Source organism: Ranitomeya variabilis, chromosome 2, assembly GCF_051348905.1.
Source record: "Ranitomeya variabilis isolate aRanVar5 chromosome 2, aRanVar5.hap1, whole genome shotgun sequence".
In the NCBI taxonomy this organism is placed as follows: domain Eukaryota; kingdom Metazoa; phylum Chordata; class Amphibia; order Anura; family Dendrobatidae; genus Ranitomeya; species Ranitomeya variabilis.
Window position 1 is genome coordinate 249,158,643 of NC_135233.1, and position 62,082 is coordinate 249,220,724.

General features: G+C 50.5%; 1 protein-coding gene across 4 annotated transcripts; it reads left to right on the forward strand.

Moving 5' to 3' along the window:
* Positions 1–517: 517 nt before the first annotated feature.
* NUP188 (nucleoporin 188) lies at positions 518–58,631 on the forward strand. Of its 4 annotated transcripts, none has more exons than XM_077284513.1 (44): positions 518–972; positions 12,184–12,238; positions 20,398–20,471; positions 20,789–20,873; positions 20,965–21,045; positions 21,149–21,193; positions 21,576–21,668; positions 21,915–22,037; positions 24,783–24,994; positions 25,476–25,587; positions 25,667–25,867; positions 25,947–26,036; positions 26,116–26,181; positions 27,542–27,661; positions 27,751–27,877; positions 29,050–29,205; positions 29,288–29,414; positions 29,494–29,581; positions 29,661–29,728; positions 29,976–30,087; positions 30,173–30,293; positions 32,100–32,166; positions 32,258–32,383; positions 32,482–32,609; positions 32,688–32,794; positions 32,869–33,072; positions 33,156–33,325; positions 33,399–33,468; positions 33,548–33,615; positions 34,203–34,395; positions 43,467–43,544; positions 43,682–43,767; positions 44,887–45,032; positions 45,879–46,060; positions 46,235–46,435; positions 47,699–47,791; positions 48,373–48,537; positions 48,614–48,751; positions 48,839–48,913; positions 49,003–49,206; positions 55,494–55,625; positions 57,157–57,230; positions 57,869–57,998; positions 58,112–58,631. In XM_077284513.1, exons 1-44 carry the CDS (start codon positions 533–535, stop codon positions 58,286–58,288), a joined length of 5,610 nt encoding a protein of 1,869 aa, XP_077140628.1. In that variant the 5' UTR covers positions 518–532; the 3' UTR covers positions 58,289–58,631. The 4 variants fall into 4 exon arrangements, with proteins under 4 accessions (XP_077140628.1, XP_077140629.1, XP_077140630.1 ...); XM_077284514.1 differs by lacking the exon at positions 518–972 and adding an exon at positions 3,869–4,001; XM_077284515.1 differs by lacking the exon at positions 518–972 and adding an exon at positions 4,091–4,111.
* The last annotated feature ends 3,451 nt before the right edge of the window (positions 58,632–62,082 follow it).

Here is a 62,082-nt window from a genome sequence, read left to right on the forward strand (position 1 = left end):
TGCTGGCCTCCCTTTCGATCTGGAAGGGGTATTTATACTCACTCCAGACTAGGATTTGCTGTCAGTCATACTTTCTGTTCTAGTCTGTGTCCCTGACCCCTGGAGTGTGTGCCTGGTTTGCAATTGCTTTTCTTGCTCTCTGTGCGTTACTCTGTTTGTTTTTCTGACCTCTGGCTTCACTTCTGACAATCCCGTCTCACCCCTTTGGTACTTCATGATCTCCTGGTTCTGATCTTAACTTGCTCCACTACTCTCTTGTGTTTATCCTTTTCTCTGTTCTCCGGCGTCTGTCTCCGCCCTCGATCACCTCCCACTCTGTCACATGGTTCAGGTCCTGTTTGTACCTGGTTAGTAACCCGGCGCTTTGCTCAGCTTCCTTGCTGCTGTGTGCAGCGTTTCCCACAGCAGTATTACCCGGAAGCCGTGAGAACATGATCCTGAAGGAGGGGAGAAATTGCCAAGTGCCCCTGAAACGCTCACTCCCACAGTTCCCGAATGTGATGAGAAAGAACCACTTGCATCGTTCTCTGAGATGGATAGTTCACTGCCCGCCAGCCCAAGGGAAGAACGTAGGTCTGAAACTCCAGAGATAACTTCTCCATTGAACTCGGACATACTCCCGTCCTCTACGACCCAATCTGACTTTACCACTCAACCTAAAATTCTGAGTACTCCTAACGAGCAAATTCCAGAGGAGCCTCCAAGTACTCAGTGTGACCACGCTGGTGCTTCGCCCCTGTGGTATGCACAGAACAATTTCCTTCGGCAGAATGTGGTGCAAGAGAGGCAGAAATGGATCCAAAAACTGTGGCCATCTGACCCACCTCCGAAGAACATAAAGGAGAACGAAGAGGTCTCGCCTGTGGAATGGCGAGTTAAAGGAGAGGGGGAGTGTAAGGAGGAAGACCAAGCTGCAAGTACCTGTATTGAGCCGAGTCCAGAACTGTTGAGGCTGCGTCCCTTGTTTCCCAGGTAAGGCAAAAAGAACCAGACCGAGGTTCTGACTTGGAAGCTGGGGGTGCGGTTATAAGTGAGAGCTCCCGGCGTTGGGCAGTTTCCCGCCGGCAGTGACAGAGGCAAGATGCGTGCGCAGCGGGCTTCAAAGCCAGGCTGCAACGACACGCGGCCGATCCAATGCCGGAGCCCCCCACAGTAATAAGGAAAGAGCCCAGAGCCCTGTTTATGTTCAGCTAAGAGCCGCACGCCAGCCTAAGAGCCAGGGCAGAGTTCAGGACTGTTCGCTGCTGCCCTCGTTGTCGGACCATGGCAACGTCACCAGGACTACACCGGACGCGCTACACGCTAACCGTTGTTGGCGCCATCCCCTATCCTGTGGACATTGAATGCTGGACGTCGTCAGGACCGGATAAGTCACACCTTGAGAACTGTTATTATTGTTGTATCTTGCATTTTCCCCAAACTGCATATCCTTTATCTCTAATACCCGTTTCCCCACCTTCCTCCCTGCGTGGAGTATATACCTGTAAGGCCTCTTTCACACTGCTGTCTTTCTTTTTCCGTCACAATGCGTCGTTTTGTGAAAAAAAACGGATCCAGCAAATGTTTCTGCTGGATCTGTTTTTTTCCCATAGACTTGTATTAGCGACGGATTGCCTCACGTTTCATGCATCGTGCACTGGATCCGTAGTAAAATTGCTGTCCGTCGGGTGCAGAAAACGCACATAGAAACGTTTTTTGTGCACGTTGGAAAATCGCGCAGGGACGGATCCTGCGCTGCCCGTCGTTGGCTATAATGGATGCCTATGGATGCAGGATCCGTCGCTGACTGTCAAAAGCAGGAATCCAGCAACAGGTTACGTCTTTTGAAACTAAGCATGCGTGGAAGAATTTCCAGTCAGGGAAACTCATCACATCATCACAGGTCATTGTCTCGCAAGGCATTACTGGGAACGGGAGCATCGGGAACGCTGCAGGGGACGCTGAAAGGTGAGAATATCAAGATTTTTTATTTCTTTAATTATTTTTAATATATCTTTTTACTATTTATGCTGCATAGGCAGCATCAATAGTAAACAGTTGGTCACACTTGTCAAACACTATGCTTGAAAAAAGCGGATCCAGTGCATTCGTTTTTTACAATCTGCACAGGATCCGTCTTTTCAACATTCTGATGGATTGTGACTGATTGTAAATACGGAAGTGTGAAAGAGGCCTTAAGAGTAAATACATTAACCCTTGTTCTGCCTCCTGTCCGTTACTGCATTCCGCAACCTGCTCATAGAAACTCGAGAAGCAATGGAATGAAACTTAAAGGGAGATGATACATATTAGATATTAGAAAAACTTTTTGACAGTGAGGGTGATCGATGATTGAACAGGCTGGTGATGAAGGTGGTGAGTTCTCCTTCAATGGAAGTCTTCAGAGGCTGGACAGACATCTGAGATGTTTTAGTGAATCCTGCGTTGAGCAGGGTGCTGGACACGATGACCCTGGAGGTCCCTTCCAATTTTATAATTCTATGTTCCTGTGAGATGGGGCTGTAGCTAGAGGTACTAAGAGTAGTTATCTTCTGTAAGATGGAGCTGTTAATAGAGGGGCTGAGAGGAGTGATATTCTATGGGATGGGTCTGTAGCTAGAGGGGCTGAGTTATGTTCCTGTGGGATTGGGCTACATATATAGGGGCTGAGGAGTGATGTTCTTTGGGATGGGGCTGTATCCAGAGGGGCTGAGAGGAGTAATGCTCTGTGGGCTGGGGCTGTATATGGAGGGGCTGAAGAGTTATGTTCTGTGGGATGGGGCTGTATATGAAGGTGCTGAGATATGTTCTGTGGGATGGGGTTGTATATAGAGGGGCTAAGAGGAGTTATGTTCCGTTGGATGGGGCTGTATATAGAGGGGCTGAGGAGAGATGTTCTGTGGGATTGGGCTTTATATAGAGGAGCTGAGGAGGGATGTTCTGTGGGATAGGACTGTATATTTAGGGACTGCAAAGTGATTTTCTGTGGGATGGGGCTGTAGATGGGCTGAGAGATGTGCTCTGTGGGTTGGAGCTGTATATAGAGGGGCTGAGGAGTGATGTTCTGTGGGATGGGGGTGTATATGGAGGGGTTGAGAGGAGTGCTGTTCTGTTGGATGGGCCGTATATAGAGAGGCTAAGAGGAGTGCTGTTTTGTGGGATGCGGCTGTATATGAAGGGGCTGAGAAGAGCAAAACTGGAAATGATTGTCAAAACCACTTATTATAACACCATTTATTCCATGGGTATTCCCATAATATTAGTAAATACCTCCACTTAGAAATGCAGTATAGTTCTTCTGATTCGTTGTTGCTTACCCCATATGCAGGGCATTGCAGGACCTTAGGTAGCCATGGTTACGACCACTCATATAGTGAGTTAGCTGTAATGGTCATGGATACCTAATCTAGCAATGCCCTGCACACGGGGTAAGCAACATAGTGAATCAGAAGAACTATACTACATTTCTAATTGGAGGTATGTGGATAGGATTTTGGAGATGGGAATACCCCTTTATTGATTCAGGAGCTATATGTAATTTAGATCTTAGAAAAAGGAATATTTAGCATTTGTTTAGCCAGCAAAAATGCTGAGAAATTGCAACTTCGTAAAAATAAAAGTATCTTAAAAACAAAAAGTTCTACTGTTGCTGTTCGTCGTTAGCAGTGAGGCGGCCGGTGAGGGCTCTCCGAGCAGCTCCAGTCCAGTGATGTCCGGTGTCGCCTGGAGCTGCAGCACCGAGTGACCGAGTAGGAGCTCACAGAGCTCACAGGAACCACCGCATGGCGCATGCGTAAGCGCCTTGACCACGGACAGTGCGGGTCGTAGCCCTATCACCTGACAGGAAGTGACGTCACTGAGCAGTACCCACTTCCGCCCATACTGAGGAGGGTTTTTTCTCCCTTCTTTAGTTATAGTGGGCGGTCACGTGACGTACGGGCCGCGTTGGGGTCTCGTCACATGTGCGACGGGTGGGGGGGCTGGAAAGTGAAGATGGCGGCTGCCGGGGGCCTGGACGAGAGGTAAAGAAAACGGGCAGGAGAGAACCGGCGGCCACCGGAAGCTGGGAGGTGGCTGACAGCAGCAAGTGACGTTTAAATGGGAAAAGGCGGGAGATAGAGCCGTGAGAAATGTCAGCTGCTGCCCCCGGTGCTGCGAGATAGTGGAGCCCTCACCAGGCTGTGTGCGGACTGCAAGTCCCAGCATGCTCAGCATTTGAGCCGTCCATAATGATTTATGTTATATAAGGGAGAGCGCCAGTCAGGGAGCATGCCCCCCTCCACAGAGAGCGCCTGACAGTGTCCCCCCTCTACAGAGAGCACCTGGCAGAGCACGTGTCCCCCCTCCACAGAGAGCGCCTGGCAGAGAGCATGTCCCCCCTCCACAGAGCGCACCTGGCTGAGAGCGTGTCCCCCCTCCAGAGAGAGCACCTGGCTGAGAGCGTGTCCCCCCTACAGAGAGTGCCGGTCAGGGAGCGTGTCCCCCCTCCACAGAGAACACCTGGCAGAGAGCGTGTCCCCCCTCCACAGAGAGCACCTGGCTGAGAGCGTGTCCCCCCTCCACAGAGAGCACCTGGCAGAGAGCGTGTCCCCCCTCCACAGAGAGCACCTGGCAGAGAGCGTGTCCCCCCTCCACAGAGAGCACCTGGCAGAGAGCGTGTCCCCCCTCCACAGAGAGCACCTGGCAGAGAGCGTGTCCCCCCTCCACAGAGAGCACCTGGCAGAGAGCGTGTCCCCCCTCCACAGAGAGCACCTGGCAGAGAGCGTGTCCCCCCTCCACAGAGAGCACCTGGCAGAGAGCGTGTCCCCCCTCCACAGAGAGCACCTGGCAGAGAGGGTGTCCCCCCTCCACAGAGAGCACCTGGCAGAGAGGGTGTCCCCCCTCCACAGAGAGCACCTGGCAGAGAGCGTGTCCCCCCTCCACAGAGAGCACCTGGCAGAGAGCGTGTCCCCCCTCCACAGAGAGCACCTGGCAGAGAGCGTGTCCCCCCTCCACAGAGAGCACCTGGCAGAGAGCGTGTCCCCCCTCCACAGAGAGCACCTGGCAGAGAGCGTGTCCCCCCTCCACAGAGAGCACCTGGCAGAGAGCGTGTCCCCCCTCCACAGAGAGCACCTGGCAGAGAGCGTGTCCCCCCTCCACAGAGAGCACCTGGCAGAGAGCGTGTCCCCCCTCCACAGAGAGCACCTGGCAGAGAGCGTGTCCCCCCTCCACAGAGAGCACCTGGCAGAGAGCGTGTCCCCCCTCCACAGAGAGCACCTGGCAGAGAGCGTGTCCCCCCTCCACAGAGAGCACCTGGCAGAGAGCGTGTCCCCCCTCCACAGAGAGCACCTGGCAGAGAGCGTGTCCCCCCTCCACAGAGAGCACCTGGCAGAGAGCGTGTCCCCCCTCCACAGAGAGCACCTGGCAGAGAGCGTGTCCCCCCTCCACAGAGAGCACCTGGCAGAGAGCGTGTCCCCCCTCCACAGAGAGCACCTGGCAGAGAGCGTGTCCCCCCTCCACAGAGAGCACCTGGCAGAGAGCGTGTCCCCCCTCCACAGAGAGCACCTGGCAGAGAGCGTGTCCCCCCTCCACAGAGAGCACCTGGCAGAGAGCGTGTCCCCCCTCCACAGAGAGCACCTGGCAGAGAGCGTGTCCCCCCTCCACAGAGAGCACCTGGCAGAGAGCGTGTCCCCCCTCCACAGAGAGCACCTGGCAGAGAGCGTGTCCCCCCTCCACAGAGAGCACCTGGCAGAGAGCGTGTCCCCCCTCCACAGAGAGCACCTGGCAGAGAGCGTGTCCCCCCTCCACAGAGAGCACCTGGCAGAGAGCGTGTCCCCCCTCCACAGAGAGCACCTGGCAGAGAGCGTGTCCCCCCTCCACAGAGAGCACCTGGCAGAGAGCGTGTCCCCCCTCCACAGAGAGCACCTGGCAGAGAGCGTGTCCCCCCTCCACAGAGAGCACCTGGCAGAGAGCGTGTCCCCCCTCCACAGAGAGCACCTGGCAGAGAGCGTGTCCCCCCTCCACAGAGAGCACCTGGCAGAGAGCGTGTCCCCCCTCCACAGAGAGCACCTGGCAGAGAGCGTGTCCCCCCTCCACAGAGAGCACCTGGCAGAGAGCGTGTCCCCCCTCCACAGAGAGCACCTGGCAGAGAGCGTGTCCCCCCTCCACAGAGAGCACCTGGCAGAGAGCGTGTCCCCCCTCCACAGAGAGCACCTGGCAGAGAGCGTGTCCCCCCTCCACAGAGAGCACCTGGCAGAGAGCGTGTCCCCCCTCCACAGAGAGCACCTGGCAGAGAGCGTGTCCCCCCTCCACAGAGAGCACCTGGCAGAGAGCGTGTCCCCCCTCCACAGAGAGCACCTGGCAGAGAGCGTGTCCCCCCTCCACAGAGAGCACCTGGCAGAGAGCGTGTCCCCCCTCCACAGAGAGCACCTGGCAGAGAGCGTGTCCCCCCTCCACAGAGAGCACCTGGCAGAGAGCGTGTCCCCCCTCCACAGAGAGCACCTGGCAGAGAGCGTGTCCCCCCTCCACAGAGAGCACCTGGCAGAGAGCGTGTCCCCCCTCCACAGAGAGCACCTGGCAGAGAGCGTGTCCCCCCTCCACAGAGAGCACCTGGCAGAGAGCGTGTCCCCCCTCCACAGAGAGCACCTGGCTGAGAGCGTGTCCCCCCTCCACAGAGAGCACCTGGCTGAGAGCGTGTCCCCCCTCCACAGAGAGCGCCTGGCTGAGAGCATGTCTCCCCTCTACAGAGAGCGCCTGGCAGAGCACGTGTCCCCCCTCCACAGAGAGCGCCTGGCAGAGAGCGTGTCCCCCCTCCACAGAGCGCACCTGGCTGAGAGCGTGTCCCCCCTCCAGAGAGAGCACCTGGCTGAGAGCGTGTCCCCCCTACAGAGAGTGCCGGTCAGGGAGCGTGTCCCCCCTCCACAGAGAACACCTGGCAGAGAGCGTGTCCCCCCTCCACAGAGAGCACCTGGCTGAGAGCGTGTCCCCCCTCCAGAGAGAGCACCTGGCTGAGAGCGTGTCCCCCCTACAGAGAGTGCCGGTCAGGGAGCGTGTCCCCCCTCCACAGAGAACACCTGGCAGAGAGCGTGTCCCCCCTCCACAGAGAACACCTGGCAGAGAGCGTGTCCCCCCTCCACAGAGAGCACCTGGCAGAGAGCGTGTCCCCCCTCCACAGAGAGCACCTGGCAGAGAGCGTGTCCCCCCTCCACAGAGAGCACCTGGCAGAGAGCGTGTCCCCCCTCCACAGAGAGCACCTGGCAGAGAGCGTGTCCCCCCTCCACAGAGAGCACCTGGCAGAGAGCGTGTCCCCCCTCCACAGAGAGCACCTGGCAGAGAGCGTGTCCCCCCTCCACAGAGAGCACCTGGCTGAGAGCGTGTCCCCCCTCCACAGAGAGCACCTGGCTGAGAGCGTGTCCCCCCCTCCACAGAGAGCACCTGGCTGAGAGCGTGTCCCCCCTCCACAGAGAGCACCTGGCTGAGAGCGTGTCCCCCCTCTACAGATAGCGCCTGATGGAGAGCGTGTCTCCCCTCTACAGAGAGCACCTGGCTGAGAGCGTGTCCCCCCCTCCACAGAGAGCACCTGGCTGAGAGCGTGTCCCCCCTCCAGAGAGAGCACCTGGCTGAGAGCGTGTCCCCCCTACAGAGAGTGCCGGTCAGGGAGCGTGTCCCCCCTCCACAGAGAACACCTGGCAGAGAGCGTGTCCCCCCTCCACAGAGAGCACCTGGCTGAGAGCGTGTCCCCCCTCCAGAGAGAGCACCTGGCTGAGAGCGTGTCCCCCCTACAGAGAGTGCCGGTCAGGGAGCGTGTCCCCCCTCCACAGAGAACACCTGGCAGAGAGCGTGTCTCCCCTCCACAGAGAGCACCTGGCAGAGAGCGTGTCCCCCCTCCACAGAGAGCACCTGGCAGAGAGCGTGTCCCCCCTCCACAGAGAGCACCTGGCAGAGAGCGTGTCCCCCCTCCACAGAGAGCACCTGGCAGAGAGCGTGTCCCCCCTCCACAGAGAGCACCTGGCAGAGAGCGTGTCCCCCCTCCACAGAGAGCACCTGGCAGAGAGCGTGTCCCCCCTCCACAGAGAGCACCTGGCAGAGAGCGTGTCCCCCCTCCACAGAGAGCACCTGGCAGAGAGCGTGTCCCCCCTCCACAGAGAGCACCTGGCAGAGAGCGTGTCCCCCCTCCACAGAGAGCACCTGGCAGAGAGCGTGTCCCCCCTCCACAGAGAGCACCTGGCAGAGAGCGTGTCCCCCCTCCACAGAGAGCACCTGGCAGAGAGCGTGTCCCCCCTCCACAGAGAGCACCTGGCAGAGAGCGTGTCCCCCCTCCACAGAGAGCACCTGACAGAGAGCGTGTCCCCCCTCCACAGAGAGCACCTGGCAGAGAGCGTGTCCCCCCTCCACAGAGAGCACCTGGCAGAGAGCGTGTCCCCCCTCCACAGAGAGCACCTGGCAGAGAGCGTGTCCCCCCTCCACAGAGAGCACCTGGCAGAGAGCGTGTCCCCCCTCCACAGAGAGCACCTGGCATAGAGCGTGTCCCCCCTCCACAGAGAGCACCTGGCATAGAGCGTGTCCCCCCTCCACAGAGAGCACCTGGCATAGAGCGTGTCCCCCCTCCACAGAGAGCACCTGGCAGAGAGCGTGTCCCCCCTCCACAGAGAGCACCTGGCAGAGAGCGTGTCCCCCCTCCACAGAGAGCACCTGGCAGAGAGCGTGTCCCCCCTCCACAGAGAGCACCTGGCAGAGAGCGTGTCCCCCCTCCACAGAGAGCACCTGGCAGAGAGCGTGTCCCCCCTCCACAGAGAGCACCTGGCTGAGAGCGTGTCCCCCCTCCACAGAGAGCACCTGGCTGAGAGCGTGTCCCCCCTCCACAGAGAGCACCTGGCTGAGAGCGTGTCCCCCCTCCACAGAGAGCACCTGGCTGAGAGCGTGTCCCCCCTCCACAGAGAGCGCCTGGCTGAGAGCGTGTCCCCCCTCCACAGAGAGCGCCTGGCTGAGAGCGTGTCCCCCCTCCACAGAGAGCGCCTGGCTGAGAGCGTGTCCCCCCTCCACAGAGAGCGCCTGGCTGAGAGCGTGTCCCCCCTCCACAGAGAGCGCCTGGCTGAGAGCGTGTCCCCCCTCCACAGAGAGCGCCTGGCTGAGAGCGTGTCCCCCCTCTACAGAGAGCACCTGGCTGAGAACGTGTCCTCCCTCCACAGAGAGCACCTGGCTGAGAGCGTGTCCCCCCTCCAGAGAGTGCCGGACAGGGAGCGTGTCCCCCCTCCACAGAGAGCACCTGGCAGAGAGCGTGTCCCCCCTCCACAGAGAGCACCTGGCTGAGAGCGTGTCCCCCCTCCACAGAGAGCACCTGGCTGAGAGCGTGTCCCCCCTCCACAGAGAGCACCTGGCTGAGAGCATGTCCCCCCTCCACAGAGAGCGCCTGATGGAGAGCGTGTCTCCCCTCTACAGAGAGCACCTGGCAGAGAACATGTCCCCCCCCTCCACAGAGAGTGTGTCCCCCGCTCCACAGAGTGTGCCTGGCAGAGAGCGTGTCCCCCCTCCACAGAGAGCACCTGGCTGAGAGCGTGTCCCCCCTCCACAGAGAGCACCTGGCTGAGAGCGTGTCCCCCCTCCACAGAGAGCACCTGGCTGAGAGCGTGTCCCCCCTCCACAGAGAGCACCTGGCTGAGAGCGTGTCCCCCCTCCACAGAGAGCACCTGGCTGAGAGCGTGTCCCCCCTCCACAGAGAGCACCTGGCTGAGAGCGTGTCCCCCCTCCACAGAGAGCACCTGGCTGAGAGCGTGTCCCCCCTCCACAGAGAGCACCTGGCTGAGAGCGTGTCCCCCCTCCACAGAGAGCACCTGGCTGAGAGCGTGTCCCCCCTCCACAGAGAGCACCTGGCTGAGAGCGTGTCCCCCCTCCACAGAGAGCACCTGGCTGAGAGCGTGTCCCCCCTCCACAGAGAGCGCCTGGCTGAGAGCGTGTCCCCCCTCCACAGAGAGCGCCTGGCTGAGAGCGTGTCCCCCCTCTACAGAGAGCGCCTGATGGAGAGCGTCTCCCCTCTACAGAGAGCACCTGGCAGAGAACGTGTCCTCCCTCCACAGAGAGCACCTGGCTGAGAGCGTGTCCCCCCTCCAGAGAGTGCCGGACAGGGAGCGTGTCCCCCCTCCACAGAGAGCACCTGGCAGAGAGCGTGTCCCCCCTCCACAGAGAGCACCTGGCTGAGAGCGTGTCCCCCCTCCACAGAGAGCACCTGGCTGAGAGCGTGTCCCCCCTCCACAGAGAGCACCTGGCTGAGAGCATGTCCCCCCTCCACAGAGAGCGCCTGATGGAGAGCGTGTCTCCCCTCTACAGAGAGCACCTGGCAGAGAACATGTCCCCCCCTCCACAGAGAGTGTGTCCCCCGCTCCACAGAGAGTGCCTGGCAGAGAACGTGTCCCCCCTCCACAGAGAGCGCCTGGCAGAGAGCGTGTCCCCCATCCACAGAGAGCGCCTGGCTGAGAGCGTGTCCCCCCTCCACAGAGAGCGCCTGGCAGAGAACGTGTCCCCCCCTCCACAGAGCGTGTCCCCCCCTCCACAGAGCGTGTCCCCCCCCCTCCACAGAGCGTGTCCCCCCCCCTCCACAGAGCGTGTCCCCCCCCTCCACAGAGCGTGTCCCCCCCCTCCACAGAGCGTGTCCCCCCCCTCCACAGAGCGTGTCCCCCCCCTCCACGGAGCGTGTCCCCCCCTCCACGGAGCGTGTCCCCCCCTCCACGGAGCGTGTCCCCCCCTCCACGGAGCGTGTCCCCCCCTCCACGGAGCGTGTCCCCCCCTCCACGGAGCGTGTCCCCCCCTCCACGGAGCGTGTCCCCCCCTCCACGGAGCGTGTCCCCCCCTCCACGGAGCGTGTCCCCCCCTCCACGGAGCGTGTCCCCCCCTCCACGGAGCGTGTCCCCCCCTCCACGGAGCGTGTCCCCCCCTCCACGGAGCGTGTCCCCCCCTCCACGGAGCGTGTCCCCCCCTCCACGGAGCGTGTCCCCCCCTCCACGGAGCGTGTCCCCCCCCTCCACAGAGCGTGTCCCCCCCCCTCCACAGAGCGTGTCCCCCCCCCCTCCACAGAGCGTGTCCCCCCCTCCACGGAGCGCTCCCGGCAGAGCTTGTCCCTCCTCCATAGAGAGCGCTAGTCAGGGAGCGTGCCCCCCCTCCATAGAGAGCGGCGGTCAGGGAACTGCCCCCCCTCCATAGATAGTGCCGGTCAGGAAACGTGTACCCCCTCCAGAGAGAGCTCCCGGCAGAGTACATGTCCCCCCACCAGAGAGAGAGCACGGCAGAGTACGTGTGTCCCCCCCCCCCCCATAGAGAGTGACAGGGATTCTGCACCCCCCCCCCCTCCAGGGAACATGTCCCACCTCCATGGAGAGCACCCGGCAGAGAGCGTGCCCCCCTCATATAGAGCGCCGGTCAGGGAGCTTGTCTCCCCCCTCCATAGAGAGCACCGGTCAGGGAGCGTGTCCCCCCTTCTCTAGAGAGCGCCGGTCAGGGAGCGTGTTCTCCCTCCATAGTGAGCACCCGGCAGAGAGTTTGCCCCCCCCCCCCCATATAGAGCGCCGGTCAGGGAGCGTGTCCCCCTCACATAGAGAGCACCCAGCAGAGAGCGTGCCCCCCCCATAGAGAGGGTGCCCGGCAGAGAGTATGCCCCCCATATAGAGCGCCGGTCAGGGAGTGTGCCCCCCCCCCCCTCTGTAGAGAGCGCCGGTCAGGGAGCTTGCCCCCCTTCTCTAGAGAGCGCCGGTCAGGGAGCGTGTCCCCCCTCCATAGAGGGTGCTGGTGAGGGAGAGTGTCCCCCCTCCTTAGAGAGCGCCGGTCAGGGATAGTTTCCCCCCCTCCATAGAGAGCACCAGTCACGAAGCATGTCCCCCTCCATAGAGAGCGCCGGTCAGGAAGCGTGTCCCCCCTCCACAGAGCGCCCGGCAGGGAGCGTGTCCCCCCTCCCCAGAGAGCGCTGGTCAAGGAGCATGTCCCCTCTCCATAGAGAGCGTGTCTTGTGATGGGCACGTGGAACATCGTGTCTACCTGGACCGTGTGCCTTAAATGCTGCTGTCAGTACTTGCAGGGGTTGACAGCAGCGATCAGGGCATCTGCTGGGTTCGCCTGCATGTGTTTTCGTCTTAAAGGGATGATGCAGTTCGGTAGCGTTTTGCATTAGATTGCTTTACATCCTTGTGCTTCGTGCCATGAGGGACGGAGAATTTACTAGACTTTTCCTTCTTCCTTCAGGAGCAGCCGGGAGCTGTGGACAATTCTTCTTGGTCGTTCTGCTATGAGAGATCCGGTAAGTGTCTCCAGCTCCAGTGACGTCACCCCTGCGGGGAGGACTCCACTGACCAGCTGTAACACTTATTCGCTTCTTACCTTAATTCTGTGCCCCCCTAATAAGCTTCCTGGACTCTCATCTGTACACCACAAATCCATCTCCTTTAACCCCTTCATGACCTTGCCGTTTTTTGCAATTCTGACCAGTGTCCCTTTATGAGGTAATAACTCAGGAACGCTTCAACGGATCCTAGCGATTCTGAGATTGTTTTTTCGTGACATATTGGGCTTCATGTTAGTGGTAAATTTAGGTCGATAATTTCTGAGTTTATTTGTGAAAAAAACGGAAATTTGGCAAAAATTTTGAAAATTTCGCAATTTTCACATTTTGAATTTTTATTCTGTTAAACCAGAGAGTTATGTGACACAAAATAGTTAATAAATAACATTTCCCACATGTCTACTTTACATCAGCACAATTTTGGAAACAAATTTTTTTTTTGCTAGGAAGTTATAAGGGTTAAAATTTGACCAGTGATTTCTCATTTTTACAACAAAATTTACAAAACCATTTTTTTTAGGGACCACCTCACATTTGAAGTCAGTTTGAGGGTTCTATATGGCTGAAAATACCCAAAAGTGACACCATTCTAAAAACTGCACCCCTCAAGGTGCTCAAAACCACATTCAAGAAGTTTATTAACCCTTCAGGTGTTTCACAGCAGCAGAAGCAACATGGAAGTAAAAAATGAACATTTAACTTTTTAGTCACAAAAATGATATTTTAGCGAAAAATTTTTTATTTTCCCAAGGGTAAAAGGAGAAACTGGACCACGGACATTGTTGTCCAATTTGTCCTGAGTACGCTGATACCTCATATGTGGGGGTAAACCACTGTTTGGGCGCACGGCAGGGCTCGGAAGGGAAGGAGCGCCATTTGACTTTTTCAATGAAAAATTGGCTCCAATCTTTAGCGGACACCATGTCGCGTTTGGAGAGCCCCCGTGTGCCTAAACATTGGAGCTCCCCCACAAGTGACCCCATTTTGGAAACTAGACCCCCCAAGGAACTTATCTAGAAGCATAGTGAGCACTTTAAACCCCCAGGTGCTTCACAAATTGATCCGTAAAAATGAAAAAGTACTTTTTTTTTCACAAAAAAATTATTTTAGCCTCAATTTTTTCATTTTCACATGGGCAACAGGATAAAATGGATCCTAAATTTTGTTGGGCAATTTCTCCTGAGTACACCAATACCTCACATGTGGGGGTAAACCACTGTTTGGGCACATGGTAAGGCTCGGAAGGGAAGGAGCGCCATTTGACTTTTTGAATGAAAAATTATCTCCATCGTTAGCGGACACCATGTCGCGTTTGGAAAGCCCCTGTGTGCCTAAACATTGGAGCTCCTCCACAAGTGACCCCATTTTGGAAACTAGACCCCCCAAGGAACTCATCTAGAGGCATAGTGAGCACTTTAAACCCCCAGGTGCTTCACAAATTGATCCGCAAAAATGAAAAAGTACTTTTTTTTCACACAAAATTTCTTTTAGCCTCAATTCTTTCATTTTCACATGGGCAACAGGATAAAATGGATCCTAAAACTTGTTGGGCAATTTCTCCTGAGTATGCCGATACCTCATATGTGGGGGTAAACCACTGTTTGGGTGCACGGCAAGGCTCGGAAGGGGAGGCGTGCCATTTGACTTTTTGAATGGAAAATTAGCTCCAATCGTTAGCGGACACCATGTCGCGTTTGGAGAGCCCCTGTGTGCCTAAACATTGGAGCTCCCCTACAAGTGACCCCATTTTGGAAACTAGACCCCCCAAGGAACTTATCTAGATGCATAGTGAGCACTTATAACCCCCAGGTGCTTCACAGAATTTTATAACGCAGAGCCGTGAAAATAAAAAAATAATTTTTCTTTCCTCAAAAATGATTTTTAGCCCAGAATTTTTTATTTTCCCAAGGGTAATAGGAGAAATTGGACCCCAAATGTTGTTGTCCAGTTTGTCCTGAGTACGATGATACCCCATATGTGGGGGTAAACCACTGTTTGGGCGCACGGCAGGGCTTGGAAGGGAAGGCACGCCATTTGGCTTTTTGAATGGAAAATTAGCTCCAATCATTAGCGGACACCATGTCGCGTTTGGAGAGCCCCTGTGTGCCTAAACATTGGAGCTCCCGCACAAGTGACCCCATTTTGGAAACTAGACCTCCCAAGGAACTAATCTAGATGTGTGGTGAGCACTTTGAACCCCCAAGTGCTTCACAGAAGTTTATAACGCAGAGCCATGAAAATAAAAAATAATTTTTCTTTTCTCAAAAATGATTTTTTAGCCCACAATTTTTTATTTTCCCAAGGGTAATAGGAGAAATTGGACCCCAAAAGTTGTTTTCCAGTTTCTCCTGAGTACGATGATACCCCATATGTGGGGGTAAACCACTGTTTTGGCACACGTCGGGGTTCGGAAGGGAAGTAGTGACGTTTTGAAATGCAGACTTTGATGGAATGCTCTGCGGGCGTCAGGTTGCGTTTGCAGAGCCCCTGATGTGCCTAAACAGTAGGAACTCCCCACAATTGACTCCATTTTGGAAACTAGACCCCCGAAGGAACTTATCTAGATGTGTGGTGAGCACTTTGAACCCCCAAGTGCTTCACAGAAGTTTATAACGCAGAGCCGTGAAAATAAAAAATGTGTTTCCTTTCCTCAAATATTTTTTTAGCCCAGAATTTTTTTATTTTTGCAAGAGTAACAGGAGAAATTGGACCCCAAAAGTTGTTGTCCAGTTTCTCCTGAGTACGCTGATACCCCATATGTGGGGGTAAACCACTGTTTTGGCACACGTCGGGGTTCGGAAGGGAAGTAGTGGCGTTTTGAAATGCAGACTTTGATGGAATGCTCTGCGGGCATCAGGTTGCGTTTGCAGAGCCCCTGATGTGCCTAAACAGTAGGAACTCCCCACAAGTGACTCCATTTTGGAAACTAGACCCCCAAGGGAACTTATCTAGATGTGTGGTGAGCACTTTGAACCCCCAAGTGCTTCACAGAAGTTTATAACGCAGAGCCGTGAAAATAATAAATGTGTTTCCTTTCCTCAAAAATATTTTTTTAACCCAGAATTTTTTATTTTTGCAAGAGTAACAGGAGAAATTGGACCCCAAAAGTTGTTGTCCAGTTTCTCCTGAGTACGCTGATACCCCATATGTGGGGGTAAACCACTGTTTTGGCACACGTCGGGATTCGGAAGGGAAGTAGTGACGTTTTGAAATGCAGACTTTGATGGAATGCTCTGCGGGCATCAGGTTGCGTTTGCAGAGCCCCTGATGTGCCTAAACAGTAGGAACTCCCCACAAGTGACTCCATTTTGGAAACTAGACCCCCAAGGGAACTTATCTAGATGTGTGGTGAGCACTTTGAACCCCCAAGTGCTTCACAGAAGTTTATAACGCAGAGCCGTGAAAATAATAAATGTGTTTCCTTTCCTCAAAAATATTTTTTTAGCCCAGAATTTTTTATTTTTGCAAGAGTAACAGGAGAAATTGGACCCCAAAAGTTGTTGTCCAGTTTCTCCTGAGTACGCTGATACCCCATATGTGGGGGTAAACCACTGTTTTGGCACACGTCGGGGTTCGGAAGGGAAGTAGTGACGTTTTGAAATGCAGACTTTGATGGAATGCTCTGCGGGCATCAGGTTGCGTTTGCAGAGCCCCTGATGCGCCTAAACAGTAGGAACTCCCCACAAGTGACTCCATTTTGGAAACTAGACCCCCAAGGGAACTTATCTAGATGTGTGGTGAGCACTTTGAACCCCCAAGTGCTTCACAGAAGTTTATAACGCAGAGCCGTGAAAATAATAAATGTGTTTCCTTTCCTCAAAAATATTTTTTTAGCCCAGAATTTTTTATTTTTGCAAGAGTAACAGGAGAAATTGGACCCCAAAAGTTGTTGTCCAGTTTCTCCTGAGTACGCTGATACCCCATATGTGGGGGTAAACCACTGTTTGGGTACATGCCGGGGCTCGGAAGGGAAGTAGTGACGTTTTGGAATGCAGACTTTGATGGAATGGTCTGCGGGCATCATGTTACGTTTGCAGAGCCCCTGATATGCCTAAACAGTAGAAACCCCCCACAAGTGACCCCATTTTGGAAACTAGACCCCCCAAGGAACTTATCTAGATGTGTGGTGAGCACGTTCAACCCCCAAGTGCTTCACAGAAGTTTACAACGCAGAGCCGTGAAAATAAAAAATCATTTTTCTTTCCTCAAAAAAGATGTTTTAGCAAGCAATTTTTTATTTTCACAAGGGTAACAGGAGAATTTGGACCCCAATATTTGTTGCCCAGTTTGTTGTGAGTACGCTGATACCCCATATGTGGGGGTAAACCACTGTTTGGGCACACGTCAGGGCTCGGAAGGGAAGTAGTGACATTTGAAATGCAGACTTTGATGGAATGGTCTGCGGGCGTCACATTGCATTTGCAGAGCCCCTGATGTGCCTAAACAGTAGAAACACCCCACAAGTGACCCCATTTTGGAAACTAGACCCCCGAAGGAACTTATCCAGATGTGTGGTGAGCACTTTCAACCCCCAAGTGCTTCACAGAAGTTTATAACGCAGAGCCGTGAAAATAAAAAATAATTGTTCTTTCCTCAAAAATTATGTTTTAGCAAGTAATTTTTTATTTTTGCAAGGGTAACAAGAGAAATTGGACCCCAACAGTTGTTGCCCAGTTTGTCCTGAGTACGCTGGTACCCCAAATGTGGGGGTAAACCACTGTTTGGGCGCACGTCGGGGCTTGGAAGGGCGGGAGCACCATTTGACTTTTTGAACGCAAGATTGGCTGGAATCAATGGTGGCGCCATGTTGCGTTTGGAGACCCCTGATGTGCCTAAACAGTGGAAACCCCTCAATTCTAACTTCAACACTAACCCCAACACACCCCTAATCCTAATCCCAACTGTAGCCATAACCCTAATCACAACCCTAACCCCAACACACCCCTAACCGCAACACAACCGTAACCCTAATTCCAACCCTAACCCTAATCCCAACCGTAACCCTAATCCCAACCCTAACCACAACTGTAACCCCAACACACCCCTAACCCTATCCGTAACCCTAACCACAAGCCTATTCTTAACCCTATTTCCAACCCTAGCCCTAATTCCAACCCTAACCCTAAGGGTATGTGCCCACGTTGCGGATTCGTGTGAGATTTTTCCGTACGATTTTTGAAAAATCTGCAGGTAAAAGGCACTGCGTTTTGCCTGCGGATTTACAGCAGATTTCCAGTGTTTTTTTGTGCGGATTTCACCTGCGGATTCCTATTGAGGAACAGGTGTAAAACGCTGCGGAATCCGCACAAAGAATTGACATGCTGCGGAAAATACAATGCAGCGTTTCTGCACGGAATTTTCCGCACCATGGGCACAGCAGATTTGGTTTTCCTTAGGTGTACATGGTACTGTAAACCTGATGGAAAACTGCTTCGAATTCGCAGCGGCCAATCCGCTGCGGATCCGCGGCCAATCCGCTGCGGATCCGCGGCCGATCCGCTGCGGATCCGCGGCCGATCCGCTGCGGATCCGCGGCCAATCCGCTGCCGATCCGCGGCCAATCCGCTGCGGATCCGCTGCGAATCCGCGGCCAATCCGCTGCGGATCCGCTGCGAATCCGCGGCCCATCCGCTGCCGATCCGCTGCAGATCCGCGGCCGATCCGCTGCGGATCCGCGGCCGATCCGCTGCGGATCCGCGGCCGATCCGCTGCGGATCCGCGGCCGATCCGCTCTGTGTGCACATGCCATAACCCTACCCCTAACCCTAACCCTACCCGTAACCCTAACCCTACTCCTAACCCTACCCCTAGTTCTAACCCTAACCCTAGTGGAAAAAGAAAAAAAAATATTTTCTTTATTTTATTATTGTCCCTACCTATGGGGGTGATAAAGGGGGGGGTTTATTTATTATTTTTTTATTTTGATCGCTGTGGTAGAACCTACCACAGCGATCAAAATGTACCTGTAACGAATCTGCCAGCCGGCAGATTCTTTGGGCGCAGTGAGCATGCGCCCGCCATCTTGGAAGATGGCGGCGCCCAGGGAGAAGACAGACCGACTTCGGGAGGATCGGTAAGTATGAGGGGGTGGTGGGGGGGTGGATCGGAGCACAGGGGGGGGGGATCGGAGGACGGGGGGAGCGGACAGGAGCACGGGGGAGCGGACAGGAGCACGGGGGAGCGAACAGGGGGACGGAGGGGGGTACCTGACAGAACGGAGGACTGGGGAGGAGATCGGGGGCGGTGGGGGGGGCCAGTACATGATTTCCAGCCATGGCAGATGCTATTGCAGCATCGGCCATGGCTGGATTGCAATATTTCACCATTTTCATAGGTGAAATATTGCAAATTGCTCTGATTGGCTGTTGCACTTTCAACAGCCAATCAGAGCGATCGTAGCCACGTGGGGGTAAAGCCACCCCCCCTAGGCTGAAGTACAACTCCCCCTCTCCCTGCAGATCGGGTAAAATAGGAATTAACCCTTTCACCCGATCTGCAGGGATGCGATCATTCCATGACGCCGCATAGGCGTCATGGGTCGGGAAGGGGTTAAGGAAAAGTATCATAACAGCAGGAAACATGATAAAATGACCAATACTCCTCTGTTAACCCCTTCCCGACATCCTCCTTGCATGTACAGCACATGTTGGGTGCAGGAGTGGGCTCAGGAGCTCCATACTTGGTGAGTGACTTCTGTGTGATACATCCAGCACATGCCACTAATAATAATCACAGATGATAAAAAAAAAAAAAAAGTAACGCCACAATTGCCTTTTGTGTGGTCACCGCAGCGCGCCTAAAAAGTGCGATAAAAAGCAATCTAAACATCGTATGTACCCCGAAATGGTGCCAACAAAAGCTACAGCTCATTAAAAAAAAACCTCAAATGCATCAAGCGACAAGAAAAATGAGTCTCAAGAAATGAAGACACAAACTTTTTTAAATTTATTTTTAGCCAATTTTTTTTTTTTTTTCTTAACCACTGAAAAATATACACGTTTGATACGGTTGTCAATTTTCTGCACAATGAGCGTTGTTAAATCAAAACTCATAAAACACTGGTGTAACTGTATTATTTTTTTTTATTATTTTACCATTTCACCTAAATATTTTTCCCATTTTCCATAAATTATATGTTAAAATAAATAGGGTATTCAAAACGACATCTTGTCCCCCACAAAGCGAGCCCCTCGTACCGCTATAGAAAAATAAGTTCTGACTCTTGGAAGAAGAGGAGCAAAAAAAAGTAAGCATAATTATTGTCCGCAGCAGGAAAGTGTTGAACACAACGCTGGGGGTCCTTAATGATCTTTATTTGCTTGGTTGCAGTCCTGATGTGCCTTAGTGCATGTTCACACATTCAGGATTTGGTCAGTATTTTACAATCAGTATTTGTAAGCCAAAACTAGTGGATTAATCAGAGGAAAAGTATAATAGAAACATATGCACCACTTCAGTATTTATCACCCACTCCTGATTTTGGCTTACAAATACTGATGTGAAATGCTAAACGTGAACGTGACCTTAGGCCTCTTTCACACTAGCTTCGTACGACGCACATCGCAATGCGTCGTTTTGGAGAAAAAACGCATCCTGCAAAATTGCTTGCAGGATGCGTTTTTTCTCCATAGACTAACATTAGCAACGCATTGCCACACGTCGCAACCGTCGTGCGACGGTTGCGTCGAACCGTCGGCACAAAAAAAGTTGCATGTAACGTTTTTTGGTGCGTCGTGTCCAGCATTTCCGACCGCGCATGCGCGGCCGGAACTCCGCCCCCTCCTCCCCGGAGCTCACAATGGGGCAGCGGATGCGTTGAAAAACTGCATCCGCTGCCCCCGTTGTGCGGCGCTTTCACAGTATGCGTCGGCACGTCGCATTGCGACGTGCGTCGTACGACGCTAGTGTGAAAGTAGCCTTACAGTCACAAATGCTACAGCCAATCACCGCACCGCAGCATATCATCATTGCAGCACAGTAAGCAAAGGTGCACAGGGAGTATTGTTGTTGTTTTTTTTTTTGTTTTTTTTATTCTTTAACACCCAGGCAAGTCTTTTAAATACTCTGTGCTGCTGTGAAGTAAATGCATACTAACTATAATATAATATACTTTGCAGATACAAATCAAGGCAGAGCTGGACTGCTACGGGGAAAGGTTACTGCAGGGATTGTCCTTTTACAAAGCGCCCAGGTACCTTTTCTATAAAGGCTTTATCCTACTCTACTGACCACCCTACTGTCCTATTACATGTTTGTTTTTCCATCCCTCGTCATTTGCAATCTGTGCTTGCTGTCAGGGAATGGAGCCAGTCCTGCTCTAGCTTGGCTCAAACATCTACAATTGGCTAGAATGGGACAGGTCAGAGCCCTGCACTGCAGGTCTAGATTTGAATTGACTGGGTGCAGTTGTAGTAATCAGGGATAAATGAGCGGGAGGTTTTCCTGCATTTGCATGACAGCAAGCAGAGGATGCATAATTCTCCAACTCTTTTAACCCTCTACTTGCAGAACAAGCTCCGCAGACAAGGTGAAAGCTAACAAGAACTTGGCTCCGGCCCTGAAAGATCTCGGGCAGCGAATCAGTAAATTTCTGGTGAGACCACGTTATGGAGCAAAGGTGGGGGAGACTCCGGTGTATTACCAGACACCTGTGACCCATATTTTCTGTATGTTCATTGACTCAGGGTCTGGATGAGGAGCAGAGCGTGCAGCTGCTCCAATGCTACCTCCAGGATGACTACAGGGGGACACAAGACTCTATTAAGGTGGGCCCTCGCTCCTGGTCGTAAAGTAATACACAGGTCACACTTGCTGATTTTTACACTGCTCCTGTCTGTTCCTTTTTTTTTTTTTTTTTTTTTTTCTTAGCTGGTACCACAGGATGAAAGGCTGAGCCAGGCGCTGATGCTGAAGGTTTGTGTGAATCCATTCTCCCGTCATTTAAGATTACGAGCTGCGCATATGTTACACCATCTGTAATTAGTAGATGTTGGATAGAAATCCTGGGACCCCTGTCCTGCAGTTCCCAGCACAAGTCAGCCATACATGTGTCCTGCAGTGCCCAGCCCAGAGTCCGTGCGTGCGTGTGTCCTGCAGTGCCCAGCCCAGAGTCCGTGCGTGTGTCCTGCAGTGCCTGGCCCAGAGTCCATGCGTACATGTGTCCTGCAGTGCCCGGCACACAGTCCATGCGTACATGTGTCCTGCAGTGCTGATCACGCATTTATGGATGGGGTAAGGTTTCCTGTCCGTATTACAAGTAATCTTGGCTCTAGTCTGTCGCTCTTCCATCACTTAGATAGCGGACTATTACTACGAGGAGAGAATCTGTATGCTGCGCTGTGTCCTGCTGCTGCTTACTTACTTCCAGGATGAAAAGCATCCGTACAAGGTAAAGTCGGGTGCATGTCTGGAAATGATTGGTCATGGAGGAGCGACCAAAATCTTCTATCAGTATTTTGAATCGGCTGATCCAAATGGTTTTGGTCATGATAACATTTTTTATCCAATGAAAACACACGTTCTCTGACTAAAGTCCAGCATGCATGTGTAGCTGTCACTGACCCTCGGCTGACGGTCCTCCTATTCCTGGCACGCACAGATCTTCATGGCTGACCGTTCTCTTCTGTCACCATAGAAAGAATTTAATGACTGTATGGATTTGCTGCAACGGGAGGACTTGATGGGCAAATACCGCAAGCACTTTGAAGATCTCTGCAAAGAAGAAGCGCCCACATGGGAAACGCATGGGAACCTCATGGTACGTTGGCAGCTTTACCTGTAAACTGATTAACACACATCACCAATATACAGCGACTGTAAAGGGAGAGTCGCGTAGCTGTGTGTCTGCATCTGGCACTCCCATAGAGAATGAATGGAGCAGCGGTTTGCACTCTTTGGAGCCCCATTCTCTGGATTGGTGGGGGGTCTCCGGTCGGATCCACTTCGATCAGGAAGTTATCCTCATCTGCATGGGACATACCTCTTGTACCAAGTTTAAGTGTTTGTTTTTGTTTTTTTAAATCCCTTCAACATATTAATCTTTTCCTGCCATTTTTTTTTTGCACTTTTTAGTTTTTTACTCCCTTTTTTTCCCAAGAGCTATAACATTTTTTTTCTTAGGACCAGTTATAGTACACTATATTTATTTTACTATATCAACTGCTGGAAAACTTTGCAGCGTTTACCGTTTGGTTTAAAGGACACCTGTCACCAGGTTTGACCAATATGAGATGCAGCCACCACCTTTCAGGGCTGATATATTGCATTCTATAATGCTGTATATCTGCCCCAACCCGACCTGCAAGACAAGAAAAAGACTTTATTATACTCACCTGCGGGGCGGACCGGTCCGAGGGGTGTCGCCGGTCTTGGTCCGGTGCCTCCCTTCTTGCTATGGTGCCTCCCTTCTTGCTATGCCGCTCTCCTTGCTTCGTGCGGATGATGCGTCCCTACGTCATCCACACAATCTTCCTGACTCCCCGCTCCTGCGCAGGCGTACTTATCTTCCCTGTTGAGGGCAGAGCAAAGTATTGCAGTGTGTAGGCGCCGGGAAAGGTCAAAGTGCCCCGGCACACACGCACTGCTGTACCTTGTCAGGGCAGAGAAGTACGCCTGCGCGGGAGCACGCTGCCGGGGAGACTGTAGATGACATAGGGACTCATTATCTGCATGAGGAAGTACAGCATCACACGAAGGAGGACAGCATCGCAAGAAGATGGGAGGCGCCGGCCAAAGACCAGTGGACGAAGACCAGTAACAAAGCCAGCATCTTCCAGTTATGGCTTCATCCATTACATATAATGCAGATGCTGGGAAGGAATTAACCCCTTCCCAACATATGACGTACAGTTACGTCATATGTTGAGTCCCTGACTTTGATTCGGGCTTGCACGCTGAGACGGCATCTCTTCCTGCAGTTGATAGTTTTGGTATTCAAACATCTGCCTATAACAGCCACAGATGGCATGGAGCTCTGCCAGCGGTTGTTAACCTGTTAATAACTGCTGTCATTCACGAGGCGCCAGTGGTTCTTCTACTGAAGACCCCCTTGCCTGTCCTGTCATGACGGTACTCCTGTCAAAACCAGCCTGTAGTTGTTGTTCATAGGAGACCGTGATTTTACGTAAACATGGCAGTGCTGTAGCACTGCTATGTATAGAACTAGCGAGCGTCTAATCGCCGCTTCAAGTCCCCTAATGGGACTTATAGATACAGTAAAAAGTGGAAATATGTTTAAAAAAAAAAAAAAATTCACTTTAAGTCAGATCTATCAAACTATAAAATAAATTAATCCGATCTGTAAACGGCGAAATGAGAGAAGAAATCAAAATGACAGAATTATGTTTTTTTGGCCGCCCCGACATTGCAATAATAAACACAACCGAAAATGTAAAACGTTACGAGTCTCAGAAAATGGCGACAGAAGCAAATTTTTACTTTACAAGTTTCTGATTCTTTAACTACTTAATTTTAAGCAAAAACCTATACAAGTCTGGTATCTGTGTACTTGTACTGACCCGGAGAATCATATTGTCAGGTCAGTTTTACCGTATAGTGAATATGGTAAATAAAAGTCCCAAAAAACAAAAAACAATTGCAGAATTGCCCTTTTTTTTTTTTTTTTTTTTTTTTGCTATTTCACCGCAGCAAAACTGCCTTCTGGTACATGACATGATAAAATTATGTTGTTATTCAAAAGTACAACTCATTGCCTATGTGGACAAAACAATAAAAAAAGTTATGGCTCTTAGGCTAGTTTAACACATCAGTTTTTTATTTTCAGGCTAAATCTGGCCAATTTGTAAAAAAACGGATCCGGCGCAAATTGTGAAAAACTGGTGCGCCGGATCCGTTATTTAGCTGGATCCATCCTTTAATGCGCATGGATTTTTGACTTCCTGTTTCGGGGGGAAAGAGAGAGAGAGAGACCAGAACTGAAAATCTGCATGATTTGTATGGAAAATGCTTTGAAAACCGGATCCGGGCGCCGGATTCATTGTTTCACATCTCCGTTTCATGTGTTTTTGGCCGATTCCGTCACTGTGCGTTTTTTTCCGCCAGACAAAATAAGTTGCAGTGGACGTTTTCTCCGTCCACCAGAAACTACTATTTGGACGGATCTGGAAAAAAACGGATGAAACGTCTGGCCATCAGGCAGAGTCCGGCGCTAATACATCTCTATGGGAAAAAAATGGATCCGGCGTAAAAAAAATAAACGGATCCGTTTTTTCCAAAAATTGCCAGATTGTGCCTGAAACATAAAGCCTGATGTGTGAAAGTAGCCTTAGAGGAAAGGTAGGAAAAAAAGAAAGCCCGGCTGGGAAGGGGTTAATATTCTCATTACTATATACTTGGTGCATATTAGGGAATCTGTATTCATGCATTTCTCTATATTCGTGTACCTTTTTTGACTTTTCTTAAAAATATCATCTGCCATCCACAAACACCAGGCCTGATTTATTATTATGTTTTATTTATTTTTTTCACCGCTTTGTTCTTTTAGACCGAACGTCAGGTGTCCCGGTGGTTTGCGCAGTGTCTACGAGAGCAGGCAATGCTGCTGGAGATCATCTTCCTCTATTATGCCTACTTTGCCATCTCCCCCTCCAACCTTCTGGCACTCGCCAAGCTGTTCAAAGAACAAGGTTTTGGGCGAAGACAACAAAATCGTCACTTGATTGAGCAAAGCTTGGACCCTTTAATAGACAGAATCGGGTGAGTGTTTGTAATCGCACATCAGCGGTTCCTACGACTATCTACATTGCCTAGATTAAAGGAAGACGCTAGTAATAAATGATTTCTTACACTGAGCACATAGACGTAGTATCATATATGTCTAGTAGATGTTGGGCACGCACCTGCTTGGAGAACAAGCTTCCACATCTCTGCATCCAGCCAGATAAGAGGAATTCTGGTTCCCATATAAGTGCCGGTCTCAGGGTTTGGGCCCCATCTGTCAGACATTCAAGGAATATGCATCTTGTACATTTATAACATATCCTGGGACGTCATCCACTCACCACTCCACCTGCAGCACCGTTCATCAAGGCCCCATTCTTGATACATGCAGGTCCCATTAGAGGGTTCTGCATCCACTATACATTTATTACTTACCCGCAGATAGTTGATGTAAAAAGCATGGTCTCTAGTCACTCTTGTTTTCGGTAACTGAGGATTCCTCCCTTTTATATTACAGATATTTTGAAGTTCTCATCCTGTTGGAAGGAATAGACATGGACTCTCTGCAGGACTATGTTTTCAAGGATGAGCTCGAGCACCCTTTTACCAAGGAGCTGCAGTTCTGTAAGGTGAGGTTTGCCCTGATCGGCCCTGAAACGGACTTGTTATCCACCACCCAACCACATCCCATTAATGCCAACTCCACAGGACATGGACAACATCTTGCTAACGTTTGGGGATATTCCTCACCACGCTCCCGTCCTCCTAGCTTGGGCTCTGCTACGGCACACTTTGAGTCCAGATGAAGCAGCCACGACCAGCCGGAAAATGGGCAGCGTTGCCGTCCAGCTCCACGTGTTCAAGTATTTGACAAGTATGCTGCGAGCCCTTGGTAGTGGAGAGAATAATGTAAGAATCCAATGCAGTGATGAGCTGGATTTCTCTAAATTACATGATCATAATTTATTTTTCATTATTATTATTGCAGTGTACCACCAGCACTGCATGTCTGTGCGTCTACAGTCTGCTGTGTTTCACCTTGACTTCCATGGAAGAGCATACTCTGGGCAAACAGCAGGTAAAAGTAGGAATATAGATCTATACTTATCTAATCATATTCGTATTAATACATTTAATAAATATTGTCATCTCATCAGGATATTATTGATACGGCTTGTCAAGTGCTGACCGCCCCGAACCTCTCAGATCTCTTTTGGAATACGGTGAGTAATGGGCTCCTGGGATCACAGAGTAGGTTTTCGAGATCTTTTGACGCGTCGTTGAGATATACCATGCATTGAAGTGAAGGACAGCATCCCATCCAGGTGAAAATGCTTGAAAAAGACCCTTGTGGTTGAAACGTCGCATTTTGGCACAATAAAGTAAGATTTTTTCACCTGGATGGGATGCTGTCCTTCACTTCAATGCATGGTATGTACTCCTCCACTTGGGTCCAGTGGAATTAGGACGGGCATCCGTTTTGTCAGTTGTTCTGTCAGCCTCAATTTCTTTATTTGTTACGTCGTAGAGATATGTCAGAAGTTTTAGTCAGTCTAAGTCCAGGTGCTGAGATGAAAGACTGGAAGCACTCAGACAAGCCCTGCTTTCCTCTGAGACTGAAGGCGATCTCAATAGAAAGTCTGTCTTCAGTCTCTGAGGAGCTCTGCACTCGGTTGGTTAAACTTGTCTCTGTTCTTTTTGAAAATCATGGGGTCTCGGCATCTGGACCCCAACTGAGCAAATCTTCTGACACATCAGAAGTTTTGTAAAAGTTCAGTTACACTTTAAAGGAGTAGTCCACTTCTTTTATAACCCCTTTTTTAACTTCCAAATCCCACAAGAAAAGCTTATACTCGCCTCCTGCACAGATGTCGGCCCCAGGTCTCCCAGTGGTGACATGACAGGGCTGCAGCACTCGCACCTCCCTGGACGTCAGACTTTTGTCTGAGAAGTGTGAGCGGAGCAGCCCAGGAGTGCTGGAAGACCCGGCAATGACTTCTCTAAACCAGCGCTTGTGAGGGAGGAGAGCGTAAGCTTTTCTTCTTTTATTTGGGGTACTCTGGAATTTAAGACTGGATTGTTCAAGAAGTGAATAACCCCTTTAAGCAGGTTCTGCATACCTTTTTAAAGGACCACTGTAGTGATGTGTTTGTTTTTTTTTTTTTCCCTATTTCTCCCTTTGTTGTACATGGGTGCAGTTATATAGTCACAGGTCGCCATTTTCAGCGAAGCTCCAATTCTTTCCAGCGTCATGTGACCACATTTGTAACCCGCCAATTCGCACACTTTCAGATTTGCTCGAAACGAGTCATTGAGGCCCAGATCGAGGCACAGAAAACGTATCTGCCGCCTCCACATAATGGGTTACACCTGCGGTCTTGTGACCCAGGAACGGTACAGAACTCTGCAGGAAATAATAACCGATGAGTTTCTTGCTGCACTCATTAGACATAAGATTGCTACCACCAGAGTGCTCCTTTAAAGAGTTTTGTACCTTATAGTATTCGTGTATATCTGACCTTCGCTATAACGCCTCTTGGTTTGTGTGTGCGGTAAGGTACTTGTTGACTTGTCTTCCTTCAGGACACCACCATAGGCCTCGGGATCTTACTAGACAGCGTGTGTACAATGTTCCCCTATCAGCTGGCTCCGCTGCTCCAGTTGTTCACTGCTCTCGTCTCAAACAAGTCCACGGCTCGGAAGGTAACAAGGAGATAAATGAACTACATATCGCGACTCTTTAATAAAATCTTTGCCTTTTAGTTCTGCCTGTGTTGTATGTGTTTTCCCAGGCCTATAGCTTCCTGGATAGGATGGCGTTTTACACCGAATATTATAAGCACAAGCCCCACGATGTCATGTCGCACGATGATGAGACGCTCTGGAGGAGACAGAGCACTAAACTGCTGTACGCTTTAGGTAATCGCCTGATTTCTATGTATAATGTTTTGTGTAGTCTCAAAATGGGCTGATCTATGATCAGTGACCGAACACACAACAATGTCAGAAGTTTCTTAAAATGATGGTACCCTTTAAGGAGGACCTTTAACTAGGTTGAGCATGTGAGACTGGCCACATCATGGAATAGTGGCTGCAGAGCTGAATAAAATGTCAGTTCTTCTTTTATTTTCTCATCTCCCGTGCGGAAACGTCAGCTAGTAAAGTTTGTGGCAACTAATATGATTTCCACTAGAACCAAGGGGATGTTACAGATTTATTTCTGGGGGAAGTCTCACTTTTTCCTCTGCATAACATTATAACTAGGGTGAAGGAGGGAGCAATGGCTCACAGAGAAGGTCAGAACCGGCTTTCTCTGTGTACGATACGGAACAGGTCGCGCTGAGCTCACTGCCGGCACCTACTGTTATTACAAGAGCAGAGCTGTGCGTCATTACAAACACAGCTCTGCATCTATCCCAGGCATCGGGGAATTACTACACACAGCTCGGCTCTCCTCCTGCGCAGCTGCCACCTGTGAAATCAGTCTGACCTGGTACGTCACATCAGTCTTACCAGATCACACAGAGAAAGACTGTTCTGACTTTCTCTCGGGCATTTTCTTTTCTTTTTTTTTCCCTGTATGATGGCCCCTTGATTAAAGCTACGCAATAGAGATGAGAGATTAAAAAAAATAAAATGTATTCAGCTCTGCAGCGCTTTATCTATGATATTGCCAGTTTACCATGTTAAATCTGGTAAAAGTTCCTCTTTAAAAGCTTTGTCCACTTTCAGAAAACTATTGGGTGCAAGGCTTCGGTAGTTCTAAAAATCAGACGGAGTATTACCCTCCCTGCGTCACACACTGGCTCTTCGCTGCTTCTCATCTCTTTTTTTTAGTTTTGTTTTGAGTTTTTTTAAATACTTAATAATAATTACCAGAGTTTATACACTAAAGTTTTCTAAAAAGGGACAACCCTTTAAGTTCTGGTTGCTCACAGCCACTGCAAGAGTTGCCTGACTTTTGAAAGCTCCACTCTCCCTAGTTGGGGGCGTTCTACTGTATATTTGCATTTATTTCATGTATACGGGTCTCTTTTTCTTGCATCACATGGTAGCACAGTCATTGTTATGGCCTCTAATTTCTGTTTTAGGACTGGGCCAGACCAATCTGCGTATTTCTCAGGGGACAGTCGGTCAAGTGATGTCTGAGGAGCGCGGGTTCTTTGTGCGCTGGGAATACTCGTTCAGTAGCTGGACCCTCTTTACCTGCGAGGTTGAGATGCTTCTTCATGTGGTATCCACAGCTGGTAAGTAACACGTCCCCTTTGTCTCATCCCGCGGCATTGAGTCTTATCTGTTCGCAGCTCCTCATCTTCTCCTCCTCTCCAGACGTTATCCTGCACTGTCACAGAGTAAAGCCCATCATTGACCTTGTGCACAAAGTTATTAACACAGACCTGTCCATCGCGGATTACCTTCTCCCCATCACCTCTCGGATTTACATGCTCTTGCAGAGGTAGGAGGTCAGGAGGGAGGTGAAGTTGCAGCGGGGGTTATGTAACCTGACGTGGATAGTCATTACACTTTCTTACCAGGCTAACAACAGTCATGAACCCTCCATTGGATTTCATTGCCTCCTGTGTGAACTGCCTGACAGCTTTAGCTACACGGATGCCTGGAAAGGTGAGGGCAGATTATGCCCTTGGTAAATAGCTGGCAAAATGATATGGATCTTTCAGCGCCTTGTTTCATTCTGTTCCAGGTCTGGACAGATTTGCATCACACAGGATTTCTTCCCTTTGCTGCCAGTTCTTCATCAGGACACATCAGGTTCAGTTCTATGACATTTAGGGGGTCTGTTGTTACCTTTGTCCTCCCATTTTTGCCAACCCCACACATCCATGATTTATGGACTGTCCACAGGTCTCCTGAACCTGTCCAGTTCAGTACAGGAGACCTGCGATCAAGTTGTACGTCATGGTGTGTGCATGCAGCATTCCTGTAATTTTGCACTTTCCAATATTTTTTGTATTTTTCTCTTTTTTTTTTTTTTTTTTTTTTTTTTTTTTTGAAACAGCACAGAAAATATGAATGCAGGAGGATATGGGACGCTGCTAGGGATTGAGCAGTCGCACGGGGAATACAGCGTCACAATCTCGTTCCTCCGTCTTGTTACTACATTAGTGAAGGTATGACTTTGTGGAGCAGCAGATAGTGTTTTCCTTCTGTAAAGTCTCCCACATCTTAGGTTTTAATTTTTTTATTCATTTCTAGGGTCAGCTGGGCAGTATGCAAAGTCAGGGACTCGTGCCCTGCATTCTGTTCGTGTTACGAGAAATGCTTCCTAATTACCACAGGTGGCGCTACAACTCTCATGGAGTGAGAGAAAACCTTGGTATGTGATCCTGTCTCTTTAAAAAAAAAAAAAAAAAATCCTGGCTGTCTGATTTAGAGAAAAACATGCTTTTCTGCAAACTTAATCGTGCTGCTGTGGTTTGGGCAGCCTGAATGTAGTTACCAGTTCCCTTTTAATGCTCCACAACCCCTCTGTTTTTGCTCTTGAGTGATAACAATGGTGGCATTTTGGTTAAATAATTCAAGCATTGCTCAAAAGTAGAGGAATGGGGTTGTGGAGCCCTTAAAGGGGGTCTCTGATTTCCCCTGGCTTCAGTTTCTTTAAAAATGGTTATTTTCTCACCATTCCCTGGTCCGCCTCCGAGTCTCCTCCGTTGCTCTCGGTGTCTGTTATTGTCTGCAGCACCGACCTCATGTCCATAGTATTGCCGCCAATTGTTGAGCTCAGCCGCTCTGCCCGAGTTGACAGCACAAGCCACTGAGCTCACTGATTGGCTGCAGCGCTGATGATGTGCTGTCAGCGCTGCAGACAATAACAGACACCCGGAGCAGCGGAGGAGACTCAGTGCTGGACTTGGGGAGGGTGAGGAAAGTGCAGTTTGTTTGTTTTAAAAGAAACTACAGCCGGGGGTAGGGGTCATCTGAAAACCAAAAAAAAAAATAGATTAATACATAAAGCCAAGAGCGCTATACATTTAAGGACTACTAGCATTTCTGTATTTAATGGGTATTCCCAGAATTGCAAACTATTCCCTAGCCGTAGATTAAGGGATAATTTACTCATCTCGTGGTGATTGCGGAACAAACAGGGAATCCAGTCATATGTTAAGGAAGTCTAACAGCCGCAAACATGCAACCTCGGGGACTCGAACATAATATACAAGCTCTCCGAAGATACTTGGATAACACCCGAGCATGCGCACGTTCGCTTATCACTATCAGCAAACTGAAAATGGGAGTATTGAACTTATCATGTGACTAAAGCGGAGGTGTGCATGCTTGTCATTCTCTATGGATTCTTACTGCTGGAGAAAGCTTAGTACATCTTTTTCCATCCTAAAGACCATGAATGGAGTTGAGACTAAGCGTGCTCATCTCTCAAGACTGGGCTCTGCATAACCACATTTTAACCCCTGTACTTGGGATCACTTTAGGACCTGTGATCGGACTCAACCATAATCAGTTTTTTGCCATCAGTCACAATCCGTCAAATTAAAAAAAGAAAAAAAAATGGATCCGGCGACTGATGCCGCCGGATCCGTTTTTTTCTGATAGACTTGTATTTGCGATGGATGGCCTCACGTTTCAGCTGTCGTTCGCCGGATCTGGCGAAAATTGTTTGTCCGGCGGCCGGAGACAACGAACAAAGTAACGTTTTTTGTGTACGTCAAAAAAACCGACAGCGACGGATCCGTCACCGTCTATCCTTTGCTAGAATGTAAGCCTACGGCGCCGGATCCGTCAAATGACGTAATCTGGCGACAGATTCCGTTTTTTTTTTTAAACTGAGCATGCTCCTGCTTTTTTTCAGGAACCAATTAGCCGGATCAGATAGTTTGATCCTGCAAAAAAACTGATCCATCGCATCAGTTTTTCACAATCTGCAACGGATCCGTTTTTATCAAAATTCGACGGATTGTGACTAATGGCAAAAAACTGATGTGTGAAAGGGGCCTAAGTGATAAGTGTCTGGACATTGGGGGACGTTCTGCTAAGACCGTAGATAACTACAGTCACTTGGGATCAGAACTGGACCCTATCCTTGGCACTATACGATCCTCTCACTTATTGTGTATGCAGTTACTATGTTATTTCTGAGTGTTAAAATGTCGTAGTCTTCTTTCAGGGTACCTGATCTTGAATCTGATTCATGCCATCCTCAACCTGTGCCCAGACCTGGATCCACAAAGCAGGTAATTGGCGCTGTATGCTATCAGTCTTTCCACCCGTAATATACGTACCGTGATAAGTGAACATCTTTATACCTATATACATTGCCCACAGCCCCCCAAATCTGCAGAGCTTGTGCATCTTCAGTCTGACAAACACCGAGGCAGGACAGGCCGTCATTAACATCATGGGGATCGGCGTGGATACAATCAATGTGATCATGGCCTCTCAGGCCGGAAGGTGAGTGAGGGCATAGCTCGTGATTAATGGAGGTGATTACTTGCTGCTTGGGGATTGTAACTTTTACTCCTTTTTTAATCCCTTTCTTCCCATATCAGCAGTGGAACAGAAGGTCAGATGTTAATCCAGACGGTTAAATTGGCATTTTCCATAACCAACAATGTCATCCGGTTGAAGCCTCCGTCTTGTGGTGTGTCCCCCTTGGAGCAGGCGCTCACGCAGCACGGTGCGTCAGGTTTCCGTACAGGTGACATTGCGTTTTTTCTTTTTGGGTCTGTGAATAGTATTTTTTTTCTATCACCAGGAGCTCACGGAAACAACCTGATTGCAGTCCTGGCAAAATATATTTACCATAAGTACGATGCCTCGTTGCCCCGGCTGGCCATACAACTGCTGAAGCGGCTGGCGACTGTAAGAGGATTTTTTTTTTGTATGTTTTCTTTGATTTTTGCTCTTATTAAAAGTGGTTATCTATGTTTATTTAGGTGGCCCCCATGTCTGTGTACGCCTGTCTGGGAAGTGACGCGGCTGCGATCCGGGACGCCTTTCTCAACCGCCTGCAGTGCAGCATAGAGGACATGCAGATCAAAGTGATGATTCTGGAATTTCTCACAGTCGCTGTAGAGACCCAGCCGGGTCTGATCGAGCTTTTCCTAAATTTAGAGGTGAAGGATACTAATGGAACCAAGGTAAGGAATATTAATTGTGGAGAACGCTCCCATTTTTTCTTTGTATTTTACATGTTTACTCACATGTGTCTCTTTAAATTCAGGAGTATAGTTTGGGACAGTGGAGCTGTCTGCAAGTTGTCCTGGACCTAATAGATCTCCAGAAATCTGATCGTTTTTGGTGCACGCCTCAGCTACACCGCTCCGCCATCGCTTTCCTGCACGCCTTATGGCAGGATCGTCGTGACAGTGCCATGACTGTCCTAAGAACCAAGTAAGTTACGTATCGGATGTTCACAATGGATCATACAGGTAAAAGTCACTGAGTTTTCATTCTTCTACTTTAGGCCCAATTTCTGGGAGAACCTGACAGCACCTCTCTTCGGGACACTTGTTCCTCCCTCTGAATCCTCAGATGTAAGTGCATTACATGACTGTATTTTATAAAGTGATGTGACGTGTCCCCCCGGCTTACTGATCTGCTATACTTTTCCAGCTGAGCGTTCTGGAGACCTGCGCCTTCATCATGAGGATTATCTGCCTGGAGATCTTCTACGCGGTCCAGTATGTGATTTTTGTGAAACCTTTAACTGGAATCCAGGCTTCTCTGATTTACAAATTTATCTCATGAATTCACAATTCTGGAGTATCGTTTCTTAGAACTGTACATTATGATAACTCCTTTTGGAAATGTGACTTGATGGCGTGTCCTGCACAGTCTGATATAGCCAAGATTGTAGGGATACATCCCATTTACGAGGAATGGTGGTGTATGAATTAAATTACACGTTTTCAGGAGGAATGGCACAATACAGAGTTCTAAGAAAAGACGCTCAATAATTATTTTGAGAAAAAGCCTCTTCTTCTGTCCCTGCGTGTTCATGTTCGGAGAGCTGACCGGTCCCTTTGAGATGTAATGCATTAGGGCTCATACAGATGTCCGTGGAACTCTGTCCGAGCACGGATTGCCCACAGGTCACCCGATCCGAACTCCACAGCCTCATATATGCCTATGAAGCTGTCGATCTCTGGTCGGGAGACCTATAGACAGTCCGTTCTTTGTGGTCCGTTCTCAGACCGAGCTTCACGGATGTCTGCATGAACCTTTACACTGACTCCTTCATTTACTTCTGATTCTCTTCCCCCTGCAGCGGGTCACTGGACAAGTCTCTGAATAGCATTCTTGAGAAATTCTCCAAGGATGGACGCTTTACCTACTGGTCCAATTACATGCACTCGCTGGTGCAACGCGTCGCGGAGACGGAGGGCAGCTGCAGTTCACTCACGGAGTACCAGATGCTGCTTTCCGCCTGGCGAATTCTGCTCATCCTTTCCACACACTATGTACGTACAGAGAACATTTTCGGATGGGGAGGTCACCGAGTATTATTAGATTTCCTTATGGTCTATTGGTGATTTACAGTCGTGAAGACAACCTGTGTCCTCATGTCCTTTTAGGGCTCGGGACCCGTTCTATTAATCATAGCGAAGAGACATTTTGAGTGTGGTAAATCTATGATGCTCAAAATCTAATGGGGACAGAGGCTGAGAACATGTCCTGACAACATGTGGACTTTGGCATTGCACCCTTGGTGTGACCAAACAGATGAGTTCATATTTCCATCTACTTTTATCTTTTCCATCTATTTCTGTTTTTCTCTGGCTCCTGAATGGCTTGAATGATCAAGGAATGTACTGGAGGATGGAGATGGATGCAAAATAAGTTGGTAAGAAGGTGCACTGAACTGCTCGGCCATGCCAAGGGTGCACTGAGAGCATGTGCTTGGTTTGAACAGTCATTTATCTTCCATTCTATTGAGGGACACAAAACCATGGGTAATAGTTGCTGCCACAAGGAGGAAACTAAAAAAAAATAGATTGCAAATCCACTCATTAGCTGATCTCCCTTTGCGAGGTGTTATATGGAGCACAACATTTACCAGGTTTATTCAGGAAGCCAGCACGCTCACATAGCCTAAACCTCTCGGCTCAGCTCTGGATATGTTCACATGTTGTTGTTGTTGCTGTGTTTTTTGTTTTTTTTTTGTTTGTTTTTTTAATGCGACGTAAGCTGTTTACAAAAAGCAGGTTTTACTTATTTTTTGCTGCGTCTTTGTCAGGGTACATTTGTCTCTTGTGCATGCTGCATTTTGCAAAAAAACAATCTCTTTGTTTTCTCTATCGCCTCTCATTGGGGGACACAGGAACCATGGGGTGTATGCTGCTGCCACTAGGAGGCTGACACTATGCACAAAAAAAGTTAGCTCCTCCTCTGCAGTGTACACCCCACTGACTGGCATTATATTCTTCAGTTTAGCTTAGTGTCAGTAGGAGGTGGACACGGGTCTTTTATTAGACCCCTATCTACCTCAATGTGTGTCGTTTTTCTTTTAGGTTCTCCGGAGGGATACAGGGTGAACAGTCACACCTGTAATCCCACAATGCGGACTATGAGTACGGCGTGTACTGCCACCCCGTATCCTCATAGATCCCTCAGCAGGACCATGATCCTAGCACACAAGCGTGCTTAGAAGTCCGGTCCTAGCTCCGTCCCCCACCCACTCGCCCACCAGAGCCTGTCGTTTGGAGGAGACGAGGACGTCCGTCACAGCTCCCTGGACGTCTCATTCCCCTCAGGTTAGTAACGACGTGGGATGTTTAGGTGACCAGCGCCGCGGTTCTCTTCGGCCTCTAAATTTAGGTCCCGGCTTCAGCCGGGGCCTACTTCCGGTGCCGCGTCTCCCCCACTTCCGGTTTGCTCGGGCGGGCTTTTCTCCCGCCCGACAACCTTCTCCCCGCATTCTCCGCCCACCAGCGCTATCTTGGTGCTCCTGGATGCTCAGCAGACTCCGCCCCCCCCCTCGCTGGCGCCACACATCGCAGCTCCTCCACCTTGCAGAGCGCGCAGTCTGGCGTTTTCCTGCGGTTCCCCTTGTATTGCGGCAGAAACTCATATCGCCTTCCTGTCCACACGCAAGCCGGACAACTTCCTCCACCTGGATCCCGTTTTCGTTTGCCGTGAGTAGCTCTGCTCTGTCCCCTAACCCTCTCGCATTTCTTCAGGGACCCGTAAAAATGTCTACTAAAGGAGGCCGCTCTCGTCCTCCTACTTCTTCCTCTTCTGCCTTAGTGAAGTACTTTGCATGTTCGTCTTGTAACTGCAAACTTCCCTCAGGTCAGGCCTGCAGCAACCCGATTGTTCCCACTGCCCAGGATCCCCCGGCCGATCCGCCCAAGAGTGATACCCCCACCCCAGGCTGGGCTTCCTCTCTCTCACAATCGGTGGCCGATCTAACACGGGTGTCTCAGACTCTGGTGTCCGTCCTGGATCATTTACCTCTGCAGACCCCCGCAGTAGCCAGCGGGTCGCAGGAGCCTCCGTCCGAGCCCTCCATTATAAGCTCCAAAAGGTCTAGACAGGAACGCCGGTCTGAGTCCTCTTTCCGCTCGATCTCGCCACACGGTCCTTCTCTGCGGGCGGCTTCCTCCCGGTCCTCCTCCTCTGAGTCAGGCGAGGCATTCTCTGACGATCCTTTGGAGGATATTTCGGAGCTGGATTCTAACCAAATCGCTAGCATGAGGGATATGGTTCAGAACCTCATTGGAGCAATAAATCAGACCTGTGGCATCAAGGATTCCTCTACGGAACCCGCAGATCAGGCGGTTTCCTTTAGACGGACTAAACCACCTTCCAAGTTTTTCGCTCCGCATCCTGAATTCGAGGAGATCATGACCAGAGAAAGAGAGAACCCGACCAGACGCTTTCAGAGGGGAAAGCGCCTTGGCGTTTTACATCCTTTGTCTCCAGATCTTACCGCAAACCGGACTGCCTTTTTCTCGGTGGACCCTCCAGTCTCTAAGCTATCCACCAACACTGTCCGGCGGAGCATCTCTTAAGGATTCTAGCGATAGGGTTATAGAATCCTTTGCTAAATCAGCCTTTGAAGTGGCTGCAGCTACGCTATGCCCGGCCTTTGCTTCCACTTGGGTTTCAAAATCCATATCCAAATGGGCCAAACAGCTCCGTCCGGGCATCCTGGACAGGGCTCCTCCCGGACAGCTGGCGGAGCTTGCCGACCAGATTTCTCATGCCAGTGAATTACCTGGTCTCCGCCTCCCTGGACGCCGCGTCTTGTGCGTCTCAGACGTCCAGCAATGCTGTTGCTATCCGTCGGACCGTTTGGCTCAAAGCCTTGGCAGGCGGATTTGTCTTCTAAAAAGTCCCTTACCAGCCTGCCTTTTCAGGGTTCACGACTCTTTGGTTCTAAGCTAGACCAAATCATTAAGGACACCACCGGGGGCACAAGTTCTCTTCTTCCACAGTCGAAACCCCTTCGCCCTCCTCCTAGACGGCAATTTCGGTCCTTTCGGCCTTTTCGTCACTTCGCGGCATCAAACTCCTTTTACCAACAGCAACAGAGGCCACAGGCACGTCAAGAGAAGAAGTCGGTATCCTTTAGACCCACTCCTTCCTGGCGTCCCCGCTACTCCCAGGGGGTAGATCTTCCAGGACCGGAAGATCCACCTCTGCATGACTCACGACTAAACCCCAGTCCTCTAACCAGGCTGGGCGGCCATCTCCTCTTCTTCAGGGACGTCTGGATCTCCTCAGTAGAGGACGCATGGGTCAGGGACGTTGTATCCTCGGGATACAAAATAGTTTGTTTCACGACCTCGGGATCGTTTCTTCTAATCCCGACCTCCAAGAGACCCCGCTCTAATTCCGGGTTTCTTCGCAGCCATCTCTTCTCTCCTCAAAGCCGGGGTGATCATTCCCGTCCCAGAAAAAACGCTTCACAGGTTTCTATTCAAACCTTTTAGTGGTGCCGAAAAAAGATGGCAAGGTTCGTCCCATTCTGGATCTCAAATTGCTCAACAGGAGAGTTCGTCTGAATCACTTCAGGATGGAATCCCTTCGTTCAGTAATCGCTTCCATGGAGGCTCAGGAATTTCTGTGTTCCATAGATATTCAGGACGCCTACCTCCATGTTCCGATATTCTCGGGACATCACTGATTCCTGCGCTTTGTGGTGCTCCAGGAACACTTTCAGTTCGTCGCCCTGCCGTTCAGTCTTGCAACCGCTCCCAGGGTTTTCACGAAGATCATGGCAGCGCTTATGGCCATCCTGAGGGTCAGAGGCCTGGTTCTGTTCCCATACCTCGACGACATCCTCATCAAGGCTCCGTCCTTTTCTCAGGCTCACGAAAGCCTGTCCATTGTTCTCGACACCCTAGCCAGCTTCGGGTGGCTGGTCAACCGGAAGAAGTCCTGCCTTATTCCTTCTCAGCGCATCGTCTTTCTGGGCATGCTCTTCGACACTCGTCAGACCAAAGTCTTCCTTCCTGAAGACAAGAGATCCGTCCTTCGTCGGGACATACGCTTGCTCCAGGGTCCTCGGCCTCCCTCCTTCCGTTCGGCCATGAAGGTTCTGGGAAGAATGGTAGCAACATTGGAAGCGATTCCCTTTGCCCAATTTCATTCGCGACCTCTTCAGCAAGCCATTCTGTCCCAGTGGGACAGGTCTGTCTTCTTCCTGGATCGCCCGATCCGACTCCCTCTCCGGGTCAAACGGTCTCTCAACTGGTGGCTGACGTCACCTCTCATCTCCCAGGGCAGGTCCTTCCTTCCAGTTCACTGGCAAGTGGTGACGACGGACGCCAGCCTGCTCGGCTGGGGTGCGGTGTTTCGCCACCTGACTGTTCAGGGTCGTTGGTCGGCGCAGGAGTCAACTCTGCCAATCAATGTCCTCGAGATTCGGGCCATTTTTCTGTCCCTTAGTCACTGGGAAAGGATTCTCAGGGGCCTTCCTATCCGAATCCAGACGGACAACGCCACGGCTGTGGCTTATGTCAACCATTGGGGGGACTCGGAGTTCATTGGCCCTTGCCGAGGTATCCAAGATCCTCCTCTGGGCAGAGGCAACGGTTCCGGTGATATCCGCGGTGCATATCCCTGGCGTGGACAATTGGGCCGCCGACTTCCTCAGCCGTGAGGGCCTCGCAGCAGGGGAATGGTCCTTGCATCAGGAGGTCTTCCATCAGATTTGCCTTCGATGGGGGACTCTGGATGTGGACGTCACGGCATCCCGAATGAACAGGAAGGTTCCTCGGTTCGTCTCCAGATCCCGCAATCCTCTCGCAGTGGGCGTCGACGCTCTGGCCATTCCTTGGTCGCAATTCGCGCTCCCCTATCTGTTCCCACCCCTTCCTTTGCTTCCCAAGCTGTTGAAAAAGATCAAGGCGGAAGGGGTGCCGGTCATTCTCATCGCCCCGGATTGGCCCAGGAGATCTTGGTTTGCGGATATCATCAACCTTCTCGCAGACGCCCCCTGGCGCCTTCCAGACAGACCCGATCTGCCACCCGAATTCTCGGTCGCTCAGTTTAACGGCGTGGCTGTTGAGACCACAGTTCTAATGGCGTCCGGCCTTTCGGACCAGGTGATTCACACTATGATCCAGGCTAGGAAGCCTTCGTCCTCCAGGATCTACTATCGTATCTGGAAGTCTTACTTCCGTTGGTGCGGTTGGTGAGTCCAACAACGTTTCACCCATGTCCTTTTCCCTGCCTTCCATTTTGGCCTTTCTGCAGGCAGGACTGGATTCGGGCCTTGCTCTTCCTTCCCTAAAGGGCCAGGTTTCTGCGCTCTCCATCCTTTTTCAGAAGATGTTATCTTCTCGGCCACAGGTTAAGACCTTTCTTCAAGGAGTAGCCCCCGCTGTTCCTCCGTACAGGGCCCCGGTGGATTCATGGGACTTAAATCTTGTGCTGGATGTTCTGAGGGGTGCCCCCTTTGAGCCTCTCTGGGAGGTTTCCCTGTCACTTCTATCTTGGAAGGTGGCCTTTCTTGTGGCCATCACTTCTATCCGCCGTGTCTCTGAGTTGGCGGTCCTTTCTTGCCGACCTCCTTTCTTGGTCATCCACCAGGACAAGGTGGTCCTCAGGCCTCCGCCTTCCTTCCTGCCTAAGGTGGTTTCCACCTTCCACCTCAACGAGGACATCGTACTACCTTCCTTTTGTCCAGCTCCGACTCATCCTCTGGAGCGATCGTTGAACAAGCTGGACCTAGTCAGGGCAGTGAAGATCTACCTGACTAGAACGGCCGCCTTCCGGAAGACGGATTTTCTTTTCGTCGTTCCTGATGGCACGTGTAGAGGGCTGCCGGCTTCCAAAGCGACTATTGCTCGCTGGATCAGAACGGCTATTCTGGAGGCTTACCGGGTCAAGAACAGAGTGCCCCCTTCTGGGATAAAGGCTCACTCTACCCAGGCAGTTGGCGCCTCCTGGGCGGTGCACCACAGGGCTTCCGCCCTACAGCTTTGCAAGGCGGCAACCTGGTCTTCCATCCACAGGTTCACCAAATTTTACAAGGTCCATACCTACGCTTCGGCGGACGCCAGCCTAGGCAGAAGGATCCTGCAGGCGGCAGTGGTGAGTCCTCTGACCTGATGGAAGTCGGTTTTTCCCACCCCAGGGACTGCTTTGGGACGTCCCATGGTTCCTGTGTCCCCCAATGAGAGGCGATAGAGAAAACAGGATTTTTGGTTGCTTACCGTAAAATCTGTTTCTCGGAGCCTCCATTGGGGGACACCGCTCCCTCCCATGTTAGTTTTCGCTGTTCTGTTTTCTATGACTGTTCTCATGTTAACAGTTCTCATGTTTACAGTTCTCATGTTTGTGGTTATGTTTCAACCTTACTGTTTTTCTCCTACTGCTTTCTCACTAACTGAAGAGTATAATGCCAGTTGGTGGGGTGTACACTGCAGAGGAGCAGCTAACTTTTTTTTGTGCATAGTGTCAGCCTCCTAGTGGCAGCAGCATACACCCCATGGTTCCTGTGTCCCCCAATGGAGGCTCCGAGAAACAGATTTTACGGTAAGCAACCAAAAATCCTGTTTTTTTTTTCCCCCTGACTGTTTTGTCAATCTGTGAGCATGACATTTCGGAAATCTCATAGACTTAGCTGGTATTGTGAAACGCAGCTGAAAATTTGCATTAAAAAATGCAGTGTGTGAACTTGGCCTTATGTAGGATTCGGGCAGCTCCTACTTTTTGGGCTCAGGTGCTTCGACCAACAAGTTTTAAACATGTACTACATGTATTTCATTTTTGGCAGTCTTCTGCCATGTCGCGCCCATCTGCGGTGTGAAACCTATGGTGAGGTCCTGCTCCTTATACCTGTGCTTTCCTGGGTCTGGCGGTCACACAGCCTCTTGCTGTAGGGGAACGGCTCTTCTTGCACCTCGTCTGCAGGCGAGTCTCTCTCCTCACGCCTGTTTCTCTCCTAGTCATTGCCGTTTCGGCTGACCTGGTGGGCTCTGCCTTGGGCGTTTTTTTTTTCTATCTGTCTCCGCGAGTCACGTATGTTCACTCCTTGTGGCATCACCATGTCCAGGATCCCAAGGAGAGTCGTGTACGCTATTTTGTGTTCCGATTGTCAGTGTGGTCAGTCAGAACCCCTCTTCACAAACTATTGGAGGCGGACTATATGTGAAACACCCCCCCCGGCATGCTGTTCCCACCACTCAGCCCTTACTGGGTCCTGAAACTTGGTGTGTATGCTCTTTAGCATTTGCAGTACTTTACCTGCCTAAGGCACCTAGATCAATTGTGGGGACAGGCTTAATCGCTTAGCCTCAGACTTGGATCCCACAAATGATGAGGCATCTGCTACAGGAGGATCTTTTGGCAGTCTATAAATGGCTGAGGTCTAAACACCCCAGCAAACCATTGCCATCCCTTGACTCCAGGCCCTACTCTCCACCAGTAGCACTACGCTTGGATACTTTGTGCAGAGTTGAGGACCTTTAAGGAGAGATTCTCCAGTCAGACTTGGATGTGGAACAGTCTTCCATGCTGCTGTCCTCGATGCTCACCAGCCTTCTAACGGCTATAAAAGACACCTTAAACGTCACTGACACTGACAGTCACTGACACCTCTTCTTCCTAGGAGTCCATTTTCTTTCACTGTACCCCCCAACTTACAGACAACTTTATCCATGGCAGATTGTGTCTTTCCAGGAGATGTTGGGCTTGGAAGATTAAGTCTTGCTAAGTCACCTACTGAAGCTACTGGTTTGGACTGAAACCAATGTTCGCCTCTTACCAGGCTGATAAGACCACAACAGTTGGGCTAAATAACTTGCGATGGTGTTCTATCTGGTGTTCCTCCTAAAGAGTTATCATACATCGCTCAGAAAATCTCTAAAGCCAGCATGCAAATCTGCGAATCCACCTTTGTCGCATTTAGGCTTCTCGCCTGCTCCTCTTCTGTCTCTAGGCATCCACCGCACATTAAGGCTGAAACCCTGGTCCACAGACGTAACCTGTAGGAAAGCTCTTGTAGTTCTCCCCTTCACAGGCTCTTGGGAATTCGGCAAATGTTTGGATGAAATCCCCTCATAAGCAGCAGGCGGCAAGAATACCTACTGGTCTATGAACAAGCACGTCCTTTCTGGCCTGCAGAGGAAATCTAGAATATGTTTCTCCTCCTTTTGGTTCTTCTCCAGATTGTTTTGTCACAAGAAACTGGAAGCTCGGGGCCAGAAGAAGATATTCTTCAAGTTGGGACATCCTCTCAAATGTTCAGTTAGGTTTTAGCTGCTGTAACAGGCATCCTCCACACCAGGAGTGCTGCAGCCATTTATCTGGACGCCATCATTATGAAGGCACAATCCAGAGCTGACAATTAGGCGAGCCTTCACATTGCATTGGACACCTTCAGCCAATTCGGTTCGATAATCCACTATCCAAAATCAGATATCAATCCATATGCACTATTTCACACTTGCTCTCTCCAGTGAGCCATCCTGACGAAATGGAACAAGTCAAAGGAATCTCTGGATCAGAAGATTCTTCTGTTATTGGGCCGTCAGTCTTTTCAGTGGTGGCTCTTGTCTTTCGGGCACAGTCCTTCCTCCCATTTCAGTGGCAAGTCATCATGATAGACGCTAACCTCCACCGCTGAGAAGGAATTCAAGATTGATCAGTCCTAGGAACTTGTCCTCTCAGGAGTCGGGACTACAGATCATCTGTTCCATTTTTCTTTCCCTGGACAATGGACACTGGACATAGCTCTTATCTGGTCACCGAGTCAAGGTCCAGACAGATAATACGACCGCAATCTACTTAAATCATCGGTGCCGAACCAGAAGCCACGCTACAATATCTGAGGCGGATTAAATTTTGCGATGATCCGAAGCGCACATGCGTTCCTTGCCTTGTGCGTTCCTTCCCTCGCACGTTCCTTGCCGCGTGCGTTTCAGATTTTGCGATGATCCGAAGCGCACATACGTTCCTTGCCTTGTGTGTTCTTTGCCTAGTGCGTTCCTTGCCTCGCACGTTCCTTACCGCGTGCCTTGCTTGCCTCATGCGTTGCTTGCCTCGTAACTTCTTACTTTTTCGCTTCTCACGACAGGCGGATGTGATGCACCTAACGGACAAGGTTGTAAAGCAGGAGCTATTCCAGGACATCTTATCCGGAACAGAAATCTTAGTAAGTATCTTGGTGGCGGGTGTGAACCCTGCCCGACACCTATCTATTGGCTCGAGATTTTTACATTTAGGCCGTGTAGCGTCACTGTGGTCAATATACGGCACTGACCTGGCTGGAAATAACCCAAATCTCTACAGTTTCAGATCTCCAACTCGGCTCCTTGTTTGCATCTCGGCTTCATGCTTTGCACTTTAATGATGATTTTACTCCGACGCTGGAAGAAGTAAGTCAGTTCGGGACGGTTTCCACATTTATTTCTGCCCTATATGATCTATTGCCAAGGGCTGCGAAAGGCAGAGGATGCATTAAATCAGCAAAACAAGGGTATCCTTCACATCATTACTTTAGACCACCACGGACCCAAACTCTTACGGTTTCACCAACCAAAAAAGTAAGGAGCACCATCAGGTAATTATTAATGTACTGCTCCAGGATCCTGGATCTGGTAAAATGAACCCATTAGAGCTCTGGGAAAAGAGGGAGTAATACTCTAGACCACTAGGGAAAATATTAAAGGGAACCTGTCACCCCCAAAATCGAAGATGAGCTAAGCCCACCGGCATCAGGGGCTTATCTACAGCATTCTGTAATGCTGTAAATAAGCCCCCGATGTAACCTGAAAGATGAGAAAGAGAGGTTAGATTCTACTTACCTGGGGGTGCGGTCCGATCTGATGGGCGTCGTGGTCAGGTCCGGGGCCTCCCATCTTCATAGGATGATGTCCTCTTCTTGTCTTCACCCTGCGGCTCCGGCGCAGGTGTACTTTGTCTACCCTGTTGAGGGCAGAGCAAAGTCCTGCAATGCGCAGGTGCTGGGCCTCTCTGACCTTTCCCGGCGCCTGCGCACTGCAGTACTTTGCTCTGCCCTCAACAGAGCCGCAGCGTGAAGACAAGAAGAGGACCTCATTTTATGAAGATGGGAGGCCCCGGACCGCGACACCCATCGGACCAGACCGCAGCGGGACCGCCCCTGGGTGAGTATAATATAACCTCTTTTTCTCATCTTTGAGGATACAGCGGGGGGCTTATCTACAGCATTCCAGAATGCTGTAGATAAGCCCCTGATGCCGGTGGGCTTAGCTCATCTTCGATGTTGGGGGTGACAGGTTCCCTTTAATCTCTCCTCTAGCACTCCTTGCTTGGAAGTTTAACCCTCTGCCGTAGACCTCCGGGAAAGGCCGATCTAGTCAAAAATATTTCTTTTGTCTAAACTTTGAAAAATGCAGAACTTTCCACGTCTCCTGGGCTCTTCTGGCACCTGAGTAGCGGGGATCCTTTTAGCTGCCGATTTTTTTTTTTTTTTTCCTTTGGGGAGATTTGATGTTCTTTTATGTTGCTGGCAGCGAACTGAACTCCCCGGAGGACATTCTCAAATCTCTGGCGAGAATCCTGGATGGCATCATGCAGGCGGATAAACAGATAATGGAGAAGGCAAAAGCACGAATCTTCACAGCGCTGATCTGCGTATTAGAAATGAAGCAGATGAAAGGTAAGAAAAGGTCTGCCACAGACCGGTGGGGGGTCCGTCCTTAGTGTCTGGGTATGCCTGATAGGTGCTGGTTCCACCTCTCGGATTGTCACCTATTGGGGTAATTGGGCTCTGATTCCTTATAGAAGTCAATGGTCTCTGTTGACATCTATGGTAATTATGGAAAGACTATAAAGGGATATGCCATGATTAAAGGGGGACTATCCCTTTAGGAACTTTGGCATGTTGCAAGGATGGCTGTGAGCATCAGATCTCCTCCTTATCGTTTATCATCAGGAGCTCATTGCTCCCCTTTCTCTCGACCTCCTGCTTGCAAGGGGGCGGTGCGCTCCTGAATATTGACTGTTTGGACCAGAGTCCTGGTTGTGCCTCTGATCTGACCTGAGCACTTTGCCGTGCTGCAAGAATAGGCAGCATTGGAAGATCGCAGTGGGATCTAACCATACAGCCAGCAAAATCCTTGCCTAGGAGACTGGACACCGCTGATGGACTGCAGAGGTGGCCGGTAGCCTAAGCAATGCGCAGTAAACTACACAATTAAAAAAAAAAAACTCCATTCTTATTGCAAAGCTGCTTGTTTTTATTACACACTTTGCAATTAAACCCCTTTAACAAGATAAGAAGACCCCTTTAAGCCAGATTGGGTTATAAAAAAAGAATATAAAAGTAAACGTCCGCTTGTCAGGAGACAGATGATCGGCACGTTACATCAGGTGATGGGGCTTATCTGCAGTGCCCAATGTCGCCCACAGACAGGGGTGGCACCTTGTTTCTTTTCTCAGTCCCTTCATTGGTGGACACAGCAGACGGTTTTTTGTTTTATTTGTATTTTTTGTCTGTGTGCAGCCAGCAGTATTCCTCAGTACCAGCACCTCGTCCTCAGCGTATGTGAGAACCTACAGGGCGAGGTGATGTCGCTTATAGATGAGACGCGCCATGGACTGGAGACTGGAGATGCAGCAGAGGACAGGGACAGCATGGAGACAGATGATCTGCCCAGAACGAGGCACAAGGACCAACGTGATACGGTGAGAGGCGAGCCCCCCCCCCAAGTATGACAGGAATCAGAGGCGTCTCCCATAGGATCCCTCTGCCAGGTGTATGGATCGGCATTGTGTGTGCCGCCTGTGGGTTGTGTCTCCTGTGGGTTGTGCACAGGATTGCCTTATCCTGATTGACAGCTGCTTTTTTTCTTTGTACAGGTTTGTGTGCTGGCATTACATTTGGCAAAAGAGCTGTGCCATGCCGATGAAGATGGAGACCAGTGGCTACAGGTCATCAGGCAGCTGCCCGTGTTGCCCATGCTGTTTAGCGCCCTAGAGATCAGCCTCCGGGGTAAACAGAACCTGCATTTTTGTGAGGCTTCTTTCCACCTATTGTTTACATTGGCCAAAACGCACCAGGTAAGTGGCCCATCAACTAGTGTTCCCTGAGTACCTTCCGGTTTTTCATATAGTTCCATTCCCCAACCAGGATATCACATCCGCCCACACGCACCGGTGTATAACCTCCGGCCCCCCGCCATGTCGTCTGCCTTTACCAATATGTGACAGAACGGCCGGTGGTGCAGAGCTCACTGATACCAGCGCAGTCCTGTAACAAGTCCATTCATGCCATTTCCTCCTCCTAAACCTTCCCCCGTCACCTGTGGGGTGATATTAGTGAGAAGTGTAAGGAACCGCAGCAACTCAGCCACATAACAATAGACTGGTGGGTCTAGTGCTGAAGAACACAGGGCAGAAAAGTCACCATCGCACTGTTGACCCCATGACTGCAGAGTCCCGAGCTCCTCCGGTATTAACATCAGCAAAAACACAGTGCCCCAGTCGGGAGGTTCATGGCGGAGCACCTGCATGCTGCCTTACATCACCAAGCACAATGCTGAGTGGTGGATGGAGTGGTGTAAAGCCGCCACCACTGGACTCTGGAGGAGACGTGTTCTGTGCAGTGATGGATCACACTTCTCTATTCGGTGTCTGATGGAGGAGTCTGGGTTTGGTGATTCCAGGAGAACGTTACCCCCTGACTGCATTGTGCCCGCTGTACAGATGGCAGAGGAGGATAACGCTATGGGATTGTTATCAGGGGTCGGCCTTGGCCCCTTAGTCCCAGTGAAGGGAAATCTTAATTTTTCAGCACAATACATTGTGGACCATTGTAGCTTCCAGCTTTGTGGGAACAGTTTGGTGAAGACACTTTTCTGTCCCCCATGGCTGTGCCCAGCGCACAAGCTCCATACAGACATGGAGGGGGAGTTGGGTGGAAGAAGATGAGCGACCGCACAGAGCCCGGACCTCAGCCCCATCCAAGAGCAGAGATTGTGACCCCGGCCTCCCCCAACATCAGGGTCTGACCCCACAAATGCTCTTCTGGATGAAGGGGCAAAAATTCCCACAGACTCCTCCAAAATCTTGTAGAAATCCTTCCCAGAAGAGCAGGAGCAGTTATATCTGCAGAGGGGTGTCTCCATATTATGTCTATGGATATAGGAGGGGAGGTGAGAAAAGCTCCTGTAGATGGGATGTGGGGGCACATACTTTTCTTCATATACTGTATACACCTCAGTGATGCCCATATGACTGTCCTTACTGTTAAGCAGAGAAATTCTTCATACCAAGAGGTAGTGGTTGATGTGTCTCCATTGTTTTGTGTTTTTTCATCTCCAGGGTGCAGCGGCCATAGCGGGTGCTGGCATCACCCAGAGTATGTGCCTGCCTCTGCTGAGTGTCTACCAGCTGAGTACAAACGGTGCGAGTACGGTAAGAGACGTGCGTTTATATCACAGATGTCATTACATGTGGCTTTCCATTGCACTTACATATAATCTCATTTTTATATTAAATTAATTGTCCAGTGAAGATAAGATATTGCCTATCCACAGGATTGGTGATATCTTACTAATCAGTGGGGGTCTGACCTCTGTGATTCGCACCAGTTGGCAGAACAGGGCACTTTTATTCCCCTTAGAATGGATTGCAGTGATCATGCTTGACTGTCGCCTAATTCATTCTCTATTGGGCTGCTGAGCGCTGCATTCACCTTTTTCCAGCAGCTGATTATTAAAGAATGACTGGAGTAGCCTCCTGTAGGCAGCCTCTACAGTGAGGGGTCCAATGGGCACGTATAAAGCGTGCCACCGTCAGAGATTGAGAGGTTTAATCACTGCTCGCTGTCATCTGTCGAGTATGATGCAGGCTCTGCTCCTGAGCCCGCATCATATATTGGAAAGCAGTATTGGATATACCAGTACGTCCAATGCCGGTAACGGGTTAAAACAAATCATTGTATTTTGAGTTGTTTTTTTAAATGTAAAAGGTAATTTAGTCTATTTTCAATGTAGGCACAGCCGCCCCTCTCCTTCCGTAAAGCTGTCGATGCCCCTTCTTGGCCGGGCGTCTACCGTCTGACTGTATCTCTTATGGAGCGGCTGCTGAAAACGCTGAGATATAATTTCCTTACAGATGCCTTAGACTTTCTAGGTGTTCACCAGGAAAGAATACTACAGGTAAGCGGGGGCCAGCTTGTGTAGATCCCGCTGTGTGTAGATCCTAGTGTGACCATTGCCGTCTTTGCCTCCCCAGTGCCTGAGCGCAGTCCGCACCGTGCAGAGCTTATCCTGTCTGGAGGAGGCTGACCACACTGTCGGCTTCTTGCTGCAGCTCTCCAACTTCACCAAAGAATGGCATTTCCACCTGCCGCAGTTAATGAAGGACGTTCAGGTAAGAAGTGGAACGCGGTTGTGACCAGCCGGCCATGATGGCAAGAAGCTGGATCTAGAGTAACTCCTCATCCTCTTGCCCACACAGGTCAGTTTATGTTACTTGTGCCAATCCTGCACCTCTCTGCTGTACAGCCGCAAGATGCTGCGGCATTACCTCCAGGTGAGTGGCGGCATGACTTGTACGCTGGCGCAATGGCGCCAAAGCTTCTGAAACGCGTGCCGCCATCGATCATATGCTTTACTCCTCAGATAAAAAGTGGCGAAGCTGTGTCATCTGGTTCAGCCTCTCGTGGTCAGCGCACGCCTCAAACTCCATCCAAGCAGCCGAAACCAGAAACTGAGGCCTTGGAGTTGAGAGCGCTGCGCTCCGTCCAACACAGTCTACTGAAGATCCACAGTAAGACGCTGGCCGCGTTGCGAGCGTTCACACCAGATCTCTGCCAGATACTTCAGGTTTGTAACCGAAATCTAAAATGTGCACCATGGTTTGGCAAAAAGGAGGGAAGAGCAAACTATTAAGGCTTTTACTCTGTCGCCTCATTGGGGGACACAGGACCATGGGTGTTATGCTGCTGTCCACTAGGAGGCGACACTATGCATAATCTGAAAAAGATTAACTGTGGCTCCTCCTGTGCAGTATACACCCCTGGACGGCATCAGCCTTCTCCAGTTTTTGCTTAGTGTCGCAAAGGAGGCACACCTTAAGATTTTTACTCCGTTTTCCGACGGGATTACAGATGAAGAAAAGAGGGTCTCCTGTGAGACTCCCGGCATGGCTCCTTCCTCGGCCCCCTATTATGGGGTGCCCAGTTGAAGTTGAGATGGCTATTCCCCATGCTGCTCCTTCCCCAGCCCCTCGGGTGCTGGTTCGAAGTCGAGACCCCCCCTCCTTCCCCAATTCCTTTTGGTTTCTGGGTTGAGGTCGAGGCGAGGATAAAGGCCCCTGAAGGTGACAAGCACCCTCCCTATCCCCCTCTGGGGGTATTAGGTTGAGACACCTCAGGTAGGGCCTGTACAGGCAGCATCCTACAGCTCCCAGCAATGGGCCAGCACACTGCGCCTGCATCCAGGGACCCCAGCCCGGCTGCGGGCTCCTGTTGGGGCCGGGGGAAGTGCAGGCAGGCATGGCACATACAGACACAGGGCTCCCTGCGTCCCTGTCTCTGCCGCAGCACCAGCTCTATACTGCCTCAGGGGGACCCCTCACAGGGCTCCCCTCTCGCTTACAGCCCCACCGCTATCCTGCCTTTAAATCCGGAGGGGTCTGGTTCAGATCCGACCCCCTCCCGGACTTTCGCGCCGGCCTGGAGCCCTTCTGGGCCTCAGGCATCTACTTTAGGCCCCGGCTTCGGCCTAGCTGAAGCCACAGCCTCCTCCCCACCCCCCGGATGACAAATATGACACTCTACCGTGTCATACAGGGGGCGGATCGAGACAGAAAGGGCGTGTTTTTACACAGCCTTGCCGCCTTTTTACAGCTCTCCGCCCCCTTCTCCTCTCTTCTGTCTCTGCAGCCATTTTCGGCTGCAGATTAACCCTGCATCTCCCGGTCTGCAGGACCAGGACCAGGCAGCCAGTCTCCGGGGGGCACAGGACTGTGGATCTTCGGCGCTGGACCTAGGGGCACACTGGTGGGGTAAGATCACAGCTGGGTTCTTTTTACTCAGCTGTGAATCCATATTACCTATAAGGCTCCCCTGTAGGTTCTCTACCCCTGTAAGGTCCATCTGCTGGCAGCACCTCTGCACTTTGTGCACTATGCAGGGCTCAAGGTCCAAGAGAACCAGGCAGAACTGCTATTATGCATTCTGCACAGCCTGCAGGACCGCTCTCCCCAGTAGTAGCACGTACCCGCATTGTCAGAACTGTATACAAACTGTGTCACAGCCTCAAGAAGCCCCTGCCAATGCCTCGGTGTCTAATGCCACGCCGGAATGGGCCACTCAGATATCGCAATCTATGACGCAGTCTATAGATAACCTAACTTCCACATTGCTTCAGGCTCTGCAGGGTCATGCCCCGGCTATGACTGTTACCCAGCAAAGGGAGAGCTTGACTCAGGAACAAGATGACCCTGGCACATCCACGTCTAGGTCAGGACGCAAGCGGATCCATAGATCAAGTCCATCTGCGTCATCCCATAGCACACGGTCATCCCCCTCTAGGGAGAGACACCGTAGCTCCAGGTCATCTAGACCGTCCCATTCCAGGGACAGACAATGCAGATCTCTGCAATCCCCAACCAGAGAAGACCTCCTCCCCAGCCCACCCAGCAGGGGACGCCTCAGTGATACACAGAATTCGGAAGGCATCTGCGACTCTGACTCGGACAGAGAAACGGAGGGGTCCCTGATCCCAATCCCTCCTAGCAATACAGCGCTAGTTGAGGACATATCGTCCATCCATCGGGTGCTGGACATTTCTGATCCGCCACCAGAGGCCCCAGAACATAAGATTTCCTTTGAAGGACCTCTGAAGCCGCCTAAGGTTTTCTCTAACCACCCAGAGTTTAAGGCGATCCTTAAAAAACAGCTCTCACAGCCTGAGAAAAAATTTGCTAATCGCAAATATCTGGAGGCGAGGTACCCCTTCCCACAGAAGGACACCAAGGAATGGACAGATCCACCTGAAGTGGATCCCCCAGTCTCCAGGCTAGCAGCACAGACCCTCCTTTCACTGCCAGATAGCTCAACCCTCAGGGACGCAGCAGACCGGCAGGTAGAACGCATGGCTCGTTCAATTTTCGAGGCAGCAGGGGCATCCCTGGCTCCCGCGTTCGCCTCAGTTTGGGCTGCCAAGGCCATCCTGGCCTGGGCAAAGAATTTACAAGCCTTCCAAGCATCCGCTCCTGAACTGTCGGACCAAGCGGTTCAAATTGCAGTTGTAGCAGATTACATGCTCCATGCAGCTCTGGATTCAGCAAAGGGAGTCGCGGGGATAGCATCAAACGCCATCACGATTCGGCGTATCCTCTGGCTGCGGGAATGGAAAGCGGACGCAGCCTCAAAGAAGTCCCTCACGCACCTCCCCTACCTCAGTGGGAGACTTTTCGGTGAACAGTTGGATACTATGATATCCAACGCCACAGGGGGTAAGAGTACTTCTCTTCCCCAACTGAAACCTAAACGCACTTACAAGAAGCGTAACCAAACTCGATTCCGATCCTTTCGGAATTCCTCCGGCTGGTCCGTCTCACGTCCAGTACAAAATCGTAACCGTTCCCCACGCAGGGACAACTCACGATCGACGCAAAGGTCGGACAAGACCTGGCAGTCAAAAGCAGGCCAGTCTAAGCCCAGAGGAGGAAAATCTCAGACTTTCTCTTCCTCATGACTCACGGACTCCGGAAGACACCACACCAGTAGGCGGCTGACTTTTGCTCTTTCATCAAGTCTGGCTGCCTATTACAGAAGACAGGTGGGTCATGGAACTAGTGTCTTCCGGATACAAAATAGACTTCACCTCCAACCCACCGGACCGGTTCTTCCTCTCTGTCCCCCCAAAACCGCCAGCCAAGGCTCGAGCCTACCACCAAGCGGTCTCCTCGCTTTATCAATCAGGAGTCATAGTACCGGTACCCACGACCGACCGCTTCCGAGGGTTCTACTCCAATCTGTTCGTAGTTCCCAAGAAAGGAGGCAGCGGACGGCCCATACTAGACCTAAAACAGCTCAACAAATATGTACGGGTCCGTCACTTCCGCATGGAGTCCCTTCGGTCCATCATTGCGTCCATGGAGAAGGGAGAATATCTCGCCGACATAGACATACAAGACGCATACCTGCATATACCCATTGCACCTGCCCATCAGAGGTTTCTCAGGTTCGCAATAGGCCAGGACCACTACCAATTCGTGGCTCTGCCCTTTGGACTCGCCACGGCTCCCAGAGTGTTCACCAAGGTCATGGCAGCAACCATGGACGTCCTGCATTCCAGAGGCATAGTAGTCGTTCCATACCTGGACGATCTACTCATCAAGGCTCCCACCTTCAAGGACTGCGAGCTCAGCGTCTCAATCACAACCGATACTCTGTCGCATGGGCTGGTTAATCAACCTACAAAAGTCATCACCAACCCCGAGTCAGTCCCTGACCTTCCTGGGAATGTTATTCAACACCTCCAGGGGTCTAGTGCTCCTTCCCAAGGACAAGGCACTGGCCCTCCGACTAGCAGTTCACCCTCCTCCGCAAACCCCCTCGATCTCTCCGTTTTGCCATGAGAGTCCTCGGCAAGATGGCAGCAGCAATAGAAGCCATCCCATTTGCCCAGTTTCACCTCAGACCTCTCCAACTAGCCATTCTCAAGTCCTGGGACAGGAATCCCTTCTCTCTCGACAGGGAGTTCCAGCTAACGTCGTCAACCAGGAGGTCCCTGCACTGGTGGCTCAAGCCAACCTCGCTAGCAAAGGGGAAATCCTCTCTCTCAGGTCAATGGAAGGTTTTGACCACCGACGCGAGTCTGACGGGTTGGGGTGCGGTGCACCTACACCACAGGGCAAGTGGTCCCCAGCGGAAGCGACCATGCCCATCAACATCCTGGAAATTCGTGCCATCCTTCTGGCATTGAGGGCCTTCCATCACTTACTGGCAGCCTCTCACATCAGGATACAGTCGGACAATGCCACGGCTGTGGCATATGTGAATCATCAAGGGGGGACCCGCAGTACCCAGGCGATGCGGGAAGTGTCACATATCCTCCGCTGGGCGGAGGACACAGGGTCGGTTCTTTCGGCGGTCCACATTCCGGGTGTGGACAACTGCGAAGCAGACTTCCTCAGCCGACAAGGAATAGACTCGGGAGAGTGGTCTCTCCATCCCGAAATTTTTCAACAGATCTGTCTCCGCTGGGGGACCCCGGATGTGGACCTAATGGCATCCCATTTCAATGCCAAGGTCTCCAACTTCATTGCCAGAACACACGATCCGCGGTCGCTCGGAGCAGACGCTCTGGTTCAGGACTGGACCCAGTTCCAGCTTCTGTATATTTTTCCACCTCTCCCCCTGATATCCAGAGTGGTGAGGAAGATCAAACAAGAGGGAGTTCCAACCATCCTCATTGCACCGGACTGGCCCAGATGCACATGGTACGCCGACATCGTACAACTCACAGCAGACGCCCCCTGGCGTCTCCCCGACCGCCACGATCTTCTATCACAGGGGCCGTTCTACCACCAGAACTCAGGGGCTCTCAATTTGACGGCGTGGCCCTTGAGACCTGGGTTCTAACCCAGGCAGGGCTCTCGACAAATGTCATTGGAACCATGATCAGAGCACGGAAACCAGCCTCTGCCAAGATTTATTACCGTACCTGGAAAGCTTTCTTTACCTGGTGCGAATCTCGTGGCCAGATCCCACTCCCTTATTCCCTACCCAAAGTACTTGGTTTTCTCCAATCGGGTCTGGAGGCCAGGCTGTCATTGGGCTCGCTTAAGAGCCAGGTGTCAGCCCTCTCAGTGCTTTTCCAAAAGCGCATTGCTACCAAGCCGTAAGTAAGGACTTTTCTTCAGGGGGTTTCCCGATTGGTTCCCCCCTACAGACGACCACTAGAAACGTGGGACCTCAACCTGGTCCTGACAGCATTGCAGGAACCACCCTTCGAACCCCTTAAGGAGGTCCCGCTCCGCCTTCTTTCCCAGAAGGTGGTCTTCCTGGTGGCAATCACCTCGCTACGCAGGGTGTCTGAACTGACAGCACTCTCCTGCAGACGGCCTTTCCTGGCATTTCACCAGGACAAGGTAGTTCATCGTACGGTCCCATCCTTCCTTCCGAAGGTTGTGTCCGACTTCCACCTCAATGAGGAAATTTCACTACCATCCCTTTGTCCGGTTCCGGTTCATAGAGTGGAGAAGGCTCTGCATACGCTGGACCTTGTCAGGGCTTTGCGTATATACGTGTCTAGGACTGCGTCCTTCCGGAGGTCTGATTCCCTTTTTCCTCCTTCCGGAAGGCTGCCACAAGGGTATGCCAGCTTCCAAAGCTACTCTTGCCAGGTGGATCAAATCCACCATACAAGAGGCATACCGCCTTAAGAATTCTCCTCTTCCAGCCGGTATTACGGCACACTCTACACGGGCGGTAGGGGCCTCCTGGGCCATTCGGCACCAGGCTTCGGCACAACAAGTGTGTAAGGCGGCCACTTGGACTAGCTTACACACGTTTACTAAACACTACAGGGTTCATACCCAGTCCTCAGCGGCCGCGAGCCTGGGTAGACGTGTCCTGCAGGCGGCGGTGCCCTAAGTGTGCGGGCCTGTCTGCACAATATTCGTCCATTGCTTCCCACCCAGGGACTGCTTTAGGACGTCCCATGGTCCTTTGTCCCCCAATGAGGCGACAGAGTAAAGGAGATTTTTGTGTACTCACCGTAAAATCTCTTTCTCTTAGCCTCTAATTGGGGGACACAGCTCCCACCCTGTTGCCCTTTCCGGGCTGTTGTAACTGTTGAGTTCTCATATTGTTTCTTGAGCTCGTACATAGTTGCCTTCTTACAGGCATAATTATGTTATTCATGTTACGTTCCTCCTACTGCTTTTGCACAAAACTGGAGAAGGCTGATGCCGTCCAGGGGTGTATACTGCACAGGAGGAGCCACAATTAATCTTTTTCAGATTATGCATAGTGTCGCCTCCTAGTGGACAGCAGCATAACACCCATGGTCCTGTGTCCCCCAATTAGAGGCTAAGATAAAGAGATTTTACGGTGAGTACACACATCTCCTTTTTTTTCCCTCTTTCTTTCCAGCCTCTGGACCTTGCGCAGTATCAGCTGCTTTTGGCCTTGAACTTTAGCACTCCGGCATTTGATGCAGATGTCGCACCATCATTTGGAACGTTCCTGGCGACTGTAAATGTAATGCTCAACATGCTTGGAGAGGTGAGAGAACATAGTGGCTACTATAGATCTGCACCAGGAAAATCAGACATGTCCATTGTTTAACCCCTTTCTGACCTCGGACGGGATAGTACATCCGAGGTCAGAAGCCCCGCTTTGATGCGGGCTTCGGCGGTGAGCCCGCATCAAAGCCGGGACATGTCAGCTGTTTTGAACAGCTGACATATGCCCGTAATAGGCGCAGGCAGAATCGCGATCTGCCCGCGCCTATTAACTAGTTAAATGCCGCTGTCAAACGCAGACAGCGGCATTTAACTACCGCTTCCGGGCGGGCGGCCGGAAATGATCGCATCGCCGACCCCCGTCACATGATCGGAGGTCGGCGGTGCTTCAGAATAGTAACCATAGAGGTCCTTGAGACCTCTATGGTTACTGATCCCCGGCAGCTGTGAGCGCCACCCTGTGGTCGGCGCTCGCAGCACACCTGCAATTCTGCTACATAGCAGCGAACATCAGATCGCGTTGTGCCAGCTTCTAGCCTCCTATGGAGGCTATAGAAGCATGGCAAAAGTGAAAAAAATATAAGTTTAAATCACCCCCCTTTCGCCCCAATCAAAATAAATCAATTAAAAAAAAAAAATCAAATCTACACATATTTGGTATCGCCGCGTTCAGAATCATTAACCTGATCGCTAAACGGCGTAGCGAGAAAAAAATTCGCCAGAATTACGTTTTTTTTTGGTCGCCGCGACATTGCATTAAAATGCAATAACGGGCGATCAAAAGAACTTATCTGCACCAAAATGCTATCATTAAAAACGCCAGCTCGGAACGCAAAAAATAAGCCCTCAACCGACCCCAGATCATGGAAAATGGAGACGCTACGAGTATCTGAAAATGGCGCAATTTTATTTATTTTTTTTATTATTTATTTTTTTATTTTTTTTAGCAAAGTTTGGAATTTTTTTTCACCACTTAGATAAAAAAATAACCTAGTCATGTTAGGTGTCTATGAACTCGTAGTGACCTGGAGAAACATAATGGCAGGTCAGTTTTAGCATTTAGTGTACCTAGCAAAAAAGCCAAACAAAAAAACAGTGTGGAATTGCATTTTTTTTTTTGCAATTTCACCGCACTTGGAATTTTTTTCCCGTTTTCTTGTAAACGATATGGTAAAACCAATGATGTTGTTCAAAAGTACAACTCGTCCCGCAAAAAATAAGCCCTCACATGGCCAAATTGACGGAAAAATAAAAAAGTTATGGCTCTGGGAAGGAGGGGAGCGAAAAACGAACACGGAAAAACGGAAAATCCCAAGGTCATGAAGGGGTTAAGCACCAAAATGCCAAGCAATTGCCAGAATGATCCACAGCCAGTGGCTATGTGATATGTTTCCCACTGGACCACCCCTTAAGTCTTTATTCTTACTTTTATGGTTGCAGTCCTGTTACTACTATCAGGGCAGCAGTCCCGTCTTGTGCTGTTCTGCATTGTCAGTGAGAATGAGGGTTTAGCTTGCAGTTGATTTCCAAGGCTCTATCATCATCATCACCATAATCCTATGTATTAACAGTTGGATAAGAAAAAAGATCCTCCATTTCCATCTGCTGCTCCTGCAAGTCTTTCTGAGGAAAGCAAGACCATCAAGTAAGTTCCGTGTACAGAAACATGTGCCCAGTGCTTCCTCTAGTGGTAAACTAAACTTGATGCGCAGTGTAAACTGGATGCTAACATCTGACAAATGAGAAAAAAAAACCAAATATTCATTTGGTGTAACTTTTAAGCTTGCTTAAAAAAAAAAAAAAAATCCTCATTCTCGGCAGCAGAATGCTTGATGTAAACAGGACATGTGCTGCCGAGACTGATACTCTATGTGCACAAAACAATCTATTAACATTTGTTTTCAGGTGAAATTTTTTAGTTTTTTTTTTTTTAAACAAAAGAGAAAATTATATTCTACGTGCACAGAATGGTCTATTAACAGCCTGTCTAAACAGGTTCTTAAGCAACCACCATCTCATTGAAGACCATGGTCACTTCAAATTTGGGAAAAGGCAAGAAAAGTTGCAACTTATTTTTTAACTACAGTCTGTACTCTTATTCGGTCATGTGTTACTTTTCAATAATCTCCCCCAGTATTGACCAAATGTCACCTTTGTGATTATCTTGGCACCTGTGGCAGGTGCCACGTTGGATCTTCCTAACTTTATATCCATCAGTGGCCGCTGTCGCCATTGTCGAGCACCTGAGACTTAGTGCGTGACGCCGGGTTTTGTGCTCACCAGGCCACTGCTGCTGTTCATCATCGAGAACTGTTTTTACTTGACCATCTCGCAAGCGGTGCGTTATCTGCGGGACCCCTCAGTGCACCCCCGGGACAAGCAGCGCATGAAGCAGGAGCTTGGATCCGAACTGGTATGAATCCCCCCCCCCCCCCCCCCCCAATCAGATGAACATGTCCCTATATATATATGTATAATATACACACAGCCGGATCATTATCTGCTTCTCGTGTCCCTTTCCTTCAGAGCACCCTTCTCTCCAGTCTGAATCGCTACACTCGGCGAGGGGTCCCGTCTTCTCCTGCCGCAGGGGTGCTGCCCTCGCCACAACCCAAAGCTGGACCTTCTGTCAAGGCAGTGCCCGAGGCTCAGGAGCCCATTATCCAGCTGGTCCAGGCCTTTATAAGGCATGTACAGCGATAACTCGCACCTTTTACCAAGTAGTGAAAGTTCAGTTCCCAATAGCCACCGTCATGGACCATAATAAACCTTCTTAAAAGTACGTGGCGTCCATAAAGCAACTATATAACTCCAGCCATTGCCAGTGTTGAAGAAGGAAAGCCGGAGGAGGGGGTTGTCAGAATGAGCTGCTACATGGGGGGGGTAACGTGTAGTTTCGCCCCCTTTTTGATGCATGCAGTGCGTGATATTTCTCATTTGCCTGTGTACTCCACTTACCTTTTTCTTTTTTGTACTGTCCCTTTATTTTCTTGTACTCTGACATTTTGTATTTATACTGACAGTAAAGAAAAGAGATGACATTTACAACCTCATGTGTAAGAACCATCCTGTCCGCCAGCATTTGCAGGAATGATAGAATTTATTAATATCTAATCAAACACAGATCGGGGGAATAAAATGCAGACAAGCAATAAATAACACTCGGGAATCAAATCAACAAAGCCGGACGATGGGTGCAGCTGTAAAAAAAAAAAAATACACATTAGAAATAATCTTTCAGCGCGTGCCAGATCCAGAGTCTCCTGAGAGCGACGTATTCCGTAATGTAAAATGACAAGCCACAGTCGTATCGTGTATATAAATAGGCGACAGATCGTACATTCATGTCGTAAGGTCTCTAAGCAATATGGCTGCATCAGCGTAATGGGACCTTGCATACTAATTAAAGAGAATTCTGAGGTCTTTCCAGCGCGGCAGTCGTCTCTTATTGTTCATATATTTCTCGCTGACAGCAAGCCACGGTGTCGGCTGAGGTGGTATTACCAGTGCTGTTACATTGTAGCCTGTGGTGGTGGTGGGCACAAGTCCCTAAAGCCACATCTGCGACTGGTCACACATCTGGCACTAGATAACCTGCAGGGTGGAGGTTTCTCATTTCCAGTAAATCCGTCAGGTCTCGTACAGGAAGGCAGGATAAGATTGAGGAGGCCGCGCCGAGCTCGAGGATGAGATCGAGGAGGCTGCGCCGAGATCGGGGATGAAATTGAGAAGGCCACGCCAAGCTCTGGGATGAGATTGAGGAGGCTGCGCCGAGCTCGGGGATGAGATCGAGGAGGCCGCGCCGAGATCGGGGATGAAATTGAGAAGGCCGCGCCAAGCTCTGGGATGAGAATGAGGAGGCCGCGTCGAGCTCGGGGATGGGATTGAGGAGGCCGCGCCAAGCTCTGGGATGAGATTGAGAAGGCCGCGCCGAGATCGGGGATGAAATTGAGGAGGCCGCGCCGAGATCGGGGATGAAATTGAGGAGGCCGCGCCGAGATCGGGGATGAAATTGAGGAGGCCGCGCCGAGATCGGGGATGAAATTGAGGAGGCCGCGTCGAGCTCGGGGATGAGATTGAGGAGGCCGCGTCGAGCTCGGGGATGAGATTGAGGAGGCCGCGTCGAGCTCGGGGATGGGATTGAGGAGGCTGCGACGAGCTCGGGGATGGGATTGAGGAGGCTGCGACGAGCTCGGGGATGGGATTGAGGAGGCCGCGCCAAGCTTGGGGACAGGCTTTTTCTATTATTTTTTTTTTTAAATTCGTTTATTTTCAAACACAAATAAAGTATAGCATACATATTTGTCCTTGTCATTAGTCCGCATGGTTACATTTACAAAGGATAATAAGGACAGCACATACATATGCCAATTATTTCACAGAGGAGAAACTTATGTGTACAATTATAAAACAATCAAACACAAAATCATAAACATAAAACTCTTAAACTACAACCAAACCAAGCCTCCAAAACTATTAAGCCACCATTTAACGATAGTGAACAATATTTCCCTCCCTCCGCTGCGTAGTGCTTGTAGAATAAGAGTCAAACAAACCATGTCCTTGTCTATTAGTCCCGTCATAAGGTGAGATGAGAGGCGTTCCATCTATCCCAAATTTTATTGAACTTGCCCGGGCAACCCCTGTTTTGATATAGAGTGCGCTCATATGTGACAACTGTATTCACCAACTCGATCCAGGATCTAATGGAGGGGGGTGAACTCCCCATCCACCGCAGAGCCAACAATTTCCGTGCCAGAAACAGAGTTTCACGTAGAAAGATCCCCGTATAATGGTCCCAAGCTTCCTCGTCCCATACTCCAAACAGGCAGACCAAAGGCTCCACAGGAACCGGGATTGACAGTACAGAGGTTAATAGCGACGTCACCTCCCCCCAATATTGAAAAACAATGGGACACTGCCATATCAGATGTAGAAAGTCAGCGTCTGGTGAATGGCAACGCAAACAGTCTGATGTCGAGTATCGACCCATCCGAAAGAGTCTCAGTGGGGTCAGATACGACTGATGGATTATATACAGCTGGGTCATCCTGTTATTAACTGACGGAGAGACTTTGAGGGGGGAGTCTAAAATATCCTCCCATTCCTCGCTTTGCATATTAGTGATGAGCCCTTCCCACTTGCTCCTCACCGAGTCCATAACAGAATTCGCTCCCACCGATAGCAAATATGTGTACAAAGAGGAAACAAGGCCCTGAGGTCCCTGTGACTTAAGAATACCTATCAGGGGCAAAGACGAGATGTTACGGTTTGTTCCTACATTCCTGACAAATGACTGGATGGCAGATCTGAGTTGTAGGTATCGAAAAAATTGAGATCTTGGAAGATCATATTTAACCTGTAGCTGTTCAAAAGATCTAAAGACCCCCTGATCATATAAATCACCTATCAACAGGACCCCGTGGGAAACCCAAAAGCCCGCAGACGGGTGACCCACCAGCACAGGGAAATAATCATTACCCCATAAAGGCATCTCAGCCACAATGTCCCCAAATCCAATGACCTTTTTAGTTTTCTTCCAAGTGGATCGCGCCAATCTTATCATGGGCAACAATCGGGGGGCATTTACTTTCCCTGATTCTAGAAGGCCCAGTGGACAATTAGTACCGGCAGAACTAACCAGGTGACTTTCAGAATTAGGGAGATAATTATGAGGCATCCACTTACAGAGTGCCTTGATCTGCCCTGCTAAGTAGTATAAGAAAAAATCTGGTAATGCCGCTCCTCCCCCCTGTTTAGGCCTTTGTAAAGTTGTCAATTTAAGTTTGGGTCTACTTTTCCCCCACACGAATGAAGTAACATAAGAATTTAAGTTAGTGAAAAAGAATTTTGGCACGGTAACTGCGCTATGTTGAAGACAATAGTTGAACTTAGGGAGCAAGATCATTTTTATGAGATTGATACGGCCTGTTACAGACAGTGGAAGTTTACCCCAGGACGTGAATTTCGATTTGGCATATTCTAGCAGGGGAAGGACATTGAGTTGTAAATCTAATTCACTACACCGGGACATATAGATACCCAAATATTTAAATTCAGACACTACAGGTAACGGGGAAAGAGCATCAAGATCAGGTATTGGGGACTGGGACAGAGGTAGTAGGGTAGACTTATCCCAATTAATATATAGGCCTGAAAACCCACTAAATTTGTCTATGGTATCTATTACCTTTGGCAATGTTTTTTCTACTTCATCCATGAATACTATCATGTCATCAGCATATAGACCGATGATATCGGTACGGTCCGCTATTTTAATACCATCAATATCGGGAGCAGAACGTAGACGAATAGCTAATGCCTCTATTGCTAGAGCAAACAAGGCTGGGGATAGGGGACACCCCTGACGGGTTCCCCTATGCAGTGGAATTGACTCAGACATGGAGCCATTTACGATTATGCGGGCCTTGGGTTTCACATATAACACGCTAATCCAATGTAGAAATTTTTCCCCAAAGCCATACCTCTGCAGACAA

Excerpts from the sequence above, each read along its gene's own strand:
- NUP188 (XM_077284513.1), top strand. The coding sequence starts at position 533 with ATGGATAGTTCACTGCCCGCCAGCCCAAGGGAAGAACGTAGGTCTGAA. Across the intron at positions 973-12,183 it reads CTGCGTCCCTTGTTTCCCAG|GAGCAGCCGGGAGCTGTGGA; the intron begins GTAAGGCAAAAA and ends TTCTTCCTTCAG. Across the intron at positions 32,795-32,868 it reads TGCTGAAGCGGCTGGCGACT|GTGGCCCCCATGTCTGTGTA; the intron begins GTAAGAGGATTT and ends ATGTTTATTTAG.